The sequence below is a fragment of the Salmo salar genome, chromosome 21 (genome assembly GCF_965601325.2).
Source record: "Salmo salar chromosome 21, fSalSal1, whole genome shotgun sequence".
Classification (NCBI taxonomy): domain Eukaryota; kingdom Metazoa; phylum Chordata; class Actinopteri; order Salmoniformes; family Salmonidae; genus Salmo; species Salmo salar.
In genome coordinates, this window is record NC_138311.1 from 8,527,501 (window position 1) to 8,588,548 (window position 61,048).

At 41.5% G+C, this 61,048-nt stretch overlaps 1 protein-coding gene and 1 non-coding gene across 2 annotated transcripts; both read right to left on the reverse strand.

The window, feature by feature from the left end:
* Positions 1-6,310: 6,310 nt before the first annotated feature.
* On the reverse strand, positions 6,311-25,558 carry nabp1a (nucleic acid binding protein 1a). Its single transcript, XM_014163909.3, has 6 exons — positions 24,537-25,558; positions 24,116-24,254; positions 23,542-23,613; positions 20,791-20,875; positions 14,096-14,159; positions 6,311-8,958 (listed from the first exon to the last, which is right to left on the reverse strand). Exons 1-6 carry the CDS (start codon positions 24,628-24,630, stop codon positions 8,759-8,761), a joined length of 654 nt encoding a protein of 217 aa, XP_014019384.1. The 5' UTR covers positions 24,631-25,558; the 3' UTR covers positions 6,311-8,758.
* A 563-nt stretch (positions 25,559-26,121) lies between these two features.
* trnas-cga (transfer RNA serine (anticodon CGA)) lies at positions 26,122-26,203 on the reverse strand. Its single transcript has one exon. It is a non-coding gene; the product is annotated as a tRNA-Ser (tRNA).
* Between the last annotated feature and the right edge of the window lie 34,845 nt (positions 26,204-61,048).

Below are 61,048 nucleotides of genomic sequence, written 5' to 3' on the forward strand. Positions count from 1 at the left end.
CCATGACTGACCCACCGCCAAACCGGTCATGCTGGAGGATGTTGCAAGCAGCAGAATGTTCTCCACGGCGTCTCCAGACTCTGTCACGTCTGTCACGTGCTCAGTGTGAACCTTCTTTCATCTGTGAAGAGCACAGGGCGCCAGTGGCGAATTTGCCAATCTTGGTGTTCTCTGGCAAATGCCAAACGTCCTGCATGGTGTTGGGCTGTAAGCACAACCCCCACCTGTGGACATCGGGCCCTCATACCACCCTCATGGAGTCTGTTTCTGACCGTTTGAGCAGACACATGCACATTTGTGGCCTGCTGGAGGTCATTTTGCAGGGCTCTGGCAGTGCTTCTCCTGCTCCTCCTTGCACAAAGGCGGAGGTAGCGGTCCTGCTGCTGGGTTGTTGCCCTCCTACGGCCTCCTCCACGTCTCCTGATGTACTGGCCTGTCTCCTGGTAGCGCCTCCATGCTCTGGACACTATGCTGACAGACACAGAAAACCTTGTTGCCACAGCTCGCATTGATGTGCCATCCTGGATGAGCTGCACTACCTGTGCCAATTGTGTGGGTTGTAGACTCCGTCTCATGCTACCACTAGAGTGAAAGCACCGCCAGCATTCAAAAGTGACCAAAACATCAGCCAGGAAGCATAGGAACTGAGAAGTGGTCTGTGGTCCCCACCTTCAGAACCACTCCTTTATTGGGGGTGTCTTGCTAATTGCCTATAATTTCCACCTGTTGTCTATTCCATTTGCACAACAGCATGTGAAATTTATTGTCAATCAGTGTTGCTTCTTAAGTGGACAGTTTGATTTCACAGAAGTGTGATTGACTTGGAGTTACATTGTGCTGTTTAAGTGTTCCCTTTATTTTTTTGAGCAGTATATATATATATATATATATATATATTTGTATGCTTAGTGTTAGAGAATTAGCATATTTTCTAAAAGTCTCACTTGATCAAGCTTCAGCCCGGACAGGGTTCGGACAGGGTTCTAGCTTGGTTTCCTGAAATCGTTATGAACTGGCCTTTAATCTCATATTAAATCTTATCCATGTATGACAAAGGGATTTTTGTAAAAAAAAAATCTATTCATTATTTTAAATTACTTTGAAAAAGTAGGCTATAAAATGAGATGGCGCCGATGAACATGGCTGACGTTTTACATTCTCCCAACCAATTATGCTATTTCGTTAGTTTTTTTGCGTAACTTATTGTGTACATAATGTTGATGCTACCGTCTCTTATGACTGAAAATAACTTCTGGACATCAGAACTGCGATTACTCACCGCAGACTGGAAGAAACTTTTCCCTTTAACGAGTCCGCCGAGAAGGATATCATGCTTTCACTGGAACAGGCCCAGATCCATGCCTTTTGCGTGAAGAAAAGACGCAGGAAAAGGGGCAGCAGATCAGGCAGCCTTCTGAGAATCCGTAGGCGAGCGAGTAAACTCCCACTGCCATCCGTTCTTCTTGCTAACGTGCAATCATTGGAAAATAAAATTGACGACCTACGATTAAGATTACTCTACCAATGGGACATCAAAAACTGAAACATCTGATGTTTCACCGAGACGTTGCTGAACGTTGATACGGACAATATTGAGCCAGTGGGATTTTCCATGCACCGGCAGAACAGAGACACTACCTCTGGTAAGACGAGGGGTGGCGGTGTGTGTCTATTTGTCAATAACAGCTGGTGAGCGATGTCTAATATTAAAGAAGTCTCGAGGTATTGCTCACCTGAGGTAGAGTACTTTATGACAAGCTGTAGACCACACTATCTACCAAGAGAGTTCTCCTCTATATTATTCGTAGCCATCTATTTGCCACCACAGAATGAAGCTGGCACTAAGACCACTCTCAACCAACTCTATAAGGCCATAAGCAAAGAAAATGCTCACCCAGAAGCGGCGCTCCTAGTGGCCGGGGACTTTAATGCAGGAAAACTTAAATCTGTTCTACCAAATTCACACCAGCATGTCACATGTGCAACCAGAGGAGAAAAAAAAAAATCCTAGAGCACCTTTACACCACACACATAGATGCATACAAAGCTCTCCCCCGCCCTCCATTTGGCAAATCGGAGCATAATTCTATCCTCCTGATTCCTGCTTACAAGCAAAAACTAAAGCAGGAAGTACCAGTGACTCGCCCAACACGGAAGTGGTCAGATGACGCAGATGCTACACTACAGGACTGTTTCGCTAGCACAGACTGGAATATGTTCCGGGATTCATCCAATGGCATTGAGGAATACGCCACCTCAGTCATCGGCTTCATCAACAAGTGCATCGATGACGTCGTCCCCACAGTGACTGTACGTAGATTTCCCAACCAGAAGACATGGATTACAGGCAACATCTGCATCGAGCTAAAGGCTAGAGCTGCCGCTTTCAAGGAGCAGGAGACTAATCCGGACGCTTATAAGAAATCCCACTATGCCCTCAGACGAACCATCAAACAAGCAAAGCGTCAATACAGGATTAAGATTGAATCCTACTACACCGGCTCTGACGCTCGTCGGATGTAGCAGGGCTTAAACTATTACAGACTACAAAGGGAAACTGAGATGTGAGCTGCCCAGTGACGCAAGCCTATGAGAAGAGCTAAATGCCTTTTATGCTCGCTTCGAGGCAAGCAACAATGAAGCATACTCGAGAGCGCCAGCTCTCGGTAGCCGATGTGAACAAAACCTTTAAACATGTCAACTGCTGGGCCAGACGGATTACCATGATGTGTACTCAAAGCACGCGCGGACCAACTGTCAAGTGTCTTCACTGATATTTTCAACCTCTCCCTGACCGAGTCTGTAATACCTACATGTTTCAAGCTGACCACCATAGTCCTTGAGCCCAAGGTAGCGAAGGTACGTTGCCTAAATGATTACCGCCCCATTGCACTCACGTCGGTAGCCATGAAGTGCTTTGAAATTCTGGACATGGCTCACAACAGCATCCCCCGAACACCCTAGACCCACTCCAATTCGCGTACCAGCCCAACAGATCCACAGATGATGCAATCGTAGCTCAGCGTTCAACACCATAGTGCCCACGAAGCTCATCACTAAGCTAAGAACTCTGGGAATAAACACCTCCCTCTGCAACTGGATCCTGGACTTACTGAAGGCCGCCCCCAGGTGGTAAGAGTAGGCAACAATGGATGTGACTTACCGACGTCTGCCACACTGATCCTTCCCACTGGGGCCCCTCAGGGGTGTGTACTTAGTCCCTCCTGTATTCCCTATTCACCCACGACTGCGTGGCCAAGCACGACTCCAACACCATCATTAAGTTTGCTGACGACACAACAGTGGTAGGCCTGATCACCGACAACGATGAGACGGCCTATAGGGAGAAGGTCAGAGAACTGGCATTGTGGTGCCAGGACAACAACCTCTCCCTCAATGTGAGCAAGACAAAAGGAGCTGATTGTGGACTACAGGAAAAGGAGGGCCGAACAGGCCCCCATTAACATCGTCGGGAATGTAGTGGAGCGGATCGAGAATTTCAAGTTCCTTGGTGTCCAATTTACGAACTAACTATCATGGTCCAAACATACCAAGACAGTCGTGAAGAGGGCACCACAACACATTTTCCCCCTCAGGAGACTGAAAATATTTGGCATGGGTCCCCAGATCCTTAAAAGATTCTACAGCTGCACCATCGAGAGCATCCTGACCGGTTGCATCACCGCCTGGTATGGCAACTGCTCGGCATCTGACCGTAAGGCGCTACAGAGGGTAGTGACAACGGCCCAATACATCACTGGGGCCAAGCTCCCTTGCCATCCAGGACCTATACAATAGGCGGTGTCAGAGGAAAGCCCATAAAATTGTCAGAGACTCCAGTCACCCAAGTTATAGACTGTTTTCTCTGCTACCGCATGGCAAGCGGTACCGGAGCACCAAGTCTAGGACCAAGGCTTCTCAACAGCTTCTACCCCCAAGCCATAAGACTGCTGAACAATTAATAAAATCGGCACAGGACAATTTACATTGATACCACTTCCCTTTTGTACATTGCTGCTACTCGCTGTTTATTATCTATGCATAGTCACTTCACCCCCACGTACAAATTACCTCAACTAACCTGTACCCCCGCACACTGACTCGGTACCGGTGACCCCTGTATATAGCCTCGTTATTGTTATTCTTATTGTGTTACTTTTTATTATTACTTCTTATTTTAGTCTCCTTGGTAAATATTTTAACCAACAGTGCAGTTCAAAAAGTGTTAAGGGCTTGCTTGTAAGTAAGCATTTCACTGTAAAGTCTACATTTGTTGTATTCGGCGCATGTGACAAATAAAGTTTGATTTGACTTGAAATCAATCCCTGAATCTGCTAGAGCAGGGATCGGCACTTTTTATTATTTCACAATATACAACGCAGGATCACGTTACAAATACTAGCCGACCTGACGACACTAACATACAATACAACTATTTACATACTGTCAGGAGTCAATTATTTGAGTGCACAATGACATTTACAGAAAGGAAGTAGAGTTTACAATACAAAGGGATCGGCACCTTTGATGGGGGCGGGGCCACAAAAAAAAATCTGAAGTCATCATGAGGGGCCGCAGTGCCTCGTGGGTATGCATACCCACATCCATACCCACACATGCCGTCAGAGATGGTCTGATCCTTTTGGGGGCCATAAGTGAAATTTTGTTGGGGGTGCCCACCCCCACCTTGTGGGCAAAACGTTTTAAGCGGCAGGGATTTTTGGGTTAATTCTACACATTTTGCCATGGGGCGTAGAGAAGATTTAGCAATTTTATACAAAATGTTATGCAATTATATTAATTTTGCATTGGGACGGAGAGAAATATTTGCATTTTTTTAAATTATATCTGAGAGTGATAAACAAAATCAATGGGGCCCCCCGGTCAGTAATTCGACCATGATTACTAGACATTTTGATTAATGGCCACTAGACTAACTTACCAATCTAAAAAATAAAATAAGAATGTTGACATGGGCTAATTGAGTGACTGTCAGTGACTGACAAGAGAAACTGCACCCTGTGTATTCTACCTCTCAACAGTAAATTGAGACCCGGACTGAGTTCCCAAATTTAACATTAAGAATCTATTGAAAACTGAACCCACGGGCCACCAGCTGCCCATCCCTGTGCTGGTGTGTCAAAACCACACTCTTCTGCTGTGCTTGGATCTAAGGATTTCAGGCATGCGCTTTGTCAACTGCTGCGATGTAGCGTTCAGCCAGAAGATAATGGACAGTCGGAAGAGCGAATGAAATGGTGGGCGGGACATCCCAAATTAAAGTGGTGCCAGATTTCACAGCCTGAGTCACAAAGGTGAAAGAGATTTGTTGACATGTCAGTCGGGGAACTAGGAAACTCTGAAATTTCCGACTTGCTAAATTGGTTGAACGCAGCAGTTGTATAGCTGCAACAAATAAGCAAGTCGGAAACCCCAAATTTCCTTGTTCTGACTAGCACATGAACGTGGCAATACTCCAGACTCCGTGAGAACTAGGGCTATTGCTGAATGGTAGTCATTTTGATCTACGGCATCCACAGATCGATTTAAAAGCTAAAATTACAGGTACCAGAACTTTGCTAGTCCCCTCTTCAGGGGCCTTAACATCCAAGAGGTTAATTAAATGTAGCAATATAACACTCGTCACTCAAATTCAAACATTGGTTGAACAGATCTTTTCCATTAATTTGAGGTAGATCATGCATATTTCCCTTAATACTATCTATTCATCAGATATTGTAGAATATGACTGAAGAGCACTTCTGAGGCTATATAACAATCTTATAAACATTGGTTTGGAGTGTACTATTCCTTTAAGTCTCATTCATTTAAGTGATCATGTACTATAACACTGATGTATTCTATAAATTGTTAACTTTTTTTTTTTTTACTACCTGAAGGGAAATTACACCAAAAAAAAAAAAAAAAACTCTCCAGTCATGACCAGACCACAATGTTTTTCTGAAAATGTTCAACCTCTCAACTTGTCACAATAATACTATAAGTGAAACAGAAAATAACCGTAAGAGAATAATCATTATTAGGAAGATTAAACATTATATGGCATGCACCTGTGCGAGGTAATGTTTATCTTATTTCAAAGCATACATTTGTTTTCAAGCATCTGAGGCAGAAAATGACTCCAAGGACACAATTCTTACAGTCTAATCACCAGCTGTACCTCCACACTTCCGCTTTCATTTTGATCAACTTTTACCACCCAGGATTTAGTTCATACATACACAAAAAACACATGCACACTCACTTTTAGGAGCACATTTCATAACATACCAAAGACATTACAAAAATATGGTGCTGTTGTCCTCTGTCAAAGTGTCTGATGCACTGTACATTTATTCAATCAACAATTTGTCTAGGAAATATTTTATACATTTCAAAATATAAAGCTCACATACCCAACAACCGAGTAAGCACTCTCACTGTTTTACATTGCTTATTTTTATATGAGCCAGTTTCCAGACACAGATTAAGCCTAGTTGTGAACAAAAATGCATGCTCAATGAAGTCTTCATTTAAAGTGCTTTTTGGTAAAGGAATAGGCTTTACCTGGGTCTGGGAAACCAGCCCTATTTTGGAATATCAAAGAGTAGATAACTATTTTTTAAATTGTTAATTAATATCTAGAATAGCCTGAAACTATTTTTATTTTGAGGAACATGACAGTGCCTATCAGTTAGTGCAGGGAAAATTCTCACAGGCCAAAGCCTTCCCTGTCTGTGGTCAGTGGTGCTTTGTGAAACATAGGATATGAGGCCATGTGTGTTTAGTCTCTTGCAATGCGTGGTTACAAAATAAGTTTCAAAACAGACAACTGGGATAAAATAAGTAAAGAACTAATTGTCATCATACTGCATCTTTCTCACAACATTAATTAACCATAATCAATGGGCCAAAATAACTGTCATATGGACTGGTCTCTTAATTACATTTGTCTAGATCTTTGAATGAGCTTCTGTTATTGTGGCTAGAAGCAAACATACTTAAGGGTTAACACATTTTTATATATCTGCTTATAAATTACTTAAACATATGTAGGCCTTCTGAAGGCTTCGTCTAGTTCAGACTATTGCCAAAACTGTACTATGAAACAATTTGAGGTCAGTCCAACTGGACTTGGGAAATAAATAAGATTGCAAAGCATGGATTCTAAACTTTGATCATAACAATCTAATTGAAGGGTACAATATGGCACAGAGGACTACCAAAAAAGCACTTTTTTTTTTAGCAGCAGCCTAAATGATCCCAGTAAGGCACGTGTCAAACTCATTCCACACAGGGCCGAGTGTCTGCGGTTTTTGCTCTTGCCTTGATCAATTAAGGTTGCTGATTAGTAAGACACTCCTCTCACCTGGTTGACTAGGTCTTAACAAAAACCAGCAGATTCTTGGCCTTTCATGGAATGAGTTTCCTGCGCAAGGCATGCCAAGAACTTGAGTGGATGGACACTAGAGGGCACTGTATAATGTTAGTATATAAATAAACACCACATGATGACAGATCTTTAAAATGTCTCTCTACTTGAGGGCAGTTGGGTGATCCCTGGAGCTTATTCAATAGGTTTCAACATTAAGTGTTTCAGATAGATGACATATAGGGACAGTTTCCTGGACACAGATTAAGCTTAGTCCTGGACTAAAATACTTTCAATGGAGAATCTCCATTGAGTATAATTTTTTTGTCCTGGACTATGTTTAACCTGTCTGGGAAACCGTCCCACAGAGTAGACATGCAACAAGCCTCAGGACTATCGATTAAAGTTAAGGATATTAGCCTTAGGGCTAGTTTTGACACATCAGAAACACTGTTCTCCCGTCTGTCGTTCATTGGAAATGCGTTCATGTGATAAAACAGATTAAATGTATTACTCATCAGTCTTAATTAAAGTTGTTTGACAGAATGAGGAACATAGCTAGTTAAATGTGACAATATTATTTATTGCACTCATTAACTACTTCACCATCTGTATCTCAGAGATGAAACAGAAATCAAAATGGCAGTAAAATATATTTCGGTGAAACTCTTAAGTGTTCCCACCTAATAAATGTATTGTTCATAACTGGACAGCAAATAAACTAGTCCTCATGAAAACTGTAGCCATTCTCAACTAAATCTAATCGACCTACCGTTGAAAATCAAACTATCACCTTTCTTTTCAGTCACTTTTGATATGTTTTGGTTGAGAAGGGAGTAGTGATCCTTCCAAGGGGGGTTTGTTAGTTAATTCTGTCCAAAAAGTTGTTTCACCTACGTAAGGCTTTCCCCATCAGCAGTAATCAGTTCCTTAATCAAATTAGTGATGCTTTCACTTTGACTTAAAGAGAAGAAAGTGCATCTAGTGGTCAAGTAGGGTGAATAGTTTCAGCCAACAAGATGGGCGAGGGAGGCACAGGGAGGGTTGTCAATAACATTAGCACAAAATTGGCAATTATGGTGGTGGAAGGGGGTAAACATACTTTATGTCCAGAGCTTTGCAAGTCCTGCTACTGTGTTCATGTTTAGGTCACAATTATTCAGTGAGGTGCTTTTTGCAATTGATGGCATAACCAACAAACATTAGCTCAACTAGAGAAAGACAACATTGACTAGGTTAACCAGTATAAGCTGCAGATCAGAAACTAGTCTTTTTCAGTGATAATGTTGCAAATGCCAGGTCTGGCTTGTCCAAAAGGTAGATGGAAGGGAGAGAGTGAGGAAGGAGGGTTAAGAGGCCAGGGGAAAGATTTCCCTAATGCCAGTTTCATCTCTTGGCACGCCGGGGGTCCCTGCCATTGCTAATAGTGACCGAAGGCTTGGGGGCACTGGGAGGTCCCACAGCGGACATTGGAGGAGCTGCGCTGCCAGGGGAACGGCCGTTAGTCCGCCCCACACCCCCAAAGACAGGGTCACGAGGAGTGGAGGGAGAACTGTTGTTGACAAATGGTATCATGGCACCGTTACCTGTGGGAAGAGAAGGGATGGGCAAAAATGCTAAGAACAGCAGTCATGACCAACAGTGTATATCACATAGGAGGGGGAAACATGTGTCAGAGTTCATTTATCAAACATAGCAGACTACCGCTTTCTTAATCCTTTGAATGGACATGGCATGGAGATGAGCATCATAACTTCACATGAAAGCAGCAGACCAGAAAGGCCGCCTGCCATGGACCAAACATACAAAATGCATGAGTCCACTATGCTTAGATAACAGTAGCACCAATTTAATAAGGATATGTGAGACAGCCATTCAGAAACCAAAACTAACAATTCCAGTTAAACATGGACTATATAGAGGAATTAGACTGGAGCAGTGTAAAAGTGTTCTCTGGAGTGATGAATCACGCTTCACCGTCTGGCAGTCCACGATGAATCTGGGTTTGGCGGATGTCAGGAGAACGCTAAGTGCCCGAATGCATAGCGCCAACTGCAAAGTCTGCTGGATGAGGAATAATGGTCTGGGGCTGTTTTTTTTTTTTTTTAATGGTTCGGGCTAGACGCCTTAGTTTCAGTGAAGAGAAATCTTAATGCTAGAGCATACAATGACATTCCAGATGATTCTGTTCTTCCAACTTTGTGGCAACAGTTTAGGGAAGGCCCTTTCCTATTTCAGCGTGACATTGCCCCTGTGCATAAATTGAGGTCCATACAGAAAGTTTGTCGAGATGTGTGTGGAAGAACTTGACTGGCCTGCACAGAGCCCTGATCTCAACCCCATGGAACACCTTTGGGATGAATTGGAATGCCGACTGAGCCAGGCCTAATTGCCCAACATCAGGGCTCGACCTCACTAACGCTCGTGGCTGAATGGAAGTCCCCGCAGCAATGTTCCAACATCTAGCGGAAAAACTTCCCAGAAGAGTGGAGGCTGTTATAGTAGCATAGGGGGTAACCAACTCCATATTATTGCCCATGATTTTGGAATGAGATGGTCGATGAGCATATATATATGACATACTTTGTCATATAGTGCACATGCAACTGCCAAAGCATTGGAAACACTAGAGTAAATGAGGGATACAAAGTAGGTTGAAAATCAGGTGCTTCCACACAGGTGTGGTTCAAGTTATTTAAGCAATTAAGATCCCATCATGCTTAGGGCCTGCGGGGGAGGATATTATTTTCCAGAGTCTGACTCCAGCAGATAACTTCAGACACAGACATTGTGAGGCATAAGAAATGAGACAAGATATCAAATGGTACATTACCGCCACCAACAGCACAGGTGATTAAATTACATTTAGAATTAGAAGCAAGGTCAGGGGTAGGCATACCTGCTCCTGGAGTGCCAAAGATAATGCAAGATTTTGTTCCAACTAGGCACCACACCTGACCAACTGAGCCAATTGTTCAGGTCAGTGATTGCCTAAATTCAACCCACCTGGTTTTCTAGGTTGGTTAACGAGAGTCTTGTCTTTAAAATGGTGTAAAATAGTCATATGTTTGAGAAATTGAAGTAATAGCATTTCTAAAGGTATTTGAATATCGCGCCACGGGATTCCACTGGCTGTTGACTAGGGTGGGACGCAAACGTCCCACCTAGCCCAGAGAGGTTAAATCTAAAACTAAGTACCAGGGTTGCCTACCCCTGAAAGTCGTACTTGCGAGCAGCGAGTGTCCAGCGTTGTACTAGCTAGCTGCACAGGCAACAGTGGTTAACATAACATCCTGGACCAGAGCTAGTGTGCGTAACACACCAACGCCTAGGAACAAAGTTAATGGCCGTGTTGGAGAGCATCAAAATCGTGATGCATCAAGGGTAAATTGTGACTGACTGAACTAGAAGTAGTTATTTAGGATGCAAGGTGATTTGTAGAGCAGACAGTCGACTGACTCAGTCGATAACAAAAAGTGTACAGGTTGCGCACGTACATAGCATTTGAAATGCAAAAATACCATCCGAGACGCAAGTAAATTAGTATTTGAAGTTAGCAGACCACAAGGAGTCTGTGTGCATAATCTGCAGCTGGATAAGCTAACATATGGAATCGTTTTAAGATGGTCATGCCAAGAAGCATTAAGCTTAAACATTTTTATTGACTTTAGCGTTTCTGCTATTAGCCCATAGAAATGCTTTGAATAACAGATTCACTACATGGAACAGATTGTTTTTTTTAAACTTGGGGGGCACTAAGTTTGTTCTGAAGTGTTTGTCCAAAATCTGAGAAATAAAAGATCAGGAAACTATTCTTTTTTTATTTTTTTACGCACATGTATTTAACCCCTTATTCTAGGCACTAAATTATTTCCACCTTCAGACAAGTCCCGTGACACTTGTGGGGGTCGTAGAGCAACACCATCATGTTTCAGAGAGTCTCATCTTTCCACAGAGGGGTCATAATAGTTTGTAGGCCAAACCGTTCTGATGCTTTAGACATTTGTGAGAAGACAGATTTTTGGGATGTTTTATGGTCTGACAAACACAGCTCTAGCTCTGCCACCTTTCACCGCAGATACAGAAGGGCAATATTAACAGATGCAGTGGATTGAGACAGCCCATGCAAAAAAAACATCTCTAGCCTAGACAGATGGGGATGTTTCTATTATGTTAATTATATTTCCACAGGGCCACAGAAATTGTAAGAGAAAGGTTAAGACAGGGTTGGTTCCCAATATTTTGGCAGTTACTCGTAGGTGGCCTAATTCGGCACTAGCAAAAAGAAGTTCAAAATCAAGTATGACCATGTACATTGACATGCCTGACCCATTAAGGCACTGCATGCAGATCAGAGAGGATTTGATGAGTATAAGCAACACAAAACGCATAAACTCAGCTAAAAAAGAAACGTCCTCACTGTCAACTGTGTTTATTTTCAGCAAACTTGACGTGTAAATATTTGTATGAACATGAGATTCAACAGACATACTGAACGAGTTCCACAGACATGTGACTAACAGAAATGGAATAATGTGTCCCTTAACAAAGGGGGGGGGGTCAAAATCAAAAGTAAGTCAGTATCTGGTGTGGCTACCAGCTGCATTAAATACTGCAGTGCATCTCCTCCTCATGGACTGCACCAGATTTGCAAGTTCTTGCTGTGAGATGTTACCCCACTCTTCCACCAAGGCACCTGCAAGTTCCCGGACATTTCTGGGGGGAATGGCCCTAGCCCTCACCCTCCGATCCAACAGGTCCCAGACGTGCTCAATGGGATTGAGATCTGGGCTCGTCGCTGGCCATGGCAGAACACTGACATTCCTGTCTTGCAGAAAATCACGCACAGAACGAGCAGTATGGCTGGTGGCATTGTCATGCTGGTACCCTGCAGAAAGGGTATCACATGTGGGAGGGGGATGTCTTCCCTGTAACGCAGTGTTGAGATTCACTGCAATGACAAGCTCAGTCCGATGATGCTGTGACACACCGGCCCAGACCATGAAGGACCCTCCACCTCAATCCCGCTCCAGAGTACAGGCCTCGGTGTAACGCTCATTCCTTTGACGATAAACGCAAATCCGACCATCACCCCTGGTGAGACAAAACCGCGACTCGTCAGTGAAGAGCACTTTTTGCCAGTCCTGTCTGGTCCAGCGACGGTGGGTTTGTGCCCATAGGCAACGTTGTTGCCAGTGATGTAAGGCAGGTCCACACCAGACAATAGGCCTACAAGCCCTCAGTCCAGCCTATCGCGGACAGACTGAGCACCGATGGAGGGATTGTGCGTTCCTGGTATAACTCGGGCAGTTGTTGCCATCCTGTGCCTGTCACGCAGGTGTGATGTTCGGATGTACCGATCCTGTGCAGGTGTTGTTAAACAGGGCGGCAGCGTAGCCTAGTGGTTAGAGCGTTGGACTAGTAACCGAAAGGTTGCAAGATCGAATCCCAGAGCTGACAAGGTACAAATCTGTCGTTCTGCCCCTGAACAAGGCAGTTAACCCACTGTTCCTAGGCCGTCATTGAAAATAAGAATTTGTTCTTAACTGACTTGCCTAGTTAAATAAAAGGTAAAATAAATTAAATAAAAACATGGTCTGCCACTGCGAGGATGATCAGCTGTCCGTCCTGTCTCCCTGTAGCGCCGTCTTAGGCGTCTCACAGTATGGACATTGCAATTTATTGTCCTGTCCACATCTGCAGTCCTCCTTGCAGCATGCCGAAGGCACGTTGACACAGATGAGCAGGGACCCTGGGCATCTTTCTTTCGATGTTTTTCAGAGTCAGTAGAAAGGCCTATTTAGTGTCCTAAATGTTCATAACTGTGACCTTAATTGCCTACCTTCTGTAAACTGTTAGTGTCTTAACAACCGTTCCACAGGTGCATGTTCATTCATTGTTTATGGTTCATTGAACAAGCATTGGAAAAAGTGTTTAAACCCTTAACACTGAAGATCGGTGAAGTTATTTGGATTTTTACAAATCATTTTTGAAAGACAGGGTCCTAAAAAAGAGATGCTTCTTTTTTTGCTGAGTATAGAACTAATCTAGTTATCTTTTTTACATTCATTTTATGGAATGAATACATGTTTCTGAACAATCCATCAGGTTTCTTTGTTGACAATATACCAGAGAACAGTACCCCCGCCTTCACCTGCTCACGTGGTGGGCCGTCACCCGGTTTACTCTGTACACACAAAGGCAGCAAAAACATGTTAAAGTGTGACAATTTAAAGCAACCCCTATCCCTCAACATTTTCTGGTTGACTGGACGAAGCAGAATGCATCCCCACAAACAGAGAAAATAGAGCAGCGTAACATTTATCACCACGTAGGTCATCGATTCCGCTGCGCCGTGCAAAGCGGAATAGAAACGCCCATTCTCCAGTTGTCAAAGCAGGTTCTACTTTAAATAGCACAACACGAATGCTTCTGCCACAATTGTGTGTACAAAGGGTCTATCTAATCAAACAGAACTAATACCTCACCCCCTGATAAGTTAGTTTTTGCCATATTGCTTATACCCATCAAATACTTTCAGAGCTACACTGGGGGTAGGGGCTAGATGTTTCTGGACTGGGCCTGGACCTCAACTAGCCTGGAAATCTAGACTGATTTCAGTTGTTATACGCCAATATGAACAAATGAGTGAATTTAAACAGAGTGATTCATTGTGGATTTTCTGACTAGATCAAGTGCCGCACCACCCCAATTATCACTTACCTGACTGAGCAGGTGTACCTGAATTCTGATTAGGCGGAGAATTCCCCCTCTGATCCGATTTGCCCTGCAAGGGGAGACATGGTGAGGGCATTAGAAAACACTTTTCAAAAAGTCCATTAAGCATCACCTCACACCATTCAATATTTTGGGATTAACTAACCCACTAACCTCATTAAGACTCTGTAAAAACTAAAAACACTTTACACATGTAGAGTCTAAGACATAGATGGGCAATTCCTGTTCTCTGAAACTTGAATTAGAATTTTGTTTGTGCTTTCAAATGAACATTGATTTAGGTGTGTAAACTGAGCATTTCCTTTTCTAGAGAGTGTCTGCCGTTGATGTTGTTCTTGTTACAGTGCCTTTAGAAAGTATTCACACCCGTTTACTTTTTCCAAATTTTGTGGTGTCACAAAGTGGGATTAGTGTGGGGGGGGGGGGGGGGGGGGGTAGATCAGCTTTAATATTGCAGCTTCCACCAATGTAAATTATCTGCATTATTTCCAATCCCCCATTTTGTTTTGTAAATACACATTGCAGTCAGAAAGTATTCAGACTCCTTGAAGTTTTCCACATTTTGTTAAGCTACAGCCTTATTCTAAAATGTATTAAATTGTTTATATCCCCTAATCAATCTACACACAATACCCTATAAAATGACAACATTGTGTGCAAATTTTTAAAATAAAACAAATCACATTTACATAAGTATTCAGACCCATTACTCAGTACGTTATTGAAGCACCTAAGGCAGCAATTACAGCCTCAAGTCTTCTTGGGTATGACGCTACATGCTTGGCACACCTGTATTTGGGGAGTTCCTCCCATTCTTCTCTGCAGATCCTCTCAAGCTCTGTCAGGTTGGAAGGGGAGCGGCGCTGCACCCTGCTATTTTCCAGTTTCTCCAGAGATGTTCAATTGGGTTCAAGTCCGGGCCTCTCAAGGACATTGAGACTTGTCCCGAAGTCACTCCTGCATTGTCTTGGCTGTGTACTTAGGGTCGTTGTCCTGTTCGAAGGTGAACCTTCTCCCCAGTCTGAGGTCCTGAGCGCACTGGAGCAGGTATTCATCAAGGATCTCTGTATTTTGCTCCGTTCATCTTTCCCTCGATCCTGACTAGTCTCCCAGTCCCTGAAAAACATCCCCACAGCATGATGCTGCCACCACCATGCTTCACCTTTTACTGGAGAGTAGATTCCGTCTGGCCACTAACATAAAAGGCGGGATTGGTGGAGTGCTGCAGAGATGGTTGATCTTCTGGAAGGTTCTCCCATCTCCACAGAGGAACTCTGGAGCGCTGTCTGACCATCAGATTCATGGTCACCTCCCTGACCAAGGTCCTTCTCCCCCAATTGCTCAGTTAGGCCAGGCGGCCAGCTCTAGGAAGAGTCCTGGTGGTTCCAAACTCCTTCCATTTAAGAATGGAGGCCACTGTGTTCTTGGGGATTGCCACTGGTGCAAAATATTTTTGGTACCCTTCACCAGATCTATGCTTCGACAATACTGTCTCCCAGCTCTACGGACAACTCCTTTGACCTCATGGCTCGGTTTTCACTAACATGCACTGTCAATTGTGGGACCTTATATAGACATGCGTGTGCCTTTCCAAATCAGGCCCAATCAACTGAATTTCCCCACAGGTGGACTCCAATCATCAAGGATAATCAATGGAAACTGGATACACCTGAGCTCAATTTCGAATCTCATCCCAAAGGGTCTTTATACTTATTTACATAAGGTATGTTTTTTATTTAATACATTTGCAAAAAACCTTTTGCTTTGTCATTATGGGGTAGTGTGTAGAATGAGGGAAAAAAACAATGTAATCAATTTTAAAATAAAGCTGTAACCTACCAAAATGTGGAAAAAGTCAAGGGGTACTTTCCAAATGCACTGTATGTATACATTTTTTTATTTGTTCCATCTTTGAAATGCAAGAGAAAGACCACAACATAATATTGCAGTTTCGGTGCAATTTAGATTTTGGCCACTAGACGGCAGCAGTGTGCAAAGTTTCAGATTGATCCAGTGAAGCATTGCAATACTGGACAATATTTTGTATGAAGTCAGCCCAATGTGCCAAATTGGTCAATTGATACATTTAAGTACATAACTATAGATAACATACAAAAGTGATATGGTAACAAAATTAAGCTTTACACACTCCCAGGAATGTCATAGATGATGGATCCTTAGCTTACACAATAACTTTCACACATATAGATAGCCAGGCGGGGTGGGTGTGGAGCTAGAGACAGCAGGGGTTCAAACTGTAGAACCCAGTTCCTACATGTGAATATAAAAAAAATAGATCAAACCAAACTACGCTACATGTCATCTCTGGGACCCTCAGGATGACAAATGAGAGCAAGATTACAGAATGTAAGAACATTATTTACCTTTAGAGGTGAATGTATCAAACCAGTTGCCGTGATGTTTGTTTCACTCTCAAACAATAGCATGGTATTATTTCACTGTAATAGCTACTGTAAATTGGACAGTGCAGTTAGATTAAGAAGAATTGAAGCTTTCTGCCCATATGAGACATGTCTATGTCCTGAAAAGTTTGCTGTTACTTACAACTGTCATGCTAATCACATTAGCACACGTTAGCTCAACCGTCCCGGTATACGGACACCGATCCCGTGGAGGTTAATCATTTCTGCCCTCCGAATTCATCATATAAATAGGCCTGTTTAAATTTTATCTAGCTTGCTGTTCCAAGTAAAATGTAAAATTTTTTGCTCATATAATAAAATAAAAAAATAAAAATAAAAAAAAAATTGGTTGCTAGGTGTAGGCAAGGCCATAAAGCAAATAGGTCAACTGGGATATGACTCAAGTTATTCAGCGTGATTTTAACATAAGCATTTTCCTTTCTATGGTAGCAAGATCTTATCAATTTTTGCTAACTTTATTATAATGTATTTTAGTGAGATCATTTCCCGAAAAATATATTCACATCACGGTCAGACCCTTTTATTGGTAAACTACACAGTAATGTAAAAGTTGTGTTTTTTTGTGATCCAATACGTAATATAGTACAGTATATAGGCATGAATGATCAGCTCCTGAAGGAAATTGCAGAATGGCGCCAAGTTCTGTACCCACTCTTCAATGTGAATAAATTAAAAAGGAAACAAAATACAACAATTGATAAAGTAATAAACTACAGTATATAAAAAGTATCTCTCTCATCTATGCGGCTGTGGATTATAATTATTTATTTTCAAACAAGCGTGGATCATTATTTGGACCATATAAATAAATGAGCCAAATCTGATCATGATCCAATAACACATTTAAAATAATCCATCTACTTTGCAGATCTGTTTGGACAATTTGCACATTTGGATCAAAATTGTTCATTAATATTGTCACCCCTTTGAGTTTCTTTGCCTATGGGAGAATAATTTTTCACCGCTCAGCACCCAATTCTGTTCATCATAATATATGTTTGTAAACTTACTGTTAAAAAGTGCCATAATGATTGAGTGTTCATATAGCTGTACCATGATATTTGCATTGCTACTATGTAAACATCCAATTGTCCTCCACTATTCCACCCGCTAAAACCTCCCCCCATCCCAAGTTGGGTTGTCATCCAAGTGAACACAGAACAGAAGCAGATCAACCGCCAAAAGCATTTCCAACGCCCTCACCTCAATTGTATTATATACAGTTTAAAAAAATAAACACATTTTAAAAATCATACGCATCTTAATTTCCACAATTAACAAATAATGTGTAATAATGTAGGCAGTTTATGCAAAGGATTGTTACCTATAACCAGGATGGCCATCACAAAATTGTGATTCATCCTATATCGTCCCCAACATCATTACCCCATAGCAACAGATGTGGGATAAACACAAACCCTTCCCCCACAAACACAACAAGCTCAGATGTTGTACAGTTGTGCCGTCCAAGTCAAGAAAGGACTTGATGTACAAACACATACAGTTGTAGCTGTTTGAAAAGGCATGCAACATTGAGCAACAATGGGAAGATTTGATTAACCAATGTCAAGTCCTAGCTGTTTGAGATCAGGTACACACCCCTTCCCCTGAAACACACACAGGTGCCCCGTTGTGACCATTTTCCCAAGCATCTCTGTGCAGTCAGACCTTCGATTATTATGTGCCACCAGGGCCACAATAATTTGCCCCCTCTTATTGCCTGAGTGTGACCCCCCTCCCCATGGGTTACTGCAGCTAGTGTTACCAGTACTGCCACTACCTGGGTGGGGGCACCCCACCAGCTAGGTACAAGGTCAAGGTTCTCATTAGCGACTGAGAAAATCATTGAATATTATGCTCACACATCCAGAGGCTTTGAAGGACCAACTGCCAGGCAGGCTCAGAATCTTGGAGGGGGCGGTGCTGCTTTAGTGGGTGTCTGACTGCATTTATCTTTCCATCTTGGCTGGGTATAGGCTACTTGCAGTAGGCTTATAAAACAGATAAGGACTTCTCCTTAGAGTATGGGTCGCTCAGGTGGGTGTCTAGGGTATAGAGTTGGGGACCGTTCCACCATGATAGGACAATAAATAAACTACTTATTTAAAAAAAAGGTATATCCCATATCTGCACAAAATTGAAAGCTCTCAACTCCTGCTCATAGACACATGGGCTCTGACATTTGCAACCATTTATTTTTTACTCCACTTTTCCCAAACAAAAATACACACGCCACCTTACACCCGCACAAACTGTGCCTCTGATTTATTCCTGTTGTTGATTCCTACCTAATTTCAGGCTTGAGTACTTGTGTTCCAGTTCCTTATATTTGAAGATTTATTTTTTCAATAATTATACTTTCTTCTAATGCTGTCTTATCTATTTTTAAATACTATAAATAGAAAGTTGAATACTAATTATTTTACAACATTCCCAATCTTGAATGGTATAGTGTAGCTTATGTCTTTATCAACTGTTGCATTTTATTGTTTTCCCCCGCAAAAAAATATTACAATCCCTACCATGGATAGTATTTGGTGATCCATTATTCGACGACTCCGGGAATTTTGTAATATTTAGAATAGCCATGGAATAGTCCTGGTGTCTCGGCACAATTCGTTATCAATATACAGTTTATCGACTACGAGAGCTACACATTTCCCTTTCAATCTATTCACCATGAAGAGTGGGAACAGACCTTTGCACTGTTCTGCAATTTCCTTCGGGAACTGGACCATTCCTGCCAGAAAGTCTTTTACCCAGGCTTTTATTTTAACTTTAAGGAATGCAAAAATTTGCCAATGACTGGGCGCTCTTATCTCAAAGTTTCATTTTGTCAACAGTATCACCTGAGATCTGTAGTGCTGTAAGAAATAATTTCACAAGACTTACAGGATCTTCAACATATTTCTTTGATACCATTAAGTACCAGATTCTCTCAGAAACGTGTTCTCCTTTTGAGTTAATTAAAGTCTGTTTCAATCGTATAGACTCTTTCTGGGTAAGTCTCTTAGAGCTTTGCACACCAGGATTGTACAAAATTAGCACATTTTAATAATTCTTCACGCTCTTTCAGGTTGGTTGTTGATCATTGCTAGACAGCCATTTTAACATCTTGCCATAGATTTTCAAGCCAATTTAAGTCAAAACTAACTAGGCCACTCAGGAACATTCAATGTCGTCTTGGTAAGCAACTCCAATGTATATTTTGCCTTGTGCTTTAGGTTCTTGTCCTGCTGAAAGGTGAATGTCTCCCAGGGTGTTGGAAAGCAGATAGGTGCTACTCCGTTTCTTTTAATCATAAAGAACTCCCTAGTCTTTGCCGATGACAAGAAAACCCATAACATGATGCAGCCACCACGCTTGAAAATATGGAAAGTGGTACTGTGTTGTGTTGGAATTGCCTCAAAACAATGCTTTCTATTCAGGACAAAGTTCATTTCTTTGCCACATTTTTTGCAGTTTTATTTCAGTGCCTTACTGCAAACAGGATCCATGTTTTGGAATATTTGTATTATGTACAGGCTTCCTTGTTTTCACTGTCAATTAGGTTAATATTGTGGAGTAACTACAATGTTGTTGATCCACCCTCAGTTTTGTCCTATCACAGAAATCAAACTCTGCAACTATTTGAAAGTCACCATTGGACTCATTGTGATATCCCTGAGTGGTGTTCTTCCACTCTGGCAACTGAGTTAGTAAGGACACCTGTATCTTTGTAGTGACTGGGTATATTGATACATCATCCAAAGTGTAACTAATGACTTCACCATGCTCAAAGGGAAATTCAATGTCTGCTTTTCTTCTTCTTCTTCTTATTATTATTTTTACACATCCACCAATAGGTGCCTTTCTTTGGAAAACCTCGCTGGTCTATGTGGTTGAATCTGTGCTTGAAATTCACTGCTCGACTGAGGGACATTACAGATCATTAAGTGAGGAGTAGAGAGATTAGGTAGTCATTCAAAAATAATGTTAAACACTAATTGGATGCAATTTATGTCCATGCAACTTATGTGACTTGTTAAGAAATGTTTTACTTATTGACTAAAGACATTTCAGCTTTTCGTTTTTAATTAACCAACCCTCTTGAGCAATCTGGAGGTGGACTGCCGTTAGCCTGGTCACAGAGCTGTTTGTGCTGGATAGCCAACATGTTTGGCAATAACAATGCCCATAGGAGTTGGCAAGACAGAACAAATAGATCTGGGACCAGGGTAGGGTAGAGGTACTTACAGTCTTGTTCTGCTGGCTGTTCTGGGCTAGCAGATCTGGGTTGGGTTCACTGAAGTTAGGCACTTCGGAATACACCATGCAAAACCTATGGGAGGGAATACATTTAGTGAATATTAGGAACATTAACCCTGTATGTTAATACTGCATGCATGTCATTGATATTTAAAAGTAACCCAGCACATTCAAGTAATGTTGCATGCATCAACTTGTACCGAAAAGCATTAAAACAATGTATTGTAGCCAGCTTGAAACTATACTGAAGAAATAAACGCAACATGCAACAATTTCAACGATTTTACTGAGTAACAGCTTATATAAGAAACAGTCAATTTAAATAAATTCATTATGCACCAATCTATGGACTTCACATGACTGGGCAGAGGAGCAGCCATGGGTGGGCATAGGCCTAACCACTGGGGAGCCAGGCCCAACAAAGGGCTTCATTACAGACAGAAATACTCCTCAGTTTCATCAGCTGTCCAGTCTCATAACAAACCCGCAGGTGAAGAAGCCAGATGTGGAGGTCCTGGGCTTGCGTGGTTACACATGGTCTGTGGTGTGAGGCCAGTTGGATGTACTGCCAGATCCTCTAAAACCACGTCGGAGGCAGCTTATGTTAGAGAAATGAACATTCAAGTCTCTGGCAACAGCTCTGGTGGACATTCCTGCAGTCATCATGCCAATTGCACACTCCCTCAACTTGAGACATATGTGGCATTGTGTGACAAAACTGCACATTTTATAGTGTCCTTTTATTGTCCCCAGCACAAGGTGCACCTGTGTAATGATCATGCAGTTTACTCAGCTTCTTGATATACCACACCTGTCAGGTGGATTGATTATCGTGGCAAAGGAGAAATGCTCACTAACAGGGATGTAAACTCATTTGTGCACAAAATTGGAGAGAAATAAGCTTTTTGTGCATATGGAAAACTGGGATTCTTATTTCACCTCATGAAACATGGGACCAACACTTTACATGTTGCGTTTATATTTTTGTTCAGTATACATGACACCTATATTTCAAAGCAGGTTTGGGCGATGTAAACCTTTGTCCTATCATGATCATGTACCCATAAAACATTGATATACGATGCTATCGCCCCGATTGGCCACCCAAAAAAGTATTTATTTTTTTGTTGGAAAAAAATAACTCCTAAAACTTAGGGTGGGCTATAGCGTGAAACCTAATGCAACTGGACGAATCATGACATAAGTCAATGTGGTTGAAAGCATGGGCAGTGCAGGCAATGGCACATCTTTTCTAATGTTCCCTGCTGGTGGAGAAGCAGAACAGTTGTGTGTCTGTGTGGCTTGCACATGATGGAGCAGTGACTGATGATGAACGGGCTGTCTTACCGTAGTGAGCTAGGTATTAGGCCTACATCATGGCCTGGATAGAAGCAGTCTACAGTCTTCAGAACTGGATAATAATTGCTTTATTTGCCTCAAAATAGAAAAATAAATATTGTTTATTCGATCTCTCAAAGCAGTGCTTGAGAATAGCCTATGCCTAGGCTTAGGTTACAGACTTTAATTCTTGTTATTTTCGAAAGCCACAACAACTTTAGGAGAACACTTTGATAGGCTAGAATACTTGGGAAATAAGCTAATGTTCATAACTTAAACTGGTCTTAAAGCTTTTATGATAGGCCTAATTGGAGGATAGGTAATTGGCCAATTTGGTTTTCAACCCTGCATGGAGGAATTTTCTCACCCCGCATGGATAATTTCATAATAACAGTTAAACTTCAATAAAATGGTCATTAGCTTTTTCTATAGGCTATTGATATTGTTTGTGCTCATGTTATTAATCTTACCTTAAGGCTTTCAAATAATTCTGTTACATTCAATGTTTGATCGGGAGAAAGCCATGCATAAAACGATGAAGCGTAGCCTTCAGTCATATTCATAGCCTATCGAATGGAGAGAGAATGGAACATAGGCTACATTTCTTTTTAAACAGATAGTTAAAGAGTGTTTTATAAAACTGGACATTTTGGTGCTGATTTGGTGGAATTCTGTTCTTTCAGGACTACATTCCTCTTACATTCTGTAGGCTATACAACATTTATTGAAATGGGCTATAGCATATTGGAATAGGCAGACTCAGAATGTCACTTGTGTGCTGCCCTGCAAAACAAAAATGTACTGCGTGGCGCCACTCAAATACACTAAACCATCTTGTCAAATCATGATGTCGTCAACGTCGACCACGGCTGTCAATCATTGTCGATAAACGTTGCTATCGTACTATCGCCAAAACTATTTCAAAGCAATATAACCTTCTGTATTCTTAAACTAAATGTGATTCCTGTTGCTCAACTATTGTAGAAAGATGTAAGAACAGACATGTTTTGTTTGATAGAACAATTGTATTGTTTACAATACAATAGTGGAGGGGTAGTGGGGTTGCACATTAGTACTTTTCACGCAACCTTTTTGAAAAACAAGCACTCTTATTGGACAAGTTCACATACTTTTTTTTCTTCCATCAAATTTCAGGCCTGTTGAATGCTACCCAAACCATGATATCAGTGTTGTTATGTTCTGTTTTTCTTGGTATGAGACTCCTACACTACCACTTTTTCAACATGAGTCAACCACAGAGTTTTTTTTGGGGGGGGAAACAGTCTCACTTTGTGTTCTCTGCTTTTATGCATCATTAAATCATAAAGAGTGCGGCAAGTGGCCAGTTGAATTCTCGTGAAATACAGGAAGTTCCTGGTGGTATAAATAGACTGTACTCACTCTCCAATCTTCTGCAGGTCTCCACCTCTTCCAGTGTACAGGGTCAGGCAGCCCTTCCACATGGAGGCGTAGCTGCAGAGATGGAGGAAAGTCAAGATACTGTATCTAGCTAACAAAGTACTGGGGTTGGGATCAGTTCCATTTCTACTAATTTCAGAAAAATGAGTTATATTCCAGAGGGGAAAACAGCTCATGGGATTTCATGAGCATTGTTTTTTGACTAACACATTTTGCTATACTTCTATTCACTTTTCTAAGATTCTTGTCATAACAGAATCAATGGTAAGCCTGTGCAGGTGCTCAGGGGAGTGTATGCTCCATATAGTAACTGCTCATATCAGTCAAGGCCTCTACCTGTCATGCAGTGTTTCTCATCTCCAATCCTCATGTCCTGCCAAGGTTGCATTTCTGTTCTAGTCCAGTAAAAGCACACCTGATTCAACATATCAAATGGCTTAATGAGTAGTTAAATGGGATGTTATTGTGCTTGGCTAGAACAAAATGTACAACCATGGGGTAGCCAATGCCAGAGATGAGAATCATTGCAGTAAGCCCAATGGGTTTGGGTCAATACCCTCTGGTCAGCCGGATAATGTCCCCAGGCTGAATGAGGCTGCCCAGCTCGTCCCAGACAGAGATGGCGATGCTTCCGCTCTTGTCCGCTACCTTGCAGGAACGCACCTCATGGCCATCCTTCGTCTTGGTTACCCGTCCTAACATATAATAAAGAATAAGAGCAAGTGAAGTTTTCCCTTTAGAAATGCAATTCAATAAACATAGCTCTTCTACAGTCTTTGTGATGGGTGACCAAGGCTGTAATATCTGTCAGAACATGACCAAAGCAAAAACAAACATAAATAAAGGTAATTGTATGCTATTACTCGCAGTAAGTTGCACAGTCGACTCAATTGTTCCTCTGGCCCTTTAAGAAAACGGTAACGAATCTAGGTTGACATGACACGAGAAACACGACATTGTTATCTCCACCAACTTACCTATTTCCAAAACAATGAATACGATATTTAAATTTTTCGATCCAGGCTTCACGTCTTTTATCAAGAACAGACCTTCGTTTATGGCGTTCGACATCTTTAGGATGCAGTTGGGAAAGTGACACGCTAGTAAGCTGTCTAGGAAGCTATGCAATCGGTAGCAGCATTCGGTCGGTAGCTAGCAGCAAACTAGCCAGCTAACGTTCGTTTTCAACATAAAGGGATTGTCATAACTTGCAAGCGGTCTATACAAAGTTACTTGAAAAGGTTTTTTTTGCCACAACCTGAAACAAAGGAGATGTGGGGTTCCCGATTTATAAAGCTAGCCTCCAAAAGGATAACAAGCTAACGTTACTTTTGCTTTTCAATGGATGGACTACTGTAGCTGCTTTACTCCATTTTCTACCAAGCTATTTTCTTAAGGTTACTGTACTTCCTGCTAGAACAATCTTAGTTAAACGTTAAAAAATAATCACTACATAAAGCTAGCCAACTACATTAAACGATATTGCTGTGCTAAGTATTAATCTAAAACACCAGTTTATGGTGAATAAAAAAATATGAACGCCAAAAATGTTTAAACGCCTGACAATTCAGTTCTTTCCTCATCTGGTGCTAACTAGCTACAGCAGTAACGTTAGCCTGAATATTCTCACAATGGTGAGTTTACGCAAGACTTGTGCTTTACTTGAACTAGCTAGCTACTTACATAGCGAACAAGACTGATGTTGGCTCAATTATAAATTATAGCTAACGTTAACACTAATTTCTAGTCTGATGGAGGAAGTAGCGCTAGCTAACGTTAGCTGTCCAACTTCAGCTTTGTTACAACACAAACTCGTACGTGTCTATGTTGCTAATACATGGCCGCTATATAGAATTATTTGATAAACGTAAATTCAAGTGTTGCTAGTAATTAGACTTGAATTATGGCTAAAGAAAATTCTCGGCGAGTTTAAATCTAGACAACTGTGGCACGCTTCCCCCTGCTCTTCAAACAATGCCCCCAAACTACGTCAACGTGTTTCACCGGTTGAATAAATACACCCGACCATTCCATTTCACTAGCAAGAAAGGGGTGCACGGGAGGGTATTTTTTCTTCCGTTTCAAAACCATAAATAATCACTGACTATACCCCCTCTCCCGATTTATTTTAAACCCTTTGTCTAATTTCTTCTAAATCACAAAACTGACGAATTATTAGCTTTGGCTGATCTAGCAGTGCATAATTTGGTGCATAGCAATACCATATTGACTTTTGCAATACGCTATCTTTAAAGATGTATCCAGACGGCCACGCGACAAAAGATCACTTGTGAGGTTATATTTACAGTGCTAGTCACATTGTAGCACATTGTACAGTAGTGTTATCAAGTGTGCTGTGCACTTATGTTATAATGTTAAATTATATCTATATCCAATATACAATGTAGTTCATATCATTTTTTTTCTTGGTTATGACACTGTTGTGTATGTTCGGTATGCCAAATGACGGCATTTACTCTGTTAAATATATATTTTCGATTTGGGTAAACTACGTCTCAAAATGAAATAAATTAGCAACAGTCAAATCTCTACAAAAAAAATCGTCACGAACAGGATTCGAACCTGTGCGGGGAAACCCCATTGGATTTCGAGTCCAACGCCTTAACCTCTCGGCCACCGTGACTTGATAAAAAGAATAAGAGAGATAGGACTATATGAGGTTAGTTGTAAACTTTTTGGTATAACATTCTATGCATGTCGTACACTTTATGTGATAACGTTCTACGATCTCGAAGCAGGTGAGTTTAATAACAAAATCATTTTGATGTTTTCTTTCGTATTTTTGCACAACTATTAGTTCGCGTCCAATTGATTTCGTATTATTGCATAGCAGCAGAATGTGCTTACCTAACCCGAAGACTCGACTTTGAATTGCATTGAATTCTACCTCGGGCAAAAATGTGCGTTTTGATAAGGAAAGTTTCCTCTGACGACCTCTACAAGCCAGAATGTTTCTGAAAATGATATACGTTTTGCACGTAGGAATGTGAGAATATATCTACAGGAAAGTATAATTATACTGAACAAAAATATAAACGCTACGTGCAACAATTTCAAAGATTTTGCAGTGTTACAGTTCATATAAGGAAATCCGTCAATTGAAATAAATTCATTAATTAGGCCCTAATCTATGGATTTCACATGACTGGGCAGGGGCGTAGCCATGGGTGGGCCTGGGAGTGCATAGGCCCACCCACTTGGAAGACTGGCCCAACCCACTGGGGAGCAAGGCCAAGCCAATCAGAATTAGTTTTTCCCAACAAAAGGGCTTCATTACAGACATAAATACTCCTCTGTTTCATCAGCTGTCTGGGTGGCTGGTCTCAGACAATCCCGCAGGTGAAGAAGCTAGATGCGGAGGTCGTGGGCTGGTATGGTTACACGTCGTCTGCGGTTGTGAGACCGGTTGGATGTACTGCCAAATTCTCTAAAACAATGTTGGAGTTGGCTTATGGTAGAGAAATGAACAACAACAAGTCTCTGGCAACAGCTCAGGTGCACATTCCTGCAGTCAGCATGGCAATTGTACGCTCCCTCAAAACTTGAGACATCTGTGGCATTGTGTTGTTTGACAAAACTTCACATTTTAGAGTGGCCTTTTATTGTCCCCAGCACAAGGTGCACCTGTGTAATGATCATGCTGTTTAATCAGCTTCTTGATATACTACCACACTTGTCAGATGGATGGATTATCTTGAGCACTAACAGGGATTTAAACAAATTTGTGCACACAAATAGAGAGAAATAAGCTTTTTGTGCATATGGAAAAAATTCAAGGATCTTTTATTTCAGCTCATGGAACCTGGGACCAGCACTTTACATGTTGCATTTATATTTTGTAAGGTGTACATCAACTTTTCAAAGCGCTGGTAGTGCGTTCAGATTTTTACCATACCAGCCGCTGTCTGTCCAATTAAAATGTGCTAACCTTAGAGCCATACCACAAAGCAATCCGCTTTTTTCTTTAAACATAGAGTCCACATGAAACTTGAGTTTGTTTTATTTCATTAGTAGGCTAAACTTTCCATAGTCACCTACCTTTTGTGAAGTTCTGCAAGACAAAAATAGAGGTAGTTTTATATAGAAAACAAAACACTTGGGGGAGACAAAGACCAAGTACTCTGGTATCTTCCAACTGATGTCTTCCAATGACTGTTTGGCATGCATGGAACAAACATGACATGTGAAGTTTGATCTTTCTAAATGAGATAATCAATCTAATTTTCTTAATAATGAATGTCATAGCATAAATATGCGTTTTAGTATGTATGCAATGTTAAATGGATAGTTTGGGATTTTGGCAATGAAGCCCTTTATCTGCTTCCCCAGAGTTAGATTAACTTGTGGATAAAATGGTGTATCTACGTCCAGGGGCGTCATGCACCTCAGAAATCTGAGGGGGCACAAAGTACGTGAGGATTGCTGGGGAGTTGTCTGGAGTGGTGCTAGGCCCCCCATCCAAAAGATGGAGAATTTATCATTTAAAAAAAACCTGAAACAGCGTTTTCCTGCAGTCTAGAGCCATAATGACTATACTGAATTCTTTTTTTTTTACCTCCTTTTTCTTCCGAATTTCATGAATATGATCTTGTCTCATCGTTGAAACGCCACAATGGGCTCGGGAGAGGTGAAGGTCGAGTAATGCGTCCTCCGAAACATGAACCACCAAGCCTCACTTCTTAACACCCGCTTGCTTAACACCTCTCTAGGGGTTGTGGGACGGTAGCGTCCCACCTGGCCAACATCCAGTGAAATTGCAGAGCGTCAAATTCAAAAACAGAAATACTCATTATAAAAATTTATAAAAGTGTTATACAGTGGGGCAAAAAAGTATTTAGTCAGCCACCAATTGTGCAAGTTCTCCCACTGAAAAAGATGGGAGAGGCCTGTAATTTTCATCATAGGTACACGTCAACTATGACAGACAAAATGAGAAAAAAAAATTCCAGAAAATCACATTGTAGGATTTTTTATGAATTTATTTGCAAATTATGGTGGAAAATAAGTATTTGGTCACCTACAAACAAGCACGATTTCTGACTCTCACAGACCTGTAACTTCTTCTTTAAGAGGCTCCTCTGTCCTCCACTCGTTACCTGTAATAACCTCTCTAGTGTAGGGGGCAGTATTTGCACGGCCGGATAAAAAACGTACCCGATACCTGGTTATTACTACTGCCCAGAAACTAGAATATGCATATAATTATTGGCTTTGGATAGAAAACACCCTAAAGTTTCTAAAACTGTTTGAATGGTGTCTGTGGGTATAACAGAACTCATATGGCAGGCAAAAACCTGAGAAGATTCCTTACAGGAAGTGGCCTGTCTGACCATTTCTTGGGCTTCTACATTCTCTTTATTGAAAACTGAGGATCTCTGCTGTAACGTGACACTTCCTACGGCTCCCATAGGCTCTCAGAAGGCGGCAAAAAGCTGAATGATGTCTTTGCAGCCCCTGGCTGAAAAACATTAGCGCATTTGGTAAGTGGTCGATCAGAGGACAATGAGACTGAGGCGCGTGCACGAGGCGACACCATGTTTTTATTTTCTCTGTCTTTGAACGTAAACAGGGTTTCCCGGTCGGAATATTATCGCTTTTTTTACAGGAAAAATAGCATAAAAATTGATTTTAAACAGCGGTTGACATGCTTCGAAGTACGGTAATGGAATATTTAGAAATGTTTTTCACGAAATGCGTCGGGCGTGTCACCCTTCGGATAGTGTCTTGAACGCACAAACAAAACAGAGGACATTTGAACATAACTATGGATTATTTTGAACCAAACCAACATTTGTTATTGAAGTAGAAGTCCTGGGAGTGCATTCTGACGAAGAACAGCAAAGGTAATCACATTTTTCTTATAGTAAATCTGACTTTGGTGAGGGCTAAACTTGGTGGGTGTCTAAATAGCTAGCCCGTGATGGCTGGGCTATCTACTCAGAATATTGCAAAATGTGCTTTCACCGAAAAGCGATTTTAAAAATCGGACATAGCAATTGCATAAAGGAGTTCTGTATCTATAATTCTTAAAATAATTGTTATGTTTTTTGTGAACGTTTATCGTGAGTAATTTAGTAAATTCACCGGAAGTTTGCGGTGGGTATGCTAGTTCTGAACGTCACATGCTAATGTAAAAAGCTGGTTTTTGATATAAATATGAACTTGATTGAACAAAACATGCATGTATTGTATAACATAATGTCCTAGGTGTGTCATCTGATGAAGATCATCAAAGGTTAGTGCTGCATTTAGCTGTGGTTTGGGTTTATGTGACATTATATGCTAGCTGAAAAATGGGTGTCTGATTATTTCTGGCTGGGTACTCTGCTGACATAATCTAATGTTTTGCTTTCGTTGTAAAGCCTTTTTGAAATCGGACAGTGTGGTTAGATTAACCTCTTGGCGTTCCCCTAGGATAGGGGGCGCTAAAGCGATTTTGAAAAAAATTTGTGCCCATTTTAAAAGGCCTCCTACTCAAACTCAGAAGCTACGATATGCATATATTAATACTTGTGGATAGAAAACACCCTAAAGTTTCTAAAACTGTTTGAATGGTGTCTGTGAGTATAACAGAACTCATATGGCAGTCAAAACCCCGAGACAGATCGAAACAGGAAGTGGAATTCTGAATTGCGAACTCAACTTCATCACGTTGCCTATTAATCACACCGTGAGCTATGGTTCATTGAGCACTTCCTATTGCTTCCACTAGATGTCCCCAGTCTTTACAAAGTGATTTGAGACTCCTACTGTGAAAACTGAATGAATGAGACGCAGTGGAACGTGGTCACACGGAGAGGGCCATCACCATTATGACGCCGACGCCCCTGGTTACCCTCCCCTTTCGAAACGTTTTGAAACACAATGCAATCGTCCCCCTCAAATCTTATTGGCTCTCTTGTTGAAAAACGCCCTGAAGATTTATGTTATACAACGTTTGACAAGTTTGAACGAACCTAAATGGGAAAGAAATGAATTTTCTCGAAATGGCTGTCCCGTGGCCGACGAAGGATTTGGAGCAGCCTTCAGACGCGCTAACTAGAACAAGCTCTTGGAACATAAAGGAGTATTTTTTTCGAACGAAAATACATTTGTTGCGGACCTGGGATTCCTGGAAGTGCTTTCTGATGAAGACAATCAAAGGTAAGGGATTATTGACAATAGTATACAAGACTAGATGTGATATGCGATTGTTCCAAGATGGCGCTGACCTGTAACGTTAGCCTATTTTTCAGAGTATCGCATCCCCTTTCATCGCAAAGTATGATTACCCAGTAAAGTTAATTTTAAATCTGGCATTACAGGTGCTTTCAAGAGATATTCATCTATAAATCTTAGAATGACAATATTACATTTTAAAAATGTTTTCGAATAGTAATTTAGTAAATTGTAGCTCTGTTTCATCGGATGCATTTGAGGGAAAATAGCTAGTCAACGTTACGCACCGATGTAAAATGCTGTTTTTATATATAAATATGAACTTTATCGAACAAAAGAATGCATGTATTGTGTAACATGATGTCCTAGGTGTGTCATCTGATGAAGATTGTCAAAGGTTAGTGCTGCATTTAGCTGTTTTTTGGTTATTTGTGATGCATGTGGTTGGTCGGAAAATGGCTATGTGGCTACTTTTACAATATACTCCTCTAACATAATCTAATGTTTTGAAATCGGACAACGTGGTTCGATTCAGGAGAGGTGTAACCATAAAAGGGTAGGGTAGGTGGCACCAAATCGTCCCACCTACGTAACAGCCAGTGTAATCCCGTGGCGCGTTATTCAAAAACCTCAAAAATGCAAAAACTTCAATTTTTCAAACATATGACTATTTTACACCATTTTAAAGACAAGACTCTCGTTAATCTAACCACAATGTCCGATTTCAAAAAGGCTTTACAACGAAAGCAAAACATTAGATTATGTCAGCAGAGTACCCAGCCAGAAATAATCAGACACCCATTTTTCAAGCTAGCATATAATGTCACAAAAACCCAGAAGACAGCTAAATGCAGCACTAACCTTTGATGATCTTCATCAGATGACACACCTAGGACATTATGTTATACAATACATGCATGTTTTGTTCAATCAAGTTCATATTTATATCAAAAACCAGCTTTTTACATTAGCATGTGACGTTCAGAACTAGCATACCCCCCGCAAACCTCCGGTGAATTTACTAAATTACTCACGATAAACGTTCACAAAAAACATAACAATTATTTAAAGAATTATAGATACAGAACTCCTTTGTGCAATCGAGGTGTTAAAATAGCTTTTCGGTGAAAGCATATTTTGCAATATTCTCAGTAGAAACTTTGGAGTGTTTTCTATCCAAAGCCAATAATTATATGCATATTCTAGTTACGGGGCAGGAGTAGTAACCAGATTAAATCGGGTACGTTTTTTATCCAGCCGTGTCAATACTGCCCCCTAGCCCTAACAGGTTAAGGACAACAAAGTCAAGGTATTGGAGTGGCCATCACAAAGCCCTGACCTCAATCCTATAGAACATGTGTGGGCAGAACTGAAAAATCCTGTGCGGGCAAGGAGGCCTACAAACCTGACTCACTTACACCAGCTATGTCAGGAGGAATGGGCCAAAATTCACCCAACTTATTGTGGGAAGCTTGTGGAAGATTACCCAAAGCATTTGACCCAAGTTAAACAATTTAAAGGCAATGCTACCAAATACTAATTGAGTGTATGTAAACTTCTGACCCACTGGGAGAGTGATGAAAGAAATAAAATCTGAAATAAATCATTCTCTTTACTATTATTCTGACATTTCACATTCTTAAAATAAAGTGGTGATCCTAACTGACCTAAGACAGGGAATTTTTACTAGGATTAAATGTCAGGAGTATGTAAGGTGTATGTAAACTTCCAACTTCAACGGTATATATCCATATATGTATATATCCATGTATACATTGGATTAGGATATGTCTTAACAAGTGTCATTCTGTTCTTAGGACAAATAAGATCATACATTTTTCATGATCAAAGAGAGTTTCTGAAAGCCTTATTTGACCAGGGAATAATGAGGAGAGGGTCGCCTTTGATGGCTGAGGCAGCCACCTGAACTGGACTGTCAGAGAGTGGTGGAGGTGAGGGTCATTAATGTTCTGTTTTGTATTCTGTGAACATAAAAAAGGGTTTTGTCTTTTTGTAATATTTCCCTGGGTTCTGGACAAAACATTTGGCTTAGGACTACTTAGGAAACTTCCTATGGCCTTACTGATGATTCATCTTTTATTTAAGACATTCCTTGAAAGCATCTTAACCTTCTGCTTCCTTGAGTGGTATGGTTCGGCAGTGTCAAGACTCAAAGCATCACATCACTCTACAAATCAAGATCCATTTTACTAAGACACCCACTATACGACCAGTACCAACAGTTGCTGCCAGGCCGAAGGTTCAAACCCCCACTCTGTTGAACAAACAGGCCACACAAGTCATTCATGTCAACCAGCACCAGGTTCCTCAATCCAGGAAGACTAAACCGTAATTCAGCACCTACAGTATACCTCTGTCTATTTGTCTGTCTGACCTTGTCTTGTGAAGTACGTCCTGTGATATTTATGTTGTATTTAAGTGAAGTGTTGAATGTTCTGTGATTTGTTACATGTGTGCCATTATTCCCAAACAAATGCCAATATGGAACAATTAAGTATTCATTCATCCATTGTTGTCGGGCTATTGGATTCCCTCACCTGGTTCCAATGCACTCCCTTCCCCTTCCCCTTGGCTAGCTATCAGAGGGTTATGACTTCAAATTCTGAAAACATAACATGCAAATCCTGGATCCTGTCCTTGCTGTTGTCATAATAATGTTGATTCTTATGTAGCTAATTGTGTTTTGCTTCTAGTTTCATATTGCCTGGTAAAACCCAGATTCAAAACACCCCTCGCTGTCCCTCTGGTTGTGACACAATAAAGATAATTCTTAGTATGTAAGGGCTCCTTTTTCAATCATCTGCTAGATAAAAAGCTGAGTTGGTGGAGCAATATTTTTGTGTCTACTCTTTTAATAAAGTATTATGTGCAATTACTCTGATATGAAAATGTGATGCAGTAGTATTTACTATTGTGTTGTCTTGCTATTGTTTCCTCTAGAATTGGTTAGGGAATGAAAGAAGAAAACTGGCCCAGTCAAGCTGTCCCTCCACAAAAAACTAAGCTCTACAAATGTAATTTGTCAGCTTACAACCACCTTAAAGCTAAAGATTTGTGCAGGTTTGGCTTTAATTACCTTTTTGCAATTACAAGAGCAAGGTGGGCATTCAGGTATTGTGGACTGTATGCATTTTTCAATCGGTGTGTCTTTGATGTAGGTTAATTATTATTTTTAGATGAATGATCAGAGGGACTTCTCTTCAGAACTTTATGGTTCAAACAACAAATGCTAAAGTCTACTGACTCTGTCTGACACATATTTCTACAACAAGTAAATGTTTTGTTGTAGTAATGCCTTGATAGAATAGATAGATAAAACAATGTCACCGACATTGTCATGTTTTCTGTTGTATGTCAGGAGTTATGGCAGGTACACAGGGCAAATGGCAGGCATTACCACCTGCCACAAAAGCCCATTACAGTGAGGAGGCAGACAAGCTACAGGCAGGAGGTCAGGAGTTGAAGGGGAACCCGAAGGCATTAAAAGTCAAAGATGATTTAAGACGGCTGAAATCAATGGTGGGAATATATACTGTAGGGTCACAATGGTAAATCATTACATTTTGAAGGTTTAACTTACATTACTTTTCTATTTGGATTTGATAGTTGGAGTTAAATTTCAGATACAGATTTAAGATAAGAGAGAACAGGCATTTTTCATACAGGAGGATTTCAGTCTTTTCACCAACTCTTTTCCTATAAGCATTTTTAGGCATCGTCTTTTTTTACATCTAATTTAATTTCTTATTTATCTTGTCTATTTCTACCAAATGTTTTGTTAGGTTATCAAGTTGGAAGGTATGGGGGTCGACACAGCTTTCCTTGTCCACAACCCCGAGGACCCCATACCAGTCAGCACAGCCTCATCTGGGAGGGGAAAGGAATTTATTGAGGGCCAAGATCTGATCGCCAAGTTTTCTGTACACTTTTCTGATACATATATTTTAAAAATAACTTTGGTAACACTTAACCTCAAGCATACAGATGTAGGATCTTAATTTGATCACCCAGGTGCAGGACAACTTTTATGCAATGCAGGACATTTTTAACTTATAGTGTATTTGAGGTTTGAAAAGGCTTCTGAAGTTTGTAATTGCCACTTAGAAATGTCAGACTTGATTTTCCCTTGCCATAAATGTATCAACCCCCAACAAAAATGTCAATTCATTAAAATCCACATACCACATTTTACTTTTACTGCAGGATTATTTTCCTGCTGTAGCAAACAGACTCAAATTAAGATCCTACATCTGTACATCTATAATGCCTTTAAACACACTCATACAGCACTGTGCCTCTTATTGTTACTTCTTGGCAAACCTGCAGCTTCACAGTCAAGGCTAGGGTGCAAGGAGTACAAGCCTTATTCAACCAGAAGTATAGTATGTACCATTTTCTTTGAAATAACTATTAAAATGTACTGTATATCTGTGATTCAACAATTAAATAACGGTCTTGCTCTGCTTTTAAGCAAGCTTAAAAAATGTAACCACTAAAATTCACCGACAGAGTTCTGGATACAAGGGCTGACATTTGATTTATAAAAACATGTGGTAGCTGTGCCTTGTTGGTTTACATTGTTGATATTCAAGTAAGCCGATTTCTGGATCACTGGTAGAAGCTTGGAATAATGCGTACACTTGATCTTCCTTCACTTATTTCTGTTTCTGTTATGATGAAGCAGGTGGACAGGGCAGAGTTCCATATATGGCTGTGGCTGCCAAAAAGGTGGTCATTGAAGTAGAGGGTATGTCAGGTGGGATAGAATTAAAAAGGCCCTCCCAGTATGGCATGGACCAACTATCTTCCATTTTGGAGGCAGGCCCTGGCATCAAGTTCACAATAAGATGCAATCAATGCTCTCTATAATGTTTCAATGCGGAATTGTAATGTCTTGGTCATTGAGATGAACAACATTGACATGTACAGTACAGGCAGTGACTTGACCCATTACTTTAGACAATCATGACATTCCCTTTGAACAGATACTCATTGTGGCCACTGCTCTCACTAAAGGGCAACGGTGAGCTTTACTATATATGGCCATCCACCACTTGTTATTGTTTTTTTCTGGGTAAATGTGTCTGCTGATTATGAAAAGATGGTGCAAATTTTAGAATATATGTTTGCAGCTGGGGGTGGTGCTGGGCCTAGAGCTGGAGTGGAGCTGGAGATGGGAGTGGAGCTGGAACAGGGCCTGGGTCTTTAACTGGAGGATAGGCTGAGGCTGGAGCTGGAGGTTGGGCTGGAGCTGGAGGTTGGGCTGCACCAGTACCTGTGTCTAATTCTCCGGAGGTTGGTAATAATATATGCATGTACACAGAGTATACAAAACATTAAGAGCACCTGCTCTTTCCATGACAGACTGATCAGTTGAATCCAGGTGAAAGCTATGATCCCTCATTGATGTCACTTGTAAATCCACTTCAGTCAGTGTAGATGAAGGGGAGGAGAAAGGTTAAAGGATTTTTAAGCCTTGAGACATGGATTGTCTGTGTGCCATTCAGAAGGTGAATGGGGAAGACAAATGATTTAAGTGCCTTTGAACGGGGTATGGTGGTAGGTGCACCGGTTGAGTGTGTCAAGAATGGCAACGCTACTGGGTTTTTCACTCTCAACAGTTTCACATATGTATCAAGAATGGTCCACCACCCAAAGGACATCCAGCCAACTTGACACAACTGTGGGAAGCATTGGAGTCAACAAGGGCCAGCATCCCTGTTGAACGCTTTCGACTCATTGTAGAGTCAAAACAAATTGTATTTGTCACATGCGCTGAATACAACACCTGTAGACCTTACTGTGAAATGCTTACTGACAAGCCTTTAACTAACAATGCCGTTTTAAAGAAAATAGAGTTTACTTAATACACTAAATGTAAAAAAGTAACACAATAAAATAACAATAACGTGGCTATATACAGGGGGTACCGAGTGAATGTGCGGGGGTACAGGTCCATGCCCCGATAAATTGAGTCTGTTCTGAGGGCAAAAGGGGGAGGGGGGGTGCAACTCAATATTAGGAAGGTGTTCCTAATGTTTGGAATACTCGGTGTATAGTTTGTCCCTATAGAACTCACACGTACACACAAACATTCATTCCTCAACCACTTTCATCTTCTGAATCACTGTCCTTCGATTCACTGTCCTCCTCTTCATCTGTGCTGACTGGGCCATCACCAGCCAACATTGAAAATGCTTGCTGGAGCTTTAATATGTTCTGTATTTTATTTCGGACAGCACAGAGGCACCCAGGTGAAAGCGTGTTGGCTCGGCCACACTTTGCCCAAGAATTGGGGGGAATTGTTCCTTCCATTGTAGGCGTTGATCTGCTGTTTTATTCTCTGATGTCTGCTTGATTTTTCTGGAGAGCCGCACAGCAACGGTTTGTCCATCTGAAAAACAATTTTAAGAAATGCTAATGAAAATCTTGAAGTTTGATAGAAATCTTTCATATAGTTCAAAGCATCTGGGTGAATGAGATAACAACAGCAGTGATATGCCAGGGCGTGATGCAGTGTTCAACACTGAATTGGCTTCAGTACCTGCATACTTTCTGACCAGGCCACAATAGAAAGAGCACTCCAGGACAAGCCTATGGATTGTGGCCAGCAGACAGTGAGTCTTCTTTTTTTGCAGACTTTCCAAAATTGCTGCGCAGTGTAGTGTACAATCCAGTTTCTCTTCTCCATGGTCTTCAACCTTATCTCCAGGCTGAAACATAAGCACTTATGTTAAAAGGTTTAAAACCTATATTGACTAGCCCGAATACAGTGGGACAAATATGATGGAGACATCATTAAAAAGCTATTTAGTAGTAAACTGAGCGTTCCTATCATCGGGGATTGACGGAGGCATCATGTCAGACGTAGAAAATATTATACAAATATATAAGTGAAAATATAACAGTATGAAAGCTTCTCATCATAAAACTAACCAGTTAGGAAGGCAAAAATCGATTTTAGCATAGAGTGGATTATGCAGCGTGAAGTGTGATCTGATCCAAACTTCCACATCCGACTGTGTGCTGCCTACAACATAATCAAGGGCCTAATTAAATATATTGCAGAACAAAATACAATTAAGTTATACATGTGGAATGCTCACAAGTTAGAGAAAAATATCTTATGGACAATGTTAGGAATTTCACTAAAATATCAAATTGTCAGTCAAACCACAGCAAGGATTTCATTATCAAATCAAATGTATTTTATAAAACCCTTTTTACATCAGCAGTTGTAAAACAGCATCACAAAGTGCTTTACAGATACCCTGCCTAAACCCGAAAGAGCAAGCAATGCAGAGGCAGAAGCACAATACAAACGTTTCATGGTGTGCATACTTGTCAGACTGATGGATAATCAGAACAGGATAGAGCACACAAAAACACTTTCAAACGTTCATAGATGACCAGCAGGGTCAGGTAAAGACCATAATGGCTATAGAGGATGCAAACATTTCAAGACTCTAGGGTCAGATGGCTTTCATGTTTAAGGAAGTCAGTAGTTATGGGTGGGGGGGGTAGTACCTTTCTGTTCACCTTCCCACCCATGGGCCAGACAACACTCAATCATAAGACTGACAGAAGAGAGAAGTCTTCAGTCTAGACTTGGAGGTTGAGACTGAGTCTGATTCTCTCACGTCGGCAAACTATTCCATAAAGAGGAGCTCTGTAGGAGAAAGCCTCCAGCTACTGAAGCCCTGCTTCCAATTCATTTGATTGAAGTTTCAGAAAAGGATAATTACATATTAAGAAAAATTATGAGCAAAACACATGGAATCTAACCTAGAATGCTATTTAGCAGCACCATCAACTCCTCCTTTGCCTCGGTTCCCTCCTTCAAGACCTTCTGCCGACTGAGTTTTATTGCTGGTATTATAACATGTGAAGGTGAATATACATTTCATAAAACATCAGTGTTTTTTTGTGCAAAATGATATCAACACAGTGGGTTGTTTCAATACTTAACTGATTTCCAGTTATACATTTAACCTTTATTTAACTTGGCAAGTTAGTTAAGAACAAACTCTTATTTACAATGACGGCCTACCAGAGAACAGTGGGTTAACTGCCTTGTTAGGGGCAGAACAACCTTGTCGGCTCAGGGATTTGATCTAGCAACCTTTTGATTAGTGGCCCAATGCTCTAACCACTAGGCTACCTGCTGCCACAATTTATACCTCCCTGACCCTGGCTCTGTAGTAGAGGTGGTCATCGGTGAGGGTGTCAACATGATGAGATGGTGTCATCTCTTTTGTGATCTTCCCAAATGTTATAAGGTAGGACCACAACCTCTTCATCTGTTCTCCATCAGCAAGCCAACTACCAGTCACATACCTGGTACAATCAGTGACCAGAAATGTAAAGTACAATCAGAAACCATAATGAGCATTACAATGGGTGATGATGATTCATTAACTCTTTAGGGATAGGGGGCAGCATTTGGAAGTTTGGATGAAAAGCGTGCCCAGAGTAAACTGCCTGTTACTCAGGCCCAGAAGCTAGAATATGCATATAATTAGCAGATTTGGAAAGAAAACACTCTGAAGTTTTTAAAACTGTTTCAATGATGTCTGTGAGTATAACAGAACTCATATGGCAGGCAAAAACCTGAGAAAAATCCAACCAGGAAGTGGTAAATCTGAGGTTGGTAGTTTTTCAAGTGATTGCCTATCCAATATACAGTGTCTGTGGGGTCATATTGCACTTCCTAAAGCTTCCACTAGATGTCAACAATCTTTAGAACGTTGTTTCAGGCTACTACTGTGAAAAGGGAGCGAATAAGAGCTGTTTGAACCAGTGGTCTGGTTGAAAGCCTTCAGTTTAGTCACGCGCACGGCCGTGAACACGAGCTCCGTTCCCTTTCATTTCTAAAGACAAAGGAATTCTCCGGTTGGAATATTTAGAAGATTTATGATAAAAACATCCTAAAGATTGATCCTATACATCGTTTCACATGTTTCTACAAACTGTAATGGAACTTTTTTAACTTTTCGTCTGGACTTAGTGCCCGCACCTTGTGCATTTGGAATATTGAGTTAAACGCAAACAAAAAGGAGGTATTTGGACATAAAGATGAACTTTATTGAACAAAACGAACATTTATTGTGGAACTGGGAGTGCATTCCAATGAAGATCAAAGGTAAGTGAATATTTATAACGCTATTTCTGACTTTTACTGACTCCACAACATGGCAGGTATCTGTATGGCTTGTTTTGGTGGCTGAGCGCTGTACTCAGATTATTGCATGGTGTGCTTTTGCCGTAAAGCTTTTTTGAAATCTGACACAGCGGTTGCATTAAGGAGAAGTTTATCTTTAATACTATGCATAACTCTTGTATCTTTCATCAAAGTTTATGATGAGTATTTCTGTAAATTGATGTGGCTCTCTGCAAATTCGCCAGATGTTTTCGAGGCACAACATTACTGAACATAACGCACCAATGTAAATTGAGATTTTTGGATGTAAATATGAACTTTATCGAACAAAACATACATGTATTGTGTAACATGATGTCCTATGAGTGCCATCTGATGAAGATCATCAAAGGTTAGTGATTAATTTTATCTCTATTTCTGCTTTTTGTGACTCCTCTTTGGCTGGAAAATGGCTGTATGTTTTTTTTGTGACTAGGCGCTGACCTAACATAATCGTATGGTGTGCTTTCGCTGTAAAGCCTTTTTGAAATCTGACACGGTGGCTAGATTAACAATAAGTTAAGCTTTAATTTGGTGTGTTGGACTTGTGAATGTACGAAAGTTAAATATTTTTAATAATTTGTTTTGAATTTCGCGCTCTGCCATTTCACCGGATGTTGTCGAAACGTTCCACTAGCGGAGAACCCCTAGCCATTTAAAGGACAAGGACAAATTACAACTAGCTGTTACTTAATACTGTTTGGGCTGTCTGCAACTACAAAGAATTGGTGTTTAACAGAATAAATTATAAAGATGTTTTTCTAAATGTCAAAATAATTGAGTGTCGGAGCAGTTATTTTGTGCATTTTTATGTAAAATATGACTTATGATTACAATGCAGGTATGGAGCAATCCATTTCAAGCCATTCATAAAACCGTATTGAGCTATTCATGAATCTCTTACTACAGGGTGTTAGTTAAATATTAAATACATTATTTCATGTATTATAATAGCTAATATAGATTGATCTGTCAATTTTACCTGTAGCTGGCATACAATGTCATAGTGAAGAAACGTTATGTTTGGTCCCTGCATTGCTTTCAAGTGCCCCAGCAGGAACACAGCATTTGCAAGCCTGAAAGGACAGTCCGACATCAGTCATCGTAGCCAATGTTATATATACAGTGGCAAGAAAAAGTATGTGAACCCTTGGATTTAATAACTGGTCGACTCTTCTTTGGCAGCAATAACCTCAACCAAACATGTTCTGTAGTTGCAGATCAGACCTGCACAATGGTCAGGAGGAATTTTGGATCATTCCTCTTTACAAAACTGTTTCAGTTCAGCAATATTCTTAGGATGTCTGGTGTGAACTGCTCTCTTGAGGTCATGCCACAGCATCCCAATTGGGTTGAGATCAGGACTCTGACTGGGCCACTCTAGAAGGCGTATTTTCTTCTGTTGAAGCCTTTCTGTTGTTGGTTTACTTCTGCGTTTTTGGTCGTTTTCCTGTTACATCACCCAACTTGTGTTGAGCTTCAATTGGCCGACAGATAGCTTTACATTCTCCTGCAAAATGTCTTGATAAACATGTGAATTCATTTTTCCATCGATGATAGCAAGCAGTCCAGGCCCTGAGGCAGCAAAGCAGGCCCAAACCATGATGCTCCCGCCACCATAGTTTACAGTTGGGATGAGGTTTTGATGTTGGTGTGCTGTGCCTTTTTTTTCTCCACACATAGTGTTTTGTGTTCCTTCCAAACAACTGAACTGTAGTTTCATCTGTCCATCCAGGTGCACTTTTGCAAACTTCAGACGTGCAGCAATGTTTTTTTTCCGTGGTGTCCTCCCATGAACACCATTCTTGTTTAGTGTTTCATGTATCGTAGACTCATCAACAGAGATGTTAGCATGTTCCAGAGATTTCTGTAAGTCTTTAGCTGACACTCTAGGATTCTTCTTAACCTCATTGAGCATTCTGCGCTGTGCTCTTGCAGTCATCTTTGCAGGACGGCCATTCCTAGGGAGAGTAGCAACAGTGCTGAACTTGTCCTGAACTCTCCATTTATGGACAATTTGTCTTACCATGGACTGATGAACATCAAGGCTTTTAGAGATACTTTTGTAACCCTTTCCAGCTTAATGCAAGTCAACAATTCTTAAATCTTAGGTCTTCTGAGATCTCTTTTGTTCGAGGCATGGTTCACATCAGGCAATGCTTCTTGTGAATAAAAAACTCAAATTTTATAGGGCAGGGCAGCTCTAACCAACATCTCCAATCTCGTCTCATTGATTGGACTCCAGGTTAGCTGACTCCTGACTCCAATTAGCTTTTGGAGAAGTAATTAGCCTAGGGTTCACATACTTTTTCAAACCTACACTGTGAATGTTTAAATGATGTGTTCAATATAGACAAGAAAAATGCAATAATTTGTGTGTTATTAATTTAAGCACACTATGTTTGTCTATTGTTGTGACTTAGATGAAGATCAGATCAAATTTGATGAACAATTTCTGCAGAAATCCAGGTAATTCCAAATGGTTCACATACATTTTCTTGTCACTGTAACAACAAAAATCAGCTATACATCAGCTACACATCTGAAGAATCCATCCATCCATCCACATTCATCCATCAACAATACTTCTCTCCTCTGTTCAGGTTCAGGAACTTCAGTGGATGCTCGTGCCTGCACGCCATCCCAAACACACCAGTTATGTCTTTTTGGGTTTTGGGTTTGGATCGCAGCACATTCCCTGCTTGAAATCCCAGGCACACCTGTAAAAAGAGTGAATAAAAAGTCACATTCACTAAGCAGTTCATGTTTCATCTGATCTGTTCAACTTCAAAAAAGTATTAGGGACAGAATAGTCCAATGCTAGTGTCGCATCACCAAGGATAAATGGCTTATCCTGATTTCAATCAAACCTTTTAACCTTTTCTCCAACATTAGCCCAGCTGTTGATTATACACATAAACACACGTTACACAAGTCAGACAGAAGAGGGCTAGTGATACTAACATTGTGAAATACATCCCATTCTTCAAAATCCAGTATACCTCAGTTGGTGTCTGATGCTCCTCCTACAAAGCAGTCGACTTTGTCTTGGTCACAAAAGAACCGTCCAGCTGCCAGCATGTTTGGGACCCTCAATGCTTGTCCCAGGCATTATTTTTCTGGGAAGACCAAATAGGGCATCAGCTGCAATAATTTGATGACCGTTTTCCTTTAAAACAATAATGCAAATAATGAATTATATGAAATTATTAGAGATACAGGGAATGGACATTTGTAAGGCTATTACTTAAACCCTTGTGCTAATTGGGAAACATGGGTCACTGTAGTTTCATTGTGAATGCATCTGTAATCGGTGTATCCACTAAGCAGATGATTGGTCCACCTAGCTTTACCAGAGCCCCGTTATCCAGCATATTGTGGATTCAGACAGGCTTTCATGGCAACCGTAGCGGCCTGGGTGGCAAAGCCACACAGAAAATTTTGCCCTGTCTGGCAATCGCGTACTTTACCTGTTTCCGCCTCCCACGACTTGGACAAAGGGTATTTTCTTCTGTTGAAGCCTTTCTGTTGTTGGTTTACTTCTGCTACTGTTCGGCAAGGAATACAATTTTTTATTTATTTAACTAGGCAAGTCAGTTAAGAACAATTTCTTATTTTCAATGACAGCCTAGGAACAGTGGGTTAACTGCCTTGTTCAGGTGCAGAATAACAAATGTTTACCTTGTCAGCTCAGGGATTTGATCTTGCAACCTTTCGGTTACTAGTCCAACACTCTAACCGCTAGGCTACCTGCCACCCAACAATAGAAGATATATGAGAAAGACAACTATGGTTGGATGTATTTCCCCTCATCAATTATGAACAACACTGAATGCAAATAAGAATCCTCGCTTACTTATTGTTGTTCCTTAATTGTTATCATTTACATACCTGTGGACAGAGAGGACACTTTGTTCCATCCAAGGTCAGTAGCGCCAACTTCCTGACAGTCTCTCGTTCAAACTGCCAGTGTTTGAACTCCTCAAATGACTCATTTGTGAGCTTCCGGTAGAACAGAACTGTCTGTAGATAGAATGAAAATAAAACTACTCCTCATAGTAAAAAACACTTACATGTATGGTTTGATTTCCAATTTAAAATACAATAACTACCTTCCAGCATGCTTTGGATTTATGAAAAACCAAGGTAATTCTCCTCAAAGACACCCCACACTCCAGCTGCAGGGCTACAAACTGGCGCAGGAGGTCCACAGAAATTGCTGTTTGCAGCAGATGGGGGGTGGCAGGCCAGAGTCTGTAGCGGATCAGGGTGACAGGTTCCAGCTCACAGCTGCAAAACTGCAGCCAGACGTCATGAGCTCTTCCTGAAATGAGGACATTCCGCTTCTTAGATTCCATTACTAAACATTACATCCGATGTTGGTGAGATGCATGTCTCTTAAGAACTTTCTAAATGACTCCATATTTTCATCATAACAACCGAGTGAACAGGGTTATGGTAAACTAGATCAAATGAAATCAAAATCAAAGTTGTAATTTGTGCAGGAATACAGCGTAGTGTGCACAATACAATGAAATAAGTAGATAACTACAGAATATTATGTACAGTACAGTACAGTATTTGCCATAGTAGCAAAGAGTCAGTTCAGTTTTCATCAACAGTCTTATGGCTTGGCGGGAGAAACTGTCTCTGAGCATGGTGCTGCTACATTTGATGCTATGATATAGTTTGCAAGATTTGACACTACACTATCGGGGATATTTCATTGCACAAGTTGTTAGAAAACTCAAAATCAACTCTGTGCTTGGCACGACAGATTTGTCACATTTACCTTGCCGCTGATAGATGTGCACTTCATCATCTGCACATCTATCAGTCCAGTGTTAATGCTAAATTGTAAATTGGCCTATTTATTGCCTTACCTCCCTAATCTTACTACATTTGCACACACTATACATATACTTTTTCTATTGTGTTATTGACTGTATATTTGTTTATCCCATGTGTAACTCTGTGTTGTTGTTTTTGTCGCGCTGCATTGCTTTATCTTGGCCAGGTCGCAGTTGTAAATGAGAAGTTTTTCTCAACTGGCCTACCTGGTTAAATAAAGGTGAAATAACATAAAAAAATAAAAGAAGGGAACTGTAACTTTTATCGAAACTGAACTGTATGTACATGATAAATATTTTGGACTGGGAAGCAATTATTTTTTGCCAGAAGTTGACAGGTTTGTTGACATAACATAAAATACATGACCTTCCATAGCTCCAACTGGTGGACATTGTTGGGAGTGCTGTGTGTTCTCACAGCACAAGTGGCACAGAAATATTTATCTGAGCCACAATACCCACTGCACCATAGCTCAGCCCCCTCCAAAACTCTACACACACTGCAGATGGCGTTGGGTGGAGGACATTCCGCCTCCACTGCAGGCAAGTGGAGTAGCTCCCTCAACCCCTTCCAGACCTCAACATCCGCTGCCTTCCTTTTTCTTATGCTGGTGGAGGAGGTGGATCACTACAGCTGGGCACAACTTCTGCTGCATAGGAAACCGACTCTGTTCTCCCAGTATTCCCTAGAGAATAGTGACAATTGTTACTGAGTGGACTATCTTGGTTAAATTAAATTGAACAGAACAGAACAGAGCAACTTTCTCACTGATCCAAGTTGATGTTCTATCACGCCTCTAGTCAGGTCTCTGTAAACCAGTGTGGCTCTTTTTCTTTTAAAAGATGGCATCTGTAAAGAAAAACAAGACAACAACAACTAACTTTGATTTATTCTAAATTAAGATGTAATATTAATTACATTTAAATTATCTGATACATAGGACACATATTTATCTACTCTATCGTAATGCATGACTAGTGGAGTTACTTTGCTTGCATGCAATTATTTTCCCTGCACTGCACCTGCTCACAGATCACTACACCTGTACATTGCCAATCTGTAAACAGCCCATCCAACTACCTCATCCCCATACTGTATTTATTTATTTATTTATCTTGCTCCTTTGCACTACAGTATCTCTACTTGCACATTCATCTTATTGCCTTAACTTACCTCATTTGCACTCTCTGTATACAGACGTTTTGTTTTCTTTTGTTCTACTGTATCGTTAAGAGTTTATGTATAGTGTGTGCAAATGTAGTTTATGTGTCGTGCTGTACTTTGCTCTGCGGGTAATATTACAGTTCATAATATTACAACGGAACGATTTGATTTGATAGCTAGCTAGCTACATAGTTGTCTTTTCTGTCTTTGTATCAAGGATAAAGGTTTAGCTTTGAGAAACTAACAGGGTTAGCTAGCCAGCTGTATTCGTTCTTTCGCGCCGTTTTCCAAACGGCGTCAACACCACAACACCACAGCCACTTCTAGCTAGCCAACTTTACCAACTAGCAGTACTGTAGAAACGAAATACATTACAACGGAACGTTTTGATTAGCGTAATGTTAGCTAGCTACATAGTTGTCTTTGTATCAAAGATAAAGGTAAGATAAAGGTTAACGCAGACATTGCTAGCTAGCCAACTCTAGCAGCTAGCAGTACTGTATAATTTTTAGTCAGTAAGATTTTTGCAACGTAAGCTTAACTTTCTGAACTTTCGAGACGTGTAGTCCACTTATGTAGCTAGCAGGACTGACTTTGTGTTAGCAAGCCAACATTTAATTACTTCTGCGTTATGAAAGGAACTAGACATGGACACGTATGATCCATTGGTAGTTTGTTGTAACCAAGTATTGGTGCTAACATTGTGTATGCTAGCATGCTAGTTAACATCGTGGATGCTAGCATGCTAGTTAGCTACGGCATCATAGGACACGGTGCACTGGGTGGGTTTCACGGAAGAATACTGTACCAAGTTATCTAGCTGAATAAACTAAGTTTGAGCGTATTCCTGGAAACATTGAACCACTGTAGTTTACATCAATTATATTTCGAAAGTGGAAGTTGGAAAAGTTATATGAGTGTTTCAGTGAATGGTTAGTGAGGGAGGCCCTGCGCTCTCGCTTCCCCAGTTGTTTAGTTAATTTTCATTCCAATCTCCTTTGCATTAGCGTAGCCTCTCCTGTAGCCTGTCAACTATGTGTCTGTCTATCCCTGTTCTCTCCTCTCTGCACAGGCCACACAAACGCCTCACACCGCGTGGCCGCTGCCACTCTAACGTGGTGGTCCCAGCGTGCACGACCCACGTGGAGTTCCAGGTCTCCAGCAGCCTCTGGAACTGCCGGTCTGCGGCCAACAAGGCAGAGTTCATCTCAGCCTATGCTACCCTCCAGTCCCTCGACTTCTTGGCGCTGACGGAAACATGGATTACCACAGAAAACACAGCTACTCCTACTGCTCTCTCCTTGTCTGAGCACGTGTTCTCGCATACCCCGGGAGCATCTGGTCAGCGGGGTGGTGGCACTGGAATCCTCATCTCTCCCAAGTGGACATTTCTCCCCTGACCCATCTGTCTATCTCCTCATTTGAATTCCATGCTGTCACAGTCACTAGCCCATTCAAGCTTAACATCCTTATCATTTATCGCCCTCCAGGTTCCCTTGGAGAGTTCATCAATGAGCTTGACGCCTTGATAAGTTCCTTTCCTGAGGATGGCTCACCCCTCACAGTTCTGGGTGTCTTTAACCTCCCTATGTCTACCTTTGACTCATTTCTCTCTGCCTCCTTCTTTCCACTCCTCTCCTCTTTTGACCTCACCCTCTCACCATCCCCCCCTACTCACAAGGCAGGCAATATGCTTGACCTCATCTTTACTAGATGCTGTTCTTCTACTAATCTCACTGCAACTCCCCTCCAAGTCTCCGACCACTACCTTGTATCCTTTTCCCCCTCGCTCTCCTCCAACACTACTCACTCTGCCCCTACTCAGATGGTATTGCGCCGTCGCAACCTTCGCTCTCTCTCTCCTGCTACTCTCTCCTCTTCCATCCTATCATCTCTTCCCTCTGCTCAAACCTTCTCCAACCAATCTCCTGATTCTGCTTCCTCAACCCTCCTCTCCTCCCTTTCTGCATCCTTTGACTCTCTATGTCCCCTACCCTCCCGGCCGACTCGGTCCTCCGCTCCTGCTCCATGGCTTGACGACTCATTGCGAGCTCACAGAACAGGGCTCCGGGCAGCCGAGCGGAAATGGAGGAAAACTAGCCTCCCTGCGGACCTGGCATCTTTTCACTCCCTCCTCTCTACATTTTCTTCCTCTGTTTCTGCTGCTAAAGCCACTTTCTACCACTCTAAATTCCAAGCATCTGCCTCTAACCCTAGGAAGCTCTTTGCCACCTTCTCTTCCCTCCTGATTCCTCCTCCCCCTCCCCCCTCGTCCCTCTCTGCGGATGACTTTGTCAACCAAAGAAGGTTGACGACATTCGATCCTCGTTTGTTAACCTCTATGGGCTAGGTGGGACGCTTGCGTCCCACCTACTCAACAGCCAGTGGAATCCTGTGGCGCGATATTCAAATACCTTAGAAATTCTATTACTTCAATTTCTCAAACATATGACTATTATAGGGTCACGCGCACGACGCATTTCGCGACAAAAAAATTCTAAATATTCCATTACCGTACTTCGAAGCATGTCAACCGCTGTTTAACCTCTTACATCTAGACATTCCGCTAGCGGAACACCTGCTCCAATATCCAATGATGGGCGTGGCGCGAAATACAAACTCCTCTAAAATACAAAAACTTCAATTTTTCAAACATATGACTATTTCACAGCATTTTAAAGATAAGACTCTCCTTTATCTAACCACACTGTCCGATTTCAAAAAGGCTTTACAACGAAAGCAAAACATTAGATTATGTCAGCAGAGTACCAAGCCAGAAATAATCAGAGACCCATTTTTCAAGCTAGCATATAATGTCACAAAAACCCAGAAGACAGCTAAATGCAACACTAACCTTTGATGATCTTCATCAGATGACAACCCTAGGACATTATGTTATACAATACATGCATGTTTTGTTCAATCAAGTTCATATTTATATCAAAACCAGCTTTTTACATTAGCATGTGACGTTCAGAACTAGCATACCCCCCGCAAACTTCCGGGGAATTCGCTAACATTTTACTAAATTACTCACGATAAACATTCACAAAAAGCATAACAATTATTTTAAGAATTATAGATACAGACTTCCTCTATGCACTCGATATGTCCGATTTTAAAATAGCTTTTTGGTGAAAGCACATTTTGCAATATTCTAAGTACATAGCCCAGGCATCACGGGCTAGCTATTTAGACACCCGGCAAGTTTAGCACTCACCAATATCAGCTTTACTATTATAAAAGTTTCATTACCTTTTGTTGTCTTCGTCAGAATGCACTCCCAGGACTGCTACTTCAATAACAAATGTTGGTTTGGTCCAAAATAATCCATCGTTATATCCGAATAGCGGCGTTTTGTTCGTGCGTCCCAGACACTATCTGAAATGGTAAATCAGGGTCGTGCGCATGGCGCAATTCGTGACAAAAAAAATCTAAATATTCCATTACCGTACTTCGAAGCATGTCAACCGCTGTTTAAAATCCATTTTTATGCCATTTTTCTCGTAAAAAAGCGATAATATTCCGACCGGGAATCTCCTTTTAGCTAAACAGAGGAAAGAAAACAAAGCTTTCGGTCGACGCGGGCACGAGCCTGAGTCTCACAGTACTGTAACCAGCCACTACCCAAACGCGCTACTTTTTTTCAGCCAGAGCCTGCAAAGCCACGATTCAGCTTTTTGCCGCCTTCTGAGACCCTATGGCAGCCGTAGGAAGTGTCACGGGACAGCTAAGATCCTCACTCTTCAATAAACAGAGACAAGAAGAACGACACCTTGTCAGACAGGCCACTTCCTGCCTGAAACCTTGTCAGGTTTTTGCCTGCCAAATGAGTTCTGTTATACTCACAGACACCATTCAAACAGTTTTAGAAACTTTGGAGTGTTTTCTATCCATATGTAATAAGTATATGCATATTCTAGTTACTGGGTAGGAGTGGTAACCAGATTAAATCGGGTATGTTTTTTATCCAGCCGTGAAAATACTGCCCCCTAGCCATAACAGGTTAAAATCAATTTTTATGCCATTTTTCTCGTAAAAAAGCGATAATATTCAGACCGGGAGTGGTGGTTTTCGTTCAAAGAGAGAGAAAGTAAACATTGAGTCGACTCAGGCATGCGCGCCCCGTCCCATTGTCCTCAGATCGGCCACTTACCAAATGCGCTAATGTTTTTCAGCCATGGGCTGCAAAGCCACGATTCAGCTTTCTGGCGCCTTCTGAGAGCCTATGGGAGCGTTAGAAAATGTCACATCATGCCAGAGATCCCCTGTTTTTGTGAGAGATGATCAATAAGGCCATGAAATGGGCAGAGAGAGCGCTTCCTGTTTGGAATCTTCTCAGGTTTTGGCCTGCCAAATGAGTTCTGTTATACTCACAGACAACATTCAAACAGTTTTAGAAACTTTAGGGTGTTTTCTATCCAAATCAAACAATTATATGCATATTCTAGTTACTGGGCAGGGGTAGTAACCAGATTAATTCGGGTACGTTTTTTTATCCGGCCGTGCTAATACTGCCCCCTATCCCCAACAGGTTAAGTGAAACAACACCGCTGGTCCTGCTCACGTTGCCCTACCCTATGCTTTGACCTCTTTGTCCCTTCTCTCTCCAGATGAAATCTTGCAACTTGTGACGGCCGGCCGCCCAACAACCTGCCCGCTTGACCCTATCCCCTCCTCTCTTCTCCAGACCATTTCCGGAGACCTTCTCCCCTACCTCACCTCGCTCATCAATCCTTGACCGCTGGCTACGTCCCTTCCGTCTTCAAGAGAGCGAGAGATGCACCCCTTCTCAAAAAACCTACACTCGATCCCTCTGATGTCAACAACTACAGACCAGTATCCCTTCTTTCTTTTCTCTCCAAAACTCTTGAGTGTGTCGTCCTTGGCCAGCTCTCTTGCTATCTCTCTCAGAATTACCTTCTTGATCCAAATCAGTCAGGTTTCAAGACTGGTCATTCAACTGAGACTGCTCTTCTCTGTGTCACGGAGGCTCTCCGCACTGCTAAAGCTAACTCTCTCTCCTCTGCTCTCATCCTTCTAGACCTATCTGCTGCCTTTGATACTGTGAACCATCAGATCCTCCTTTCCACCCTCTCCGAGTTGGGCATCTCCGGCGCGGCTCACTCTTGGATTGCGTCCTACCTGACAGGTCGCTCCTACCAGGTGGCGTGGCGAGAATCCGTCTCCGCACCACGTGCTCTCACCACTGGTGTCCCCCAGGGCTGAGTTCTAGGCCCTCTCCTATTCTCGCTATACACCAAGTCACTTGGCTCTGTCATATCCTCACATGGTCTCTCCTATCATTGCTACGCAGACGACACACAATTAATCTTCTCCTTTCCCCCCTCTGATAACCAGGTGGTGAATCGCATCTCTGCATGTCTGGCAGACATATCAGTGTGGATGACGGATCACCACCTCAACTGAACCTCGACAAGACGGAGCTGCTCTTCCTCCCGGGGAAGGACTGCCCGTTTCATGATCTCGCCATCACGGTTGACAACTCCATTGTGTCCTCCTCCCAGAGTGCTAAGAGCCTTGGCGTGACCCTGGAAAACACCCTGTCGTTATCTGCTAACATCAAGGCGGTGACCCGATCCTGTAGGTTCATGCTCTACAACATTCGCAGAGTACGACCCTGCCTTACAAAGGAAGCGGCGCAGGTCCTAATCCAGGCACTTGTCATCTCCCGTCTGGATTACTGCAACTCGCTGTTGGCGGGCTCCCTGCCTGTGCCATTAAACCCCTACAACTCATCCAGAACGCCGCAGCCCGTCTGGTGTTCAACCTTCCCAAGTTCTCTCACGTCACCCCGCTCCTCCGCACACTCCACTGGCTTCCAGTTGAAGCTCGCATCTGCTACAAGACCATGGTGTTTGCCTACGGAGCTGTGGGGGGAACGGCACCTCCGTACCTTCAGGCTCTGATCAGTCCCTACACCCAAAGAAGGGCACTGCGTTCATCCACCTCTGGTCTGCTCGCCTCCCTACCTCTGCGGAAGCACAGTTCCCGCTCAGCCCAGTCAAAACTGTTCGCTGCTCTGGCACCCCAATGGTGGAACAAGCTCCCTCACGACGCCAGGACAGCGGAGTCAATCACCACCTTCCGGAGACACCTGAAACCCCACCTCTTTAAGGAATACCTGGGATAGGATAAAGTAATCCTTCTAACCCCCCCCCCCCCAACAAAAAAAAAGATATAGATGTACTATTGTAAAGTGGCTGTTCCACTGGATATAAGGTGAATGCACCAATTTGTAAGTCGCTCTGGATAAGAGCGTCTGCTAAATTACGTAAATGTAATGTAAATGTATTATTGACTGTATGTTTTGTTTATTCCATGTGAAACTCTATGTTGTTGTATGTGTCGAATTGCTATGCTTTATCTTGGCCAGGTCGCAGTTGCAAATGAGAACAACTAGCCTACCTGGTTAAATAAATGTGAGGGAAAAAAATAATTCTGCACATATACCATTCCAGTGTTTAATTGCTATATTGTAATTACTTTGCCACCATGGCCTATTTATTGCCTTAACTCCCTTATCTTACCTCATTTGCACTCACTGTATATAGACTTTTTGTTTTCTTTTTTTTCTACTGTATTATTGACTGTATGTTTGTTTATTCCATATGTAACTCTGTGTTGTTGTATATGTCGAACTGCTAAGCTTTATCTTGGCCAGGTTGCAGTTGCAAATGAGAACTTGTTCTCACCTATTCTACCTGGTTAAATAAAGGTGAAATAAAATAAAATAAAAAAATGTTCTTATGGGGAATCTAAAGAAAGTTATTGGTAGGAAGTTGTGCTGCGCAAGGACATTAAGTAGTCTGAAATGCCTCCAGAGAAAGGTGATGACACATCTTTGGGCTTCAACAAGCATGGGACAGGAATATTTTGGGCATCTTGGCAAATGGATGATTATTGTTGGAATTGTTATAATGTACCATCTAATACTTGCCTTGTCCAGTGGTTCCAAAACCTTTTTTGATCATTGTAGGCCCAATCACATCTTGCTCTGACCATAGTGCCCCCAAAGTACCCCCTCATATGCATTTTAAATGTAGGCATATCATATTAAATGAGTCTTTCTAAGTACCCACTTTGGATATTGGTTCCTGGTTATATGAATGGTGTAAGCATTGGCTAGACAGTTTAAATCCATGCAAGATAGTGTACTATTGCACACTTCGGGAAAAATATGGATATTTAAGACAGAGACATGAGATGCAGCCAAATAAATGAGACTCAGGCTAGCACCGAAAACAGGAAATGACACCATGCCATGGTTCCCAGGAAATTTAAGCTGAAAAGACAGCTTCTTCTGGTTTTAGTCACAGCACAATACATATGGTAATTACCGCCACCAATGTATACGGGGTGTAATAACAGCCGTGGTTGATGCTTTTTGCCTACTCGGAAATTACCATATGGAACGTTGATTTGAACCTTCTGACCAACTAGTGGGTCAGGCGGCGCCCAACTGTCTAATTCATATCGCGTGATTTCTGATGATTGTTCTCGATTATATCAAGTGATTGGTTCTGTATGGGGTGGAAAAATAGTCTCATTTTCATCCCATACAGATTTATAATGTCTAGGTGTAGCCTAGGCTGCTGCAATATTTATGCTGTGAGTTTTTGCTTGTGTCTGTCCGGGGTGATTATGTGTTATCATCTTTGATAAATAAATATCAGAGGAAGGTGGAAAGCCTACTTGAGCTCATGTGAAAAAAATGCACTCTGTCAACCTCTCTATTTAATCTAATTTGTAATGGATGATGCGACGGAAGCTATCAAATCATTCCGAATTGTTTTCGACACCCAGAAAAGACTGTCGGAAGTTTGATATGTTCAGCAAGTAAAGCATCGTAACGTGCAATTACCTCTGCAAGCTCCTTGTAGTTGCCCTTGTTGGCAGAACTTTCCCTCTCGTCGTGTCCTCTAAAAGCAAATTCTTGCATGCCCAAAAATGCAGTGGTGTTGATAAGTCGCTTGAGAACATCCCCATTTCTTCTTACTTTCTCGTTGTGTTGCGTAGTTTGAATACGCAGACCTTTGTCCTAATCGATGCAGCTTTTTCCCAGAAGCTTGAATCTGATGTGGGCATTTATATGCTCCCTGCTTTTGTTTTACCATTTAGCTGAAAATCGATGTTCTCAAGGTCACTGTACTCACCTTTCGACCAAGGCTCAGATTTTCCAAAAAGCAAGCAAGGCCAGCAATACAGGCGGCTTGATGAAAGGCCCCCTCTTAACCAGCTATACTTTTGATACCAGTTGGTATTGAATGCCCTCACCTTTTCATCCTTCTTCATGAAACTGATCTCAGGCAGAGGTCGACCCTCACTTTTAATTTGCACCTTTTCCGTGTACCCCAGAGAATGAAAGGGGTTCTTCAACAAAAAGTCCACAACATTTTTGGCAGCGTTGGTCATTCTACCATTATGGCGGAGAAAACTGCACACTCGCGCTGGTAGCTAGCTAGCTACTGAAGTTAGCAAGGCACATTTTTATAAATTGCACTAACTGGACCCAAAATTGAAGTTCTAAAATCAAGAAAACTATTTATTTTATACCTTCTCCTTCTCCTGTAATTTGAATGGAATAATATCCCAAAAATGCTCAACTATCACGCTTAATCTCTATCCAACAATGTCACTAAGCTTCTCAACAAATAGAACCTCCATAATGCTCTGTGGCACAATCTCAATACAACACACAAGGTTCATTCTCTGATCCTCATGCTATGATTGGATGGACAACATGTCAGTTCATACTGAAAAAGCTTTGATTGGTTGGAGGACGTCTTCTGGAAGTGGTCATAATTACCATGTATGTCTATGGAAGGGGGTGAGGCCTACGAGCCTCCAATGTTTTGTATTGAAGTCAATGTAGTCAGAGGAGGACTAGCTGTCCTCCGACTACACCACGGTGCTACCTCAGACAGTACTGTTGAAGTTATTGTAGACCATTGCAAAACAGTGTATTTTAATCAATTATCTAAAGACTTTTTTAATGTTTCACTATTTACATTTTTATGAAATTTTACTGAGGAGGATGTTCCTCCCCTTCCTCCTCTGAGGAGCCTCCACTGTCAGTAATACATGACTTGGTGTGGCAATTGAAGAAACACAGGTAGACTCCAGCTGTTGTTACACATCTTTATTTACGTATTGTGATGCTGAACTCGAGGATATCAATTACAAGTAGTGTCTATAGGAAGAAAATACGTTACAGTAAATGTTGTTAAGAGTTTTCTGCCACGGACAAAGAACTTATTTGGCTTGAGGGATTACAACTGGGTGAAATTATGTGACTAAATAAAGTATCATCTAAAACCAAAATGTTACAGTAACAATACTAGTACTCCATGTATGGGGACTTGATACCTGTGACATTCACCTCTTTCAATGTGAGAGCCAATGTGTGGTGAGCTTTTCTGGCATAAAATGGATGCTGAGGCATAAGCTGAACAGAGATGTGTGTCCACCTGTTTGCGCACATGCATGGCCTTTCATTTTTTACCACAAGCTATACTTAAAGTGTAAAATATCATGGCATTGCAACCAGGGCCACCATTTGTCACATTTTCAAGACAGAAATATGTCCCGGGTTCACATCCCAGGTGAAGTATCACTTTTGATTCTGAAGTTGAACCCTACATTGCCCTAGTATATCTCCAACCTATTTGTTGTCATGTAAAAACTATGCAAGGGAAGTGCTGTTGATCATTATGGAGGTCTGGTAAACAAAGAAAGAATCCAATGCCTGTAATGAATATTCAAATTTTCTCGACAACGCTTTAGTGGGAAAGCGCGGCAAGAAGGCCTTCCTATAAATATTCCATGGTGTTCATTGTCTGATGAGAAGTGTTTGAACTTTGAACAATGGAACCTATGGAGGAGGAAGAAGGCATATGTCTTAGATGATGAAATATAGAAGTATGAAATATTTACACATTATATAATGAAATTATAAGCCTTCTATCTGTAATACAGTATCTCTGGTATGTGCTCATCCACGTATGGATGGTGTTTCCTCTTATAGATATCACAGTACTGAAAAAAGTGCCAAACTTTAAATATGTGTGTATAATATGTAGAGATGACGATTCAAATGTGACTGATTTTGAGGTTTTCTTGTTTGAAAAAAAAAAATACAGACATCATTTAAAAAAATGTCACCGCTTTTCAATAAGCTTCATAGTGCTTTACATTGCATGGGAGTAACGCACCCCACCTGCCAAAATTGTGTACAATAGCACACCAACCTGGGTGATGCACCCTTCCCTCAAAACTCGTCCCTTATTTGTTCCGATTCTCCCCCCTTCTCCAGAAGTATGCATTTCCAATCTTCCAGTCATGGATTTCGAATAATTAAATTGGTGTTGGCATTAGCTGGAGGGAGTGTCCACCATTGTTAAATCCATGACCAAAAAAATCTATCAGCACATCATCTCCTCAATGGTTTCATTCCTTTGTTTATTACATTTCATTAGGCACTTATATATATCCCGGAGGACCCTAAAGTGTGTACTAGGCACTGACTCATCTTGGTTATCCAGAAGTTTGATTATTTTGCGAAAGTTTGTTATTTGACGTTAACAATTGTGATTACCTTTGTGCGAAGGAAGGAAGTAACGTCTCCTCCCTCGCAAATTGTCACGTCCTGACCAGCAGAGGGCGTAATTGTGTTAGTCTTGGTCAGGATGTGGCAGGTGGTTTGTGTTTGTTAAATGTTGGGTTGGTGATTGGGACTTCCAATTGAAGGCAGGTGTGTTGAGTTGCCTTTGATTGGAAGTCCTATATAGGTGTGTGTGTTTTTCTTTGGGGTTGTGGGTGGTTGTTTTGCACTGCGTTTTTTAGCCTGCAAACTGTTGCTGCTGTCGTGTTTATTGTTTCCTGTGGATGCTTTACTCCTTTTGTTGGGTAAATAAATATGAGTATTCACATACCTGCTTGGTTCATTTCTGAAGACAGCCGTTACACAAATTGAAACTCTCAGCCAAATCCCTCCTTTTTGCCAATCCTGATTTGTCCAAATAATCAATGACGAAAACCCAAAACCAGGAACTACTGCTGCTCATAATCACATGCTGTAATTCTACGTGAACCTCACCGTTTCATGTCTGTCCACAAGAGATTAGGCACTGACTGGCTGCAAGGCACTAGTCGTCAGAAAGGCATAGGGGACGCTAACCATGAAGTTCAGGCTGATATATTACCACTACACAAGGGTTAAAATTCCTGTCCCTCCATCATATGGTTATGAAACAGTATACCCCTAACAAAACAGCATAGACCAGCATACATTTCAAGCTGGTCCATGCTGGTCTATGTTGGTCCATGCTGGTAAATGCTCGTTGGATGCTGGTTAAGCTGGTCTAAACAGAATGGTCTAGCTGGTTCTGCTGGCCGACCAGCATGGCCTAGCTGGTCAAGCTTGTCTGACCAGCATGGTCTAGCTGGTTATGCTGACAGACCAGCCGTCATTGTTTATTTTGCTGGTGACCAGCCTATGTTGTTTTCAGCTCTCCTAGGCAATCAACAATTAGTAAGTACATTGAGGTGTGCTCTCCACCTCTGCTTGGCAATTAGCAATTAGTGTTAGTTCTTCAGTCTCCCCTGATTTCTCAGCGGCGGCTGTGTCAGTGGTGGCTGTGTTGCAAAACTAAGACCGTCGCCAAAACCAGGACTGTTCTGCGGAGTTCTTCGAGGAAGGTTCCACTCAACTCTCTCACTTGAGTATTTTACCTAGTTATTTACAGATTGTCTCATTTTACTCCTTTGTAGCTTTGTCAACTATGTGTGTTTTTCTATACCTGTTCGTACCTCTCCCTGTAGGCTTTACAGATGCCCCCACTTTCTACGACTCTAAATTTCAAGCTTCTGCCTCTAATCCTAGGAAACTCTTTTCCACCTCCTCCCTCCTTAATCGTCCATCCACCCTCTCTGGACAACTTTGTCAACCACTTTGAAAAAAAAGATTGACATCCGCTACTCATTCACTCAGCCTATTGAGTCCACTGTTCTCACTCACGCAGAACTACCCTACACCTTGACCTCGTTCTCCCCTTTCTCTTCAGATTACATCCTGCAACTATTGAGTTCTGGCTGCCTGACAACCTGCACATTCGATCCCCTCCTTCCTTCTCCAGGCCGTCTTTGGAGACCTTCTCCCATTCCTCACTTCCCGCATCAACTCATCCCTGACCACTGGCTGTGTCCCCTCTGACTTCAAAATGGCCCGAGTTGCTCCCCTCAAGAAACCAACACGACTCATCTGACATCAAAAATTATGGACCTGTATCCTTTCTTTTCTTTCCAAAACACTTGAATGTGCTGTCTCTAAACTTCCTCGTTATCTCTCTCAGAATGATCTTCCTGACCCTAACCAGTCAGGCTTCAAGACGGGTCACTCAGCCAAAGCTGATTCGCTCTCCTCTGTTCTCATCCTCCTAGATCTATCCGCTGCCTTCGACAGAGTGAACCATCAGATTCTCCTCTCCACCCTCTCAGGGCTGGGCGTCTCAGGCTCTGCACACTCTTGGATTGCATCCTACCTGGCAGGCCACTCCTATCAGGTGACGTGGAGAGGATCTGTGTCTGCACCACGTACCCTCACTACTGGCGTCCTCTAGTGCTCGGTTCTAGGTCCTCTCCCCTACTCTCTATACACCAAGTCACTCGGCTCCGTCATATCCTCACATGGTCTCTCCTATCATTGCTATGCGGATGACATTCAACTACTTTTCTTCATCCACCCCCTTCTGACACCCATGTGGCGACACGCATCTCTGCGTGCCTGGCAGATATCTCAACTTCGATGTCGGCCCACCACCTCAAGCTCAACCTCGACAAGATAGAACTGCTCTTCCTCCCAGGGAAGGCCTGCCTGCTCAAAGACCTCTCCATCATGGTTGACAACGCCACAGTGTCACCCTCTCAGAGTGCAAAGAACCTTGGCATGACCCTGGACAACACCCTGTTGTTCTCTGCAAACATCAAAGCAGTGACCTGCTCCTGCAGGTTCATGCTTGACCACATCCATAGAGTACAACCCTACCTCACACAGAAAGCGGTTCAGGTCCTAATCCAGGCTCTTGTCCTTTCCCGTCTGGACTGCTGCAACTCGCTGTTGGCTGGGCTCCCCACTTGTGCTCTCAACTTATCCAGAATGCTGCAGCCCACATGGTTTTAAACCTTCCCAAGTTCTCTCATGTCACACGCTCCTCCGCACACTCCACTAGCTTCCAGTTGAAGCTCACATCCACTACAAAACCATGGTGCTCACCTACCGAACAATGAGGAACTTCACCTCCCTACCTGCAGGCTCTGGTAACCAGAAAGAAGTTACATTATGCTGGCTTGAAAAGTGATGTTTCATTCCTATTGGGATCCAGCCAGAGTGGATTCAGAATGACTGCCAGTGTCATAAAGATAAACAAAATTAGACTAAACTCGAACAACCATTTCAGTCACGGGTGCAATAAGTCCAACTAACAGATTGGATTAGTTTAGTTATTTGTCTTTGTGTAGCAAAACATAAATGAATGTATTACTTAACCAATCAATGTACATGCAACAACACAGATATTGAAAACAACTATTCTTAAAATCTAACTGCAATGCTGGGAAATATGTCACTGATGGGCGTGGTTTTGCAGACCAGTAAAATGATGATTACTTTGGTGTCAACCTCACTTGGGGTTTGAACTCACAACCTCTCAGTTGCCAGCAAACTGAATTTCCTGCTACAATACTGGATCTGTTCTTGTGACTATGGTTGTGGTGGTCATCAAATTTTGTCAGCCGGTTATTATCATGCGAAAGACTGCCGGTCTCACAGTAATTGACGGTTAAGTAACAAACATGTTTAGCATCTCCAGGCCTCCACTCATACATGTTGCTGATGCTCGCCTTTGGAACATCTACATTTAAAGTCTAATAAATTATTTTAATGTGCACCATCACAATAAATCCATTTTATTTCAGACAGCTCTGAAGAAACATTATGATATGAAGAAAATGGGTTTCAAAATGTCACAAATTATTGGCTACTGTGCCTGCAGAAAGTATTCACACCCCTTGACTTATTCCATATTTTGTTACAAAGTGGGATTCAAAAGGATTTAACTGTACATTTTTAGTCAACGATCTTCACAAAATACTCATGTCAACATAGAAGAAACATTTGTAAAATATATATATATATATATATATATATATATATACAGTATATTGATTAAATATGTTATTCCGGATGCTGGAGTGAGTAGTCATGCTGTACTTCGCTCCGCGGGTAATATTACATTACATTACATTACAACGGAACGATTTGATTAGTGTAATATTAGCTAGCTAGCTACATGGTTGTCTTTGGATAAAGGTGTAGCTAAAGGTGTAGGTGTAGCTTTGAGAAACTAACTTTGAGAAACGAACAAGGTTAGCTAGCCAGCTGTATTCGTTCATTCGTTCGTGCCGTTTTCCAAACGGCCACAACACCACAGCCACTGCTAGCTAGCTAACTTTACCAACTAGCAGTACTGTAGAAACTAAATACATCACAACAGAACGTTTTGATTAGTGTAATGTTAACTAGCTACATAGCTACATAGTTGTCTCTGTATCAAAGATAAAAGATAAAGGTTAATGCAACCACTGCTAGCTAGCCAACTCTACCAGCTAGCAGTACTGTATCATTTTTAGTCAATAAGATTTTTGCAACGTAAGCTTAGCTTTCTGAACTTTCGAGTCGTGTAGTCCACTTGTGTAGCTAGCAGGACTGACTTTGTGTTAGTTAAAACCTGTTGGGGCTACAGGTTAGCAATGAACCCCGAGCCGGGATTGCTAACAAGGCTGGAAATTCAAAACATCAAAAATCTAATAATTTCAATTTCTCAAACAATCAACTATTTTACACAATTTAAATGATAAACATCTCCTTAATCTAACCACATTGTTCGATTTTCAAAGAGGCTTTACGGCAAAAGCATAAAGTTAGATTATGTTAGGACAGTACATAGCCACAAAAGTACAAACATCCATTTTCAATTCAAGGTCAGGCGTCACCAA

Bases quoted from the DNA above. Each gene is read 5' to 3' on its own strand.
- nabp1a (XM_014163909.3), bottom strand. From the start codon at position 24,630: ATGTCGAACGCCATAAACGAAGGTCTGTTCTTGATAAAAGACGTGAAG. The intron at 23,614-24,115 runs GTATTGACCCAA...CCATCTCTGCAG, and splicing joins ATTATCCGGCTGACCAGAGG to CTACGCCTCCATGTGGAAGG. The intron at 14,160-20,790 runs GTAAGTACCTCT...CTCCCCTTGCAG, and splicing joins ACAGCCAGCAGAACAAGACT to GGCAAATCGGATCAGAGGGG.